Below are 72,089 nucleotides of genomic sequence, written 5' to 3'. Positions count from 1 at the left end.
ACTTCCAGGAGTGGAAAAAACACCTGGTGGCGCTCAACGATAACACGCTTTCCTCAATAAATCAATCGACTACGAGTTCATCATCGACAATGATCAACAACGAAGGTGATGATTCAAGTAGCACCGAGGAAATGGTGGGCGGAAATGGATCGAGTTCACAACTATCGGATACCAACGTCGTGTCAACCGCTGCAGGCTTCTCCGGCGGAATAGCAACTACTGCCAGTTATAATCCTGCCACAATGGGGACTTCTTTGAGCACGGTTTCATCAATGGGTGCAGCAATAACGACCGGGTTACAGACCACGTAGGTGAATACAACTACACGAATAACTAGTAATATAACAGTCATGTCCTCCGGAGTATCGAACCCTTATCCGTCACTAGGAGGTAATCAGATCACATCAACTGGTGTTCATATTTATTCGTCACTCCAGCCGAGCATTAATGGATACACGGGTAATTTTCCGTTCTTGTCTAATTTAATAGCGAATCCGACTACACGATCACCGATCATGAGTACCATACCGGCACCAACTTATAGTTCAACTCAAATGAAAGGAATACCGTTTACCGGGATGCTGAACATCAGCAACGCTTCCACATTCGGACCTGCTATCCCTGGACCAAGTGGACTTCAACAATTTTACGCCTCATTAGTGAACACTGCTGCAGTGCAACAACAAGTTTTTGGAAACTCACAATGTTTGTCTCCAGGCGTACGGAATGAGAGTGTAACCGCAGTAAATAGATTATCTTCAGGGGTAAATTTGGGAATACCTTCACAGTATGCTGTCAATCAACCTCCGCAGGACTGGACTCATCATTATAATTTAAATCACGGATCGATAATAAACCCTCCAATTACGACAAATTACAATCCTGGTCCTTTAAGATCCGAAAATTATCTCGCTGGAAACCAACAAAATTATCCTAATCTCACTCTGGAAGGCAGACAACCTTTAGCTCAAGGTTTTCAATCCGTTTACGGTCAGTCTAATCAACCTTGGAACAACTTTCACCCCCAAGCGGGACAACCACTCAATGGAACGGCACCGGTATATTGGAATGGTTTTCGGGATTTCCTGCAAACAATTCCTCGAACGCACCCCTGTCCAGAATTCTAGGGCAAGGATCACGAGAGTCCCACGGCCTTTTTGCGGAATATGAAACATTATTTCATCACAACGAGAATTCCAGATGCCCATCGAACTACTATAGCGGCAGGTGCCATGAAGGGAAACGCGTCAAGCTGGTTTCCCAGGACGATGAGTATAATCTGGTCATTGCTCTGTTGGAATTAATTCGTCCCACGATCAGACAGGCAATACGATCGTCTGCTCCTCGAACGTTCGACGAACTTTTATCTCGAGCCGTCGAAGTAGAGCATGATGAAAAGGATTTGAGAAAAGCAGCTCCAAAGAAAGAAGAGGTAAAGCCTACACTTAAGGCGGCAGCTGTCCCGAAAGGACCACGTTGTTGGTACTGACCAGCGTACCATTTGCATAAGGATTGTGACGTCTATAAAAAAATACTTGCTGAGAAAACCCATAAACCTGAAACAACACCGGAAAACTGGAGAAGGGCGGTGGTACCGACAACCACCGCCCCCACGACGCATTAAGAACTCAAGATACGTTCAAGGAATCACGTTCCGCCCGAGTTAGTGTCATCGTGGGGAAAACCGAACACCCACTCATGCCTCGGATGAGGTGTAAATTAAATGAGATTGCTATTTTTGGCCTAATTGATACCGCTGCCACAGCGAATTTTGTTCAAAAGTCAATTCTATCCGAAGATCAACAAAAATCCATTCGTCCTCACTCCATGGATGTGGAGTTGGCTGTCCCTGGTACTACTCTTAAGGTACAAGCAGAGATTGAGGTCCAAGTAACAATTGGTCAACGACTGATGGAATTGACTTGCTTAGTCAGCGAGGAGCTCAGAGAATCCCTAATTTTTGGACTCCCTTGGATCCATAAACAGAAAGTGGTGATGGATATACCAAACGGCATACTTTATGCCGGAATTAGGGAACGCTTTCCCTTATACAATGGACAGCAAAGAAAGACCAGCATTGTCATTTCCAAATGTTGTAGCCGACAACAATTTTTCAACTGAATATCAATATGAGTTCCAGAATCTAGTTTCCCGATTCCATGAAACTCTTGATTCTCACGGGAGATTGACTCAAACCCGATCGGCACAACACAAAATTAAAATTACAAGTACTAAACCTTTTCGATTGCAACCATATCCGTGTTCCGAGGATCGCAGACAATTTATTAGTGATCAGGTGCAAGAAATGCTCGCGGATAACGTTATTGAGCCCTGTAATTCGCAATATTGTTCTCCTATCGTTTTGGCGAAGAAAAAGGATGGAGAATATCGGTTTTGCATTGATTTCCGCCGATTAAATGCAATCACCGAGGATGCAACACATACTCTTCCGCGAATACAGGATTCTTTGAAAGAGCTCGGAAAGGCTAGCATTTTTTCTACGATAGACCTACGATTAAGTTACTGGCAAGTGCCGTTGCACCCTGACTCTAGAAAGTTGACCGCCTTCGCGGTACCTCACGGTGGTACTTATCAATTGAAAGTCATGCCATTCGGTCTGAAAAACGCATCTATCACTTTTCAATGCATGATGAGCCAAGTCGTTCTAAGAGGGTACATCAACAAGTTTTGTATCGTATATTTAGACGATATTATAATTTATTCGAAAACTTGGGAGGAGCACCTTTATCACCTAGCATTAATATTCGAGAGACTCCAATTACACGATCTGACTTGTTCCCTGAAAAAATGCGCTTTTGGCCAAAGGGAGCTACGTTATCTAGGTCATTCCGTTTCGAGCGATCATAATGAACCCCAAGAACAACATGTCGAGGCCATCACCCAAGCTGCTCCTCCACACGGAAAAAGGGACTTCAACAATTCCTTGATATCTGCAATTGGGTGCGAGAGTACGTTCCCGATTTCGCCGACCTGACATCACCGCTCACGGACCTTCTCAAGAAGAATCGAAAAAGGATTTGGGCTAAGGAGGCAAATTCAGCGTTCGAAAAAATCAAGGATCTTTTCAAAACCGATCTACGATTGGCTCGACCCGATCCTCAATTAAAGCTCCAACTTCAAACCAGCCTCAGTGAAAATGGGATGGGCGCATTGTTGTTTCAGACCTATCCTGATGGACAAAATCAGGTTATCAGTTACGCCAGTGTTAAGTTTCGTGATGTAGAGAAACGTTACCCGTTGATGGAGAAAGAAGGTTTGTGTTTAGTTTGGGCTATACGTCATTTCCGACCATTTTTAGAAGAGAGAGAATTTCTAGTGAAATCTCATCCGAACATAATGAAATGGCTCTCGAACACCAAGGAAACGAAAACTAAGTTCGGTAATTGGACTACTTTCCTAGAAAATTCCAATTTTAAGGTATTGCCTCGAGCTATTTGCGGCCATGAGTTTTCTCGTGCACTCGCTCACCATCCAGTTCATGATTTCAAATCTTGCCCGGAAGACGATGAAGAAGAAGTTTTTCCACTTGAAAGAAAGAAAGAAAATCCACCTAGGGTACATCAGCTTACGCAGTTGGGAAGCGACGGTTTCTACCTGGAGTTTTATCAATCTCAACAAGAGGATCCAGAAATCTGTAAATTAGTTTCCAGGTGGGTTTCTCTAACCAATAAAGAGAAGCTTACGGCTCAGGAAGAAAAATTCAGTCAAAATAACATGGTTACATCCCAAGGATTCCACAAACGATCCGGTGATCGTTGGTTGTTATGGGTTCCTGAAGAATCTCAGCAAAGAGTTTTGTTTGAGTTCCATGATGTTGGTCTGGCTGGTCATCCGGGAGTTGACGAAACTTCAAGGGGAATTCAAGAGCATAGGTGGGAATGCATTAACAAGTAAAAAATTACGTACGATCGTGTCGTATTTATAACGCCTGCAAACCATTTAGATCGGTTCAACCGATACCACAGCGCCCTCGTCAACCGAGAACACCATGGGATATGGTATCAGTTGATTTAATGGGGCCTTACCCTCGGTCCAGTAGAGGAAAGAAATTTTTGTTTGTCGTGACTGATCTCTGTTCAAGGTGGGTCGAAGCGTTTCCACTGGGAAACTCAGCAGCTTCGAAACTCGTTAAAGTTTTGGAAGCTGAGGTATTCCAACGATTTGGATATTCCGCGAGTGATCCTTAGCGATAACGGCCCCCAATTTATCAGCAAACAATGGCTCGATGCTTGTACAAAGTGGGGATGCGAAGCCTGGACAACTCCGATCTACCATCCCCAGTCGAATCCCACTGAGCGGCGCAATCAGTCGATAAAAGTCGGATTGAGAATGCAGTTGATCGATCACACCCATCGAGATTGGGATCTTAAACTCACCGAAATTCTCTTCAACTTAAGAACACGCCGAAATGCCGCCATTGGAAAAACCCCTAGTGAAGTCCTTTTCGGTACAACGATTCTTCGTCCAGGTCAGTGGGTGATCGCCACGAAGCCGGATCCAGAATCAGAAAGAGAGATTCGCTTACAAGAGGTCCGCGAACACCAGGCTCTCTATCTGAAAAATGCAACTACCTCTTCTACAGAGACGCCTCGTTTCAAGGAGGGAGAGTGGGTGAGAGTCAGAGCTCATCACCTTTCCAACAAGGAGAAATTTTTCAACGCTGGTTTGGCCGTAAAATGGGAAGGTCCTTTTCGAATTATTCAAGTCATGACCAATGCAGTCTATCTAGTGGCTTTGGGTGAAAGGAAAGCGAAGATTCACGCTAGAGATCTCCGTCCTGTTGAATTCGAAGAACACCCACTCAACTTACCAATCGAGGAAGAACCTGGAGGTGAATCCGATCCGGAAGAAATAAAACCCACAAAACGAAGAAGTCGCCCACCAAGGAAAGAAAAAGAAACTCTCGAACCCGAATCTATCGAAAAGGAAAAAATAGATATCGATCAAGGATCTATAACACAAGATAAATCTAGACTCCTTTACTATGAAGATAAATATCTGCAGGTATTCACCGACGGAGCGTGTTCCTTCAACGGCACAGAACGTGCCCAAGCCGGAGTAGAAGTTTATTTTAATGATCAACACCCATGTAATGTCTCATCACCCGTAAAAGGCAACCAGACGTGTAACGCAGCTGAACTACGATCCGCGTTGCTAGCTACTCAACAAGCTCTGAAGCTCGGAGCTACGAAACTCGCCATAAATACCGACTCTAAATTTTTAAAAACAGTTTCCAAAAATGGATACCCACTTGGATCGAGAGGGGCTGGGTCAATGTCCGTGAAAAACCGATAAAGAACAAAGAAGATTTGATCCGTTTACACGAACTTCTCGGGTGTTTTGAGTCGGTTAAGTGGAATTTTGTGCCTAGTCACGAAGGAATCCTCGGAAACGAAAGTGCGGATAAATTAGCAAAAGAAGGAATTCAACGAAATCCAGAGAAAAAGATTTCATTACCCGACAGCGAAGTTACTCAAGTTGACGCAGAGGTGAATACGAGGTTAAACACCCCCAGGAGATATAATTTTCGACCTCGAAAGAATTAAAACGAAGTTAACGTTACACTAACTCGAATGGTATATTTAGCAATAAATATTAGTAGATTTAGAAAGAGTCATCTCCATTTGATCAAATACCTCTTCTCATTTTCGTTCAAAAGAGAATTGGTGTAATTATTTTTCTTTACCTTTTTCTTTTCATTTATTTTTTTATTTATATAATTTTTTTTTCTTTATTATATTTATTTTCCTATCGATTATATTTTATTTTAGGCATTTTTTTTAAACACAAAAAAAAAAATAAAGAAAACATATATTTTTTCGTTAAATTGCTTTTTCAAAAGAAAAAAAAAGTATTATCCCTGTAAATAGTTAAAAACAAAAAAAATTTTATTTTTCTTCTTTTTCTCTTATTATTATTGTAAATAGTTATTCAGTTAAGACTGTTCCTTATTGTTTGTTAAGAAGAGAAAAGAATGTTTCGCGGCATACATTCGAAAAAGTTCCGAGTGAACTGAACGGCGCATGAGCAGGGAAATTACATATGGCGTCAAGTAAGGAAGCGAAGTCCCCTCCCTTTCGAACATCGTCCATCTCTCAACTGGCCGGAGTCAGTTTTTCGCGAACCGCGGCGGTAGCAACATCACTGACAGAATGGCGGAAATTATGGATTCGGAAGTATCATCTACCGTTAAGCCCCCAAAAGACCTTCTCAAAACAAAAGAAGGACCGAGCGACGTCGACAAGCCTGGGAGGAACAACTACGCAATCCCGACGTTTACATTCCTCTACCGGTAGGACGTCGTCGAAAGAAAAAGAAGAGCAAAAATATTGTAACCAACCCGTTCTTCAACTCATCTGCACCTAAGAAAGAAAAAGTCGCCAAAACGGTCATTGAATTTTCAGCGCCGCGAACGTTTTCTCCTGTAAAAGTGATAGGCCCCGTCGAGCACGCGACCCTGGAAATTGTTTCCATGACGCCTCCTTCTGTAGTGAAAAAAACTGTCGACACTGCTCAACCGGTGAGCCCACATTCACCAAATTCAGACAATTCTTGTAAATTGCCCTCGGTGAAAAATATCGCGATCACTCTTCCAATAACGCCAGAATCCCACAGTGTAGTTGTCTCTCTGACGCCGTCGCCCGTTCCTCTAGAACCATTAAAAGAAAATGTGCCTATTAAAATATGCCATACCGGATGAACTCGTATCTAATCATATTTACAAAGCGCAAGTGTCGATGGACGGTCCAAACCGCGAGGATTTTGCTATTGATATTGAGAAGGTGTTATTTTCAGTCGAAGAGGCCATTCGAATTTTATCTTCCCCCGATCCAGCACCGATGCCTAGGGTAGTTTCTACCGAAGAGGAGGACATGGACATTCTCGAATTACACACCTCTCCGGTCAAAATGTCTCCACCCCGTCTCGCTTTTTTTCGAGCAGGGGAACCGACTCACCCGCAAAAAAAATCTCCTCCCCACTTCCTCAACAACGCGATCTCATTGGAGAATTAAATCGGAGACTGGAAGCGACAATTTAAAAATGACTTTATCTCGGATCACTGCGGATAAAAAATTACTATCTGCTAAAGAAGAGGTTCAGCGAGAGTGGAAAAAATCTCAGGTGGTGGAACCGACCGTCGACCCTGAGAGTGTGAAACGTCCAAGGCCTCCACGAAAATGTTCTCCAGAAAAAGTTAAGAAACGTTCGAAGTCGAAAACTAAAAAAGAACGACGGTCACCAAAAACGAAGGAGACAAATCAAACTACCAAACGAAGGAAGAGGGAATCGAAGAAGTCATCCAAACATGAGAAAAAGTCGGTAAAAAAATTTTGGCCGAGTCCAACCAAACCGGGCGCGCGACCGAGTACGTATCGTACGCCAAAAAGATATGTGCCGTCGAAGCAGCAACCCATCGTTCCTACGGACAATGTACGCTGAGTTTTATTCGAGTGATGAATGTTAATCCTTTTCGTATCCTTTAAATTCTAATCCTTCATTATTAGTATTATTCTTTTTTTTTCTTTTTTATTTTTTACATTCTTTTTCTTTACGGCGAATGTGAGTGATAATTCCAAAAAAAATTTTATGTTTATGTTCAAGTAAAATGCACAATCATTGTGATTCGCCGTATCGTTCGAAATTTACGTCTTCTATCATTGTTTAAATATTACATTTTAATTATACTTTATTTTATTATTATTGTCGCCAAGGGTTTCGACCGCAAAGGACCCCCAGGAATTGTTGTCAAATTATAGGTTGTTTAATTTTTGCGTAGATTTTTATTGTGTGGGAAAGAATTGGCAAAAATAAACCGATCAATACTTTCCTTCGCTGATCGAATACCCTCGAGGTAGTATGTGTACGGGTGTGTGTGTACGCGAGCCGAGGAGGAAGCGTCGACCAACCAGAGCGCTCTACCCCCACTTGTATTATCCCCGCCCGACCGAGCGAGTGAGCTCGGGACCGCTGACTGTCGAGACTACTAACCGAGCTACCGACCAGAGCACACCTTGCTCAGCACCACACCACGACCCGAAAATTTTTCTGTGTTTAACGAGAATAAAAAGCTCAGAGTTTTATAAATTATAATTATTTTTTTTGTTGTTCGTGTTCCTTTAATTTAAATTCACTTTTAATTTTGTTTTTAGCTTTAATTTCATTTGGTTAAAAATACCGAGCAACATTTTATTTTGGGATTCGTCAAGATACCGCCACGGGTGTCTGACAAATCTTCGAGCTTCCGTCACTTTTTGTTTGCCTTAAAGAAATCGAAATTCGCCATAAGTTTTCTCAAGATACCTTTTTCGGGGATCTGAAGGAAACGAGCTTTCTTTTCCTCCCTAATTCCTCCCGATTTTATTTTATGATCGCTACACGGGATCAGGAGAAAATCGTTTAATTGGGATCTAAATTCCTTATAAGATTCCTTTTCAGGGATCTGGAAAATTCCTAATCTTTTTTTTTTTTTGACTTTCCTTATGATCCTTTTACAGGGTCAAGGAAATTTTTTTTTCGTTCCTAATTTTTGTTTTTTCAGGATTCCTTCTAGGGATTCGAGAATACGATACCTTCGTTCCATTTTTTATTGTCCCTTAATATTTTGCCCTTTTACCATTCTTTTTTTGTTATTGGGGATTTATCCTATTTTATCTCGTTTGTATTCGAGGTCATCGTTGTTCCCGTTTGGTCGAAGGTTCAAGAGGAGTTCAAGGATAAAGAAAATAATTTGGAAAAAATTAAATCCAAGTTTCTTTAACAAATTTGAAAAAAATTAAATCCAAATTTCTTTATCAAGTGGTTTTCTCATTTTTTCAGTCATTCAAAATTTAGTAACCAAATTCGATACTTTAGTTCACCATTTCCATAAAGAAAATGTGAATATATATTTACTTACGCAAATGGGAACGGCGAAAAAATGCTTCACTATTCGGTCTATAATGAAGCATTTTTTCGCTGTTCCTATTTGCGTAAATCAATATAAATTCACATTTTCTTTATGGAAATGGCGAACTAAAGTATCAAATTTGGTTACTACACCTTGCATAGCTGAAAAAAATGAGAAAACCACTGAGTATCATTTAAAACCAAAATTAAGAATGCATTGACAGCACAAAAATGCACATTTTGTTCTAGACTGAAACTTAGTTATTATCTCATTTTTTTCAGCTATGCAAGGTGTAGTAACCAAATTTGATACTTTAGTTCGCCATTTCCATAAAGAAAATGTGAATTTATATTGATTTACGCAAATAGGAACAGCGAAAAAATGCTTCATTATAGACCGAATAGTGAAGCATTTTTTCGCCGTTCCCATTTGCGTAAATAAATATAAATTCACATTTTCTTTATGGAAATGGTGAACTAAAGTATCGAATTTGGTTACTAAACTTTGAGTAACTGAAAAAATGAGAAAATCACTGAGTTTCAGTCAAAAACAAAATGTGCCTTTTTGCATGGTGATGTCATTGCGACCTTGGTACGGTCTGCGCACGCGCAGCGAGCAACAGAGTTCACGTCGCGAAAAATTAAACTGTTTGACTATATCAACCGCACGGACGATGAAGCAGTTTTTACCCTTTCTCTTGTAATTTCAAGGAGGAAAGGGAAAAATTTACCCTTCCACATGTTAAAGGTCCAATCGCTGACATGGAACTTCTTCATCATCCGTGCGGTTGATATACTCAAACAGTTTATTTTTTGCGACGCGTCAAAAATGCTGTTTCACAGGTCATTTTAATTAGTTATTTTACTAATTGCTTTTTATTGCTCATAGTCAAAAACAATTTTATTGGAAACTTTGATACTCTAATTTTCCATTTTCGTAAATAAAGTGTAAAAATGTTATTTTTGTGGGAGAATTGGCTGTCGCAAAATTGCAATTTTAGTGCTGGTTTAGTAACCTTTTGGTTTGTTTACATTTCACAACTTGGACATAGCCTTAAATAGAATTTCTTTTAAATAACACAGGCACCCAACAAAATAAAAATTCCGTGACCCAGAGGACAGACCTTCATATTCCTACGTTTTTGGTGTCTGAAAAAACTAATAAAAATAACAAAACTAATAACAAAATTGCAGTATAGAATAATAAGGAGCCTAAAAATTAGTATAACTTTGAGTAGTATATAGGATTTGATTGACATTTTACATAAATCTTTCGATAGGAATACATAATACTTTTTGAAGGATAGGATTTGATAGAATGTTAATAAAATCAACATGGAAGAACAGCATAAGAATTTTTAGTAAATATGTTTTGATCAATACTCTATATACAAATTTGTTGATAGGATTGTATAAGAATTTTTAAAAGATAGGATTTGATAGAATATTAATAAACTTAATATCATAGAAAAGTATAAGAATTTTGAGTGAATAGCATTTGATTGACATTTTTTACAAATTTTTTGATAGGAATGAATAGGAGTTTTTGATGGTTGAAATTTGATAGAAAATTAATAAAACCAATATCATAGAAAAGTATAAAAATTTCGAAAGGATAGGATTTGATTAACATTCTATACTAATCATCTGACAGGAATGTATAAAATTTTTTGAAGGATAAAATTAGATACCCTACTAAAATAATAATGACAAAACATCAGAAAAATAATCAGAATGTCTGGTGTTTTTGAGCAGCTTTTCTTACAATTGCAGCTCAAAAACATGAAAAAGACATAGAACCCTTCAAAATACTGCCAAGAATCATGAAAGCTTTTATGTCTGCCACCGAATTTTTTCATAGCATAGCAAAAAATCTTTTTTGGGGCTGAATTCTTGTTCCTTTATGTAAAGGGGTCGTCACGCCTTTTAAAACTTAGGTATACCATCGAGAAACCATTATACATTTTTTAATGTTTAAAATCATTTTTGTTTATTTCAAGATTATATTTTTTAATGTTTATAAACTCAGATTATTTTGAATACTGTTTTACGTATACCTTATACTCTCTTGGCTTAAAATTCAAAAATGATATCAGTTTTTACATATCAGTTATAGTTCACGAGATAGCTTATAATTTCTTCAAAATGAAGGTTTTAAGAATAAATTTTAGATATTTGGAAACATGAAATATCACAGATTCTAAATTTTTAAATTATAAACTTCCATTAGTTAAATTGAGCAAGTTTCAAGTAATAAAATTTTTGTTTAAACAATCATAAACCTTCAGAACAATGCCTTTTTTTGGCCACTCGACTCAACTCAGTCACAATGACCAATTCGCTACGCACCTTTCTTTAAGGGGCACACCTAGTGTGAGTGACTGAAAAAAACGGTGATTTTTAGGAATTTTTTTCAGGGAAATTATTGCTTCTAATTTTTTTAAAAGTTTTGTACATGTATATTTGTATAAATAGTGAACATTTTGTAGTTTTTTTAAAGAAAAATATTTTTTTTTAAAAGTTATTCGCTATCTCCTGAGTATCCGAAAAAAAAGTTCTCCCACTGCTGCAGTGATTGTGGCCTTCTCAGTGACCTAAATCAAAAAAACCAAAAAGATTATTAAACTAGATGATATTTGCCGTACAATGACCCTCGGATGTCAAAAAATATTGAATTGCAACAAAATGGCGGAGTTTTGAAAAAAGCTTTTAAATTTCGCCAAAAAAATCCGATGGTTTTTGGCATCCCAAAATTTTATTTTTCATCCAATCAAAAAACTGGAGCCTCATTGTACGGCAAATATCTTCTAGTTTAATAATCTTTTTGGTTTTTTTGATTTCAGTCACTCAGAAGACCGCAATAACTGCAGCAGTGGGAAAACTGTTTTTTTGGATATAGCGAATAACTCTTTAAAAAAAAGATATTTTTCTTTGAAAAAATTACAAAATGTTCACTATTTATACAAATATACATGTACAAAACTTTAAAAAAAATTAGATGCAATAATTTCCCTGAAAAAAATTCCTAAAAATCGATGTTTTTTTTCAATCACTCACACTAGGTGTGCCCCTTAACAATAGATTTCCGAGTCTTATGTGATGATTTTAAAACAAGAATTTTATAACTTAAAACTTTTGCATTTTAACTAATGCAACTTTGTAACATAAAAATTTAGAATCTATGGTATTTTACGATTCCAAATATCTAAAATTTATTTTAAAAATAATTTTTTTAATTATGACCCAAACCTTATAATTTATTTTAATAAATGTTTTTTAAAATAAATTTTAGATATTTGGAATCGTAAAATACCATACATTCTAAATTTTTATGTTACAAAGTCGAATTAGTTAAAATGCAGAATTTTTAAGTTATAAAATTCTTGTTTTTAAATCATCACAATAGATTCGGAAAATCTATTGTTAAAGAAAGGTGCGTATCAAATTGGTCATTGTGACTGAGTTGAGTCGAGTGCGCAAAAAAGGCATTGTTCTGAAGGTTTATGATTTTATAAACATAAATTTTATGACTTGAAAATTGTTTAATTTAAGTAAGTGGAGTTTATAATTAAAAAATTTAGAATCTGTGATATTTCATGATTCCAAATATCTATAATTTATTCTAATAAACTTCATTTTGAAGAAATTAAAAGATACGCTTCAAGTATGGTCAGCCTATGGTTTGTGAAAAGTGAAGTGAGAAGCTGATAGAGTTCTCACAAAACATCAAATCCATATACTAAAAACTCTGTCAGAAATAATCAGAGAAATGACAAATCATTAGAGTCAAGAAGAAGCATCAGAAAATCTGACGAATAATCAGAATTCTGATGTTTTGTCTTGATTCCTCATTATTTTTTTAGTAGGGTAGGATGATAATAAATTCAATACGAAAGAATAGTATAAGAATTTCGAGTGGATAGCATTTGATTAACATTCTATACTAATCTTCTGATAGGAATGTATAAAATTTTTTGAAGGATAAAATTGGATAGGATGATAATAAATTCAATACAAAAGAATAGTATAAGAATTTCGAGTGGATAGGATTTGATTGAACTTTAATCTATTTATTTCAATAAAATTTATTAGAATTCTAGTTTGATAGATTTTGATTGTATTTCAATCGGACGTTCTTGATAATAAAGTATTTAAATTTCATGTAGTATTGTATTTGGTTCTAATTTTATCCAAATGTTTGATTTAGTTTGATTAAAATTCGCACATAGTATTCAAAATGATTGGAATTTTTGTATTTGATTAATTTTGATTAATTTTGATTAAAATTTCAATTCCTGTCTTATAGAAATGTTATCAAATCCTATACATTTTAATAATTTTTTAAAGCAGGGATTCGACGTTCTTATCATTCTACGTTTTGAACACTCAACGTATTGACAATTCGATGTTTTGAGCATTCGACAAATTGATAATTTGACGTTTTCAACATTCGACGTGTTGACGATTCGATGTTTTTAACATACGACGAATAGAATTGATAATTCGACGCTTTGAACATTCGACGAATTGAGAATTCGATGTTTTTAGCATTCGATTAAATGAAGATTCGATGTTTTTAGCATTCGACTAAATGACGATTCGATGTTTTGGACTAGGTTATTGAACATATTTTCTGAAGGATAATGTTTTAAACAATATTTATTGCTTGAAAAGATATCTTTTAACATTAAAAAACATTCTATTTAGTAAAAACAATATTTTAATATTTATAAAGCTAAAAAATTGTCGAAAAAGTGTGAATTTTTTCGTTTTTCTGAAAATTACTCTTTTATAAGTCATTAAACACTACTATTAAATAAATATACTATTAAATATATTAAATATATATACTATTAAATTAAAAATCGTTAATGGAATTTCGTTGAATTTTCTAAAATAAATGAACATGATTTCTGTTAGTTCAATAAAAAGTTTATTTATTTAAAATTGTTTAAAATTAAACTTTTTTAAACATAATTATTATTATATGGTTTTCAAGTAAGGTCCAGAAAAAAAGATTTCACCAAAGAAACTGGACTTAATGACAAATTTCAATTACTTTTTCATTAAAAACGAACTTTAAATCATCATATTTCTGTAACGACAATAGATAGAATAGTTTTTCTTGTTTAGTTTTCCAGGAAATTATATGTACTTAATTTACATTTGCATAATAGTAGTGTTTAATGACTTATGAAAGAGTAATTTTCAGAAAAACGAAAAAATTCACACTTTTTCGACTTTTTCGACAATTTTTTAGCTTTATAAATATTAAAATATTGTTTTTACTAAATAGAATGTTTTTTAATGTTAAAAGATATCTTTTGAAGCAATAAATATTGTTTAAAACATTATCCTTCAGAAAATATGTACAATAACCTAGAAAAAAATTAAAAAAATCAATATACATAATTTGAGTTTCCCTCCAACGATTATTTTAATTTTTATCTTAAAATGATTATTAGACATCACTTAAATGGTATCAAAAATAAACCAGAAAGGGTCATGACTTTTGGGTTGAATTTCATCCAAGCTCACCGTGGACGGCTATGATTAAATTTCTAAATAAAAGAAATTAAATATGTAAAGATTTTAATTAATAAACATTTTATTTTACTATTAACAAAACGATAAAAATTTTGTTAATTTAAAAACTAAGAAATTTCAAAATACCACCTTTCAGTTACTGAGTTACGTCATCACATGTAATATACCACCCCTGTCCATCTTTCCCAGAAATTAGTCAGCTTAGTGGTTTGCACTTTAATGTGCAAAAAAGTTCCTCGAGATGGCGCAGTACTCACTACTCGTCAGCAATATTCGTTACCTCATTCATTATTGTATTTGTTGTGTTGAAATCGGTTAGAAATCTCAACTAAATTTTGTAAAAAAATGTGAAAGTAAAAAAAGTATTAACATTAAAAACTATTTTAATGTTGTAAAAAGAGCATATTGTTTAAAAAATGAAAATGTTTTTAATAAGTAGCCGGCAAAGCTTGCCTTAGTTTAAAAATTTTAAAAAAAGTTTAAAACTTTTAAATTTTTATTTAATATTATATTTTTTATTCATTGTATACGTTCATGTTTGTTTTTGTCTTGAGTAAAATTTTATCTCAAATAATAAATAAAAAAAATGGATTAAAGTTAACCCTCCGTCACACACCTAGGGAGGGATTCCCTCTACGGTTTCAGTATTTTTTAAATAACTTTTGTTTTCCTCATTGCAAAATAAAATCAGTTTCTATACCTTTCGACAATTTACTCCTCAACACATTTCTAAAAAAACATTTAGTTTAAACATAATTAATATTTAATTATGAAGCTTCAAAGCCAGAAAAAACTCGAAAAAGTGAGGTTATGTTAAATAAAAAAATCAAGTTTTAAAAACATTTTTTGTTCCACTGTTGGTTGATGACAAAATTATATTATAAATATAATTAAAATAAATTGTTTAATGATTTTTTTGCTTATTTGTTAATATTACATTATTTTTACATGTCGAGTGGAATTTCTTTGAAGATGTGCATTCGTGTAATTAATTTTTATTTTTGAGACCGAAAATTAATTTGATTAATTTTATAATTTAGAATAATTTACTACATATTTGTAAGTTTGTGTTAAAACTAAATTTTTGTTGATTCCTTTGTTTATGTTGTAATGTTGCTTATTTTACAATGTGGTGAACGATTCCCTCTGAACGTGTGTAAGGTCGGAGTATTTTCTCATGTGTGTGACGGAGGGTTAATGCTATTTATATTATCTAAATTTGTTTTCTTTATTTTAAATATACTTTTTTTCTATGACTTTCCTTTAACTTTTATTATAAATCAGTTTATCTGATAATTTAAACGATTTAAACGAAAGTCATCAGTTTATTGTACAACACATTTATGTATTTTCATACTAATTATTCAATTGTTCTATCATCTTTAATGAGTTAAAAATACAATATTATTTCTTATCGTGTATTTTTAACATCACTAACAACAAGATTTCATTAAAAAAACAAATAATTTATTCGTTTCTATGATATTTTTCTATTGCTTTAGTGAATTTTGAGCGAGTGTTGAGAACAGCGCCATCACGTGTTACTTTTTGGCACATGAAAACGCAAACCACTAAGCTGACATATTTTTCCTTCAAAATACATAGGAGTCGGACTGGGGTGAATATACATAATGTAGAAAACCTAGGACGTAATATACGTAGTATTATACATGTATAAAACCACGTATTATACATCATGTATTATACGCACCCATCCCTGCCATTCTACTACTTGATAATTCGAACAGATGGCGTTTCGACTACTTTACCATTCTACTACTTGGCAATTCGAACAGATGACGATTCGACGTTTTGAACATTCGACAACTTTACCATTCTACTACTTGATAATTCGAACAGATGGCGTTTCGACTATTTAAGCGTTCGACGAATGGACTATTCGATGGTTTAACCATTCGACTAAATGACGATTCGACTTTTTGAGCATTCGACGTTTTGAACATTCGACGTTTTTAGCATTCGACGTTTTAAACATTCGACGTTTTGAACATTCGACGAATTGAGAATTCGATGTTTTTAGCATTCGATTAACTGAAGATTCGATATTTTTAGCATTCGACTACATGACGATTCGATGTTTTTAGCATTCGACGTTTTTATCATTCGACGTTTTGAACATTCGACGTATTGACAATTCGATGTTTTTAGCATTCGACTAAATGCCGATTCGATGTTTTTAGCATTCGACGTTTTGTCCATTCGATTACTTGGCATTCGACTATTTGATCATTCGACGACTTGGCGATTAGGGGATATGCATGCGTCTCCAAAAACCTCTAGTGACGCGTCACTTTCCAACACTGGCTTTCGGTCGACGTACTCTGCTCACATGGGAACGCACCTTTACGGAAGCTTCTACGCGCCACCATGCGGCACTCACTCCTGTTGTGCGGCACATAGAGAGGAACCGGCCTGTTCGTAAGTTCCTTGATGCGTGCCACCCTACGTGCCTAGTAGCGTTCCTAGTTGTAGCAGAAGAGTTTTGAAAATATTTTGTTACTGAGTATTTTATTTATGAAATTGGAATAAATCTAATGAATTATGTTTTATTAATATTATTTCAAGTCTTTTATTTTGCATGTATTACATTGGTTTGCTAGAAAATTACAAAATTTCAATTTAATACCTTGAGATAAACATAACCGCAAAGTAAAAAGTGATTATTTTGAATAGCAAATAAAACTATATAATTTAAATTTATTTCAACAATATCAATTGCAATGTTTCTTGTAATTAAGATGTTTTGTTTGTATTTAAAGTCGATCTGTAATTATAATTAAGGAAATTTTAAGGTTTTGGTAATTTTCTATAAAAAATGAAAATTAGGTACAGTAGGTTTAAATTATGCCTTCTTAGTTTGAACGTGTTGCACTCATATGTTTCCATGGGAACATATGAGTGCGACACGTTTATACTAGGAAGGCATTTTTGAAACCTACTGTACAATTCATTTAGGTTATGGGCAGAATTGAACAGAATTGAAGCAAGCGAATGTATCAAAGATTATAAAAAATTGAATTGAATTTATAATTGAAGAACAATTTTTCAAAAGTCGATAAATCAATGTATTTTTAAAGAAAATTGAGATGAAAGCAGATTTAAAATATTAATGACCTTCTAAATCGATCTGTCACTGTTGAATTAAAAAAATATTTTGTTATCAAAGAATTTTTTATTTTAAATACCTCAATTGTATTTATTAAAATTAAAGGAAGAACACAGATAACTAATTTTTAATAACAATAATTTATTCTAAAAAATTGATATTGTTGAAATAAATTTAAATTATATACTTTTATTTGCTATTCAAAATAATCACTTTTTACTTTGCGGTTATGTTTATGTCAAGGTATTAAATTGAAATTTTGTAATTTTCAAGCAAACCAATGACAATATATGCAAAATAAAAGACTTGAAATAATATTAATAAAACATAATTCATTAGATTAATCCTATTAATCAAAATAATCACTTTTATTTACTTTGCGGTTATGTTTATGTCAAGGTATTGAATTGAAATTTTGTAATTTTCTAGCAAACCAATGTAATATATGCAAAATAAAAGACTTGAAATAATATTAATAAAACATAATTCATTAGATTTATTCCAATTTCATAAATAAAATACTCAGTAACAAAATATTTTTAAAACTCTTCTGCTACAACTAGGAACGCTACTAGGCCACTGATCTCTATATACCTCTGAATTGGAAATGCTGTGAGCAGAACTTTTACCACGGCGGCCATCTTTCATTGTAGTAAAAGTACAAAATTATGGCGCGAAAGCCTTGTTTCATATTACAAAGTAAATTTCTTTTTTATTGTAAGTAGATGTATGAATAAACAACTCATGTATAGAATATAAAATGTTAAAATTGATAATTATTATTATCATTATTATTATTATTACTTAAAATACAAGGCTTTCGCGACATAATTTTGTACTTTTACTACAATGAAAGATGGCCGCCGTGGTAAAAGTTCTGCTCATAGCATTTCTAATCCAGAGGTATAAAGAGATCAGTGTACTAGGCACGTAGGGAGGCACGCATCAGGCTGGAGTCCCATGGCAGCGTTTTGCGTTGCGTTTTGTAACTAGGCAATGAGTGCAAATAGAGCAAACCTATATCTGTATCTCTCTCACACTCATGGCCTAGTTGCAAAACGCAACGCAAAACGCTGTCATGGGACTCTAGCCTCAGGGTGAAGTCCCATGGCAGCGTTTTGCGTTGCGTTTTGTAACTAGGCCATGAGTGCAAATATAGCAAACATATCTCCATCTCTCTCACACTCATTGCCTAGTTACAAAACGCAACGCAAAACGCTGCCATGGGACTCCACCCTCAGGTCGCAGTCCCATGGCAGCGTTTTGCGTTGCGTTGTAATGAGAGAGAATGCAGCAAACGTATATTTGCGTCTTTTTCTCTCCCATTACGACGCAACGCAAAACGCTGTCATGGGACTTCACCCTCAAGGAACTTACGAACAGGCCGGTTCCTCTCTACGTGCCGCACAACACGAGTGAGTGCCGCATGGTGGCGCGTAGAAGCTTCCGTACATAATAGGTTCGCGAAAGTCGTTCGCGAACGAGACGCATGCGATAGACAAGGACACAAATATATCTCTGTGCTTTTCTAACTCATGCTTTGCGTTCGCGAACGCAATGCATGGGTTAGAAAAGGACAGAGATATATATTTATGTCCTTTTCTAACTCATGCTTTACATTCGCGAACGACGTTCGCGAAGCAGTTGTGCGTTTGCCTTTAATGCTGGTTCCACCTATACAAAACGCGCGCGTATCGCGTAGACGCGTAAAGGCCTTTCTCCAATAGGTTATCACAAGTGTGCGAATGACTGCGTTGCGTTGATTTTAGCATGTGTTGCTATGGCAACCGACGCAGACGCAGTCATTCGCACACTTTTTAAAACCTATTGGAGAAAGGCCTTAAAGGTGCTTCTATACCTCCGGTGGATTGGTCAAGCAATCGGCTCGATGAATTTTCACGGTCGGAAAATGTACTTTCATGGCGGGTATTTTTGAATAAGTAAATGTTGAAAAGGTTTTTACTTGAAAATTTATTTAAAAAAATGATTTTATCATAGAAATTTTTTTGAAATTTATGTTAAAAAACATGTTTTATTTTAAAAGTTATCAAATTTTAATTCAAAATGTTTTAATTTTCCAAAGAAGTGTAAAAAGCCTAATGTTTTTGAAATGCTAGTACAGACGGTACAGACTGTTTGTTATGAATGTACATAACCTAGCGTTGTGTTGTCTGTTCATTATTATTTAATATAATAATAATAAAATCATTAAATTTAGAATATAATATCACAAGCACGATAACACTACGCTAGGTTATGTACATTCATAACAAACAGTCTGTACCGTCTGTACTAGCATTTCAAAAACATTAGGCTTTTTACACTTCTTTGGAAAATTAAAACATTTTGAATTAAAATTTGATAACTTTTAAAATAAAACATGTTTTTTAACATAAATTTCAAAAGAATTTCTATGATAAAATCATTTTTTTAAATAAATTTTCAAGTAAAAACCTTTTCAACATTTACTTATTCAAAAATACCCGCCATGAAAGTACATTTTCCGACCGTGAAAATTCATCGAGCCGATTGCTTGACCAATCCACCGGAGGTATAGAAGCACCTTTAGGCTTGCGTATGCGTATAGTCTACTACTAAGGCCTTTCTCCAATAGGTTTTAAAAACTCTGCGTCTGCGTCGGTTGCTATAGCAACACATGCTAAAATCAACGCAACGTAGTCATTCGCAGACAAACGCAGAGTTTTTGGATCCTATTGGAGAAAGGCCTCTATACGCATACGCAAGCCTTACGCGTCTACGCGATACGCGCGCGTTTTGTATATGTGGAACCAGCGGAAGCGCCTACGTACGGAAGCGCCTACGCGCCACGAGGCAAAGAGAGGAAACCTGTTTCTGCTAATGTCGTTTTAGCTTGTGAAACATAGGAACACGTTCGATGGTTCGCTGGTTAGGTGGTTCGATGATGTGATTGTTGCTAAATAAAAAATTTAAAATAAATAAAAATGAACCAAATTAATTTAAATTGACAATTTTAATGTAATAAAATATTTTTTAGGTATTATTTATAACAGATATTAATTACGAGGTAAATTAGGTGCTTTAAAAAAAATTATATATTTTGAGGTTATAAAATGTGTTATGAAAAAGTAATGGAAAAAGGTCAACATTAGGCCTTAAATGTGATAACATTTTATAACCTCAAAATATATGATTTTTTTAAAGCACCTAATTTACCTCGTAATTAATATCTGTTATAAATAATACCTAAAAAATATTTTATTACATTAAAATTGTCAATTTAAATTAATTTGGTTCATTTTTATTTCTTATTTTAAATTTTTTATTTAGCAACAATCACATCATCGAACCACCGAACCAGCGAACCATCGAACGTGTTCCTATGTTTCACAAGCTAAAACGACATTAGCAGAAACAGGTTTCCTCTCTTTGCCTCGTGGCGCGTAGGCGCTTCCGTAATTATGCGTTGGACTTTAAGCGTAAAATTGTGGACTCAACCTTATTGACTAAACTTTTTCCGTTTCCCGTTTAGGGTACAGTCACACGATCTCATGCAAAAGGCCAACGCAGAATAGATCTGTAACCGGAACCGTAATCGTAAGCGTAACCGTAAGAATGAGTTAGAGAAGGATAGGTATATTGTTTATCCTTCTCTAACTCATTCTTACGCTTACGGTTACGATTGAGGTTCCGGTTACAGATCTATTCTGCGTTGGCCTAAAACTCATGCATGCAGGTTGCCATGGTAGCGTTTAAGAGTGAGAGAGATAGGAAATTATTCTATCTCTCTCACTTTTGAACGCTACTATGGCAACCTGCATGCATAAGTTTTTTGCATGAGAAGGTCTGAACGCTCCCTTAGGTTGCCATAGCAACCTACAATGGGCACGGATACTTTTGAAGACAGGCCTTTATGATGCGCTATTTTCTATTTTGGCTATTATGTAGTCAAGCCTGGTCCCTTTTGAGCAGAAAGCAGACGATGTATAAAGGCCTAAGCACAATAGATTCGCGAAAGTCGTTCGCGAACGCAAAGCATGAGTTAGAAAAGGACAAAGATATATTTGTGTCCTTGTCTATCGCATGCGTCTCGTTCGCGAACGACTTTCGCAAACCTATTGTGCGTTGGACTTAACGTGTTTTGTCTACCTGCTTTGTAAACAGCCATGTAACAAACTGAGGAAAATAATTAATAACTTTTGTTTCAAACTCATATAAATATGGTGTAATTTATAACAGTAAATATTTTGGGTAATTAAATTTATTTAAATTTAATTTAAATACTACCTAAATTTTTTGAAAACAATAAAACTAACCTTAAAATTTGTTATACAATTTATCATAAAACATTTTGAGAATGTTTTTGTTTGACATGTCAAATAATAGTATTACTGAACATATAGTATTTATTTTTTTCAATTAACAAGTTTATACATTAAGTACTGTTAAAAGTTTGAAAAGTGACCTTGTTATTTATTTATGTGCAATGGTAAATATATACAAAGACCGGTAACTGTGTATATGTCAAAAAGTGAAATTTTAATAAAAGAAATTCTAATTTTCTAAAAACCTTTATGTTAAATATTTCGAAAAAATTTATATAATTATTTCCTTTTAGTATATATTTTCAAATACAATACAAATCAAACTAATTATGCGGGTGATTCTCCATGAAGTGGTAACTTTTGACTACGATAACTTTCTATGAAAAAAATTCATTTTTTTTAAATTTCCTATGCAGATCTTTTTAATAAAGCTTGAAAATAATTATTTTGTTTATATTTGAGTTTATTTTTTTTAATCTTATATATAGACTGTTTTAACATTTTTTCTTTAGAGGTTAAATAAATTTTAAAAAGTCAAGTTTTGTACATTATTAATATAAACTAGCAAATGTACGCGCGTAAGTGCAAGAAATATGATATTAAATATGCAAATTACAAAATTTTTTATTTTGAAATTTTAATTTTTGATTAATTACCATGTTGAAGTCCACAACGTTGATCAACGAAAAAAATTTTAAACTTAGTAAATTAATTAAAAATGACGCTGCAATATTGTCACAAAAATATTTCGAAATAAAAGATTGATGTTTATATTTTGATAATAATTATTTTGCAATTAAATATTAAATTAAAAATAATACTTATTTAATAATGCATTAAATAAATTTATTTCGTTGACAACTTTAACTTCGTGATTAATTTCATAATCAGAATTTTAAAAATCACTTATTAAGTACATAATTAGTAATTATTGTTTATATTATCAAAAATTTGAATATAATTCTTGGCAAGAATTAAATTATTTTCATAAATAATTTTTTTTCTTCGGGAGAATTCAATTATTTTTATAAATATAGTTAAATTCTTTGTAAGAATTCAATTATTTTTATAAATATAGTTAAATTCTTTGTAAGAATTGAATTATTTTCAATACATTCGGAAAAATTGTTAACTAAACTTCTTCCACCTTTAATATTAATTACCAAATAATAATAATTTCATTTCCTTTAATTATTTTCAATACAGTTTTAATAAATCCATTGAAACAATTAAATTATTTTTTTAAATAGTAAAGTCTTTGCAAAAATGAAATTATTTTCAATTACTTTAATTTTTTCCTTCTCGTTTCCTTCTGATTATTAAATTTTTTTTCTGTAAAATTCCTTAAAAAGTTCATTAATTTTCAAAACGTTTAATAAATTTCTTGAAAAATATTCAAATATCTTATTTAAAACTTATGAAATTTTAATAATTCCAAAATTCAATTTTTTAAAAAATAATTTTGAAATTGAGTTAATCTCAAAAATTCAATTATTTCTAATAAATAAATTTTCTGTAAAATTTATTTTAAAAATTCAATTATTTTCAAAATCTTTAAGAAATTTCTTGTTAAATATTGAATTATTTTCTATAAAAATTAGAAAGTGACACAATTTGTTTAGAAACATTTAATTATGTTAATTTTTTAATAAAATTTTTGAAAATTAAATTACTTTTTATAGAATTTAAAAAGTAATTTTTCAGAATTTTAAATACAATTTAGATACAAAATTAAACTAAAACACCATGCCAGTTGTGTAGAGAAATATTTAATGTATTTACATGTTACGTTTTTAAAAATTAAATACTTAAACTTATATTCAAAAAAAATAAAAGTTTGTTCAGTAAAATTATCATTTTATTTTTGCAAAACAATTTTTTTGTTATATTTCTTAAAATATTTGATATTTTTAGGTTTTTCTTTTTTTAATCAATTGGTCTGATTGCACTGCAACTTAATTTTTAATACCAATTGGAATAGACAGAAAATAAAGGAGATATTTTAAAAAACGTCTTTGCCCCGCATAGCGCCTTTGCCCCACTCTCCCCTATATTAAAAAATTTTGATTAAATTCTTCTCAAAATTTCAATTATTTTCATAAATAATAAAATTCTTCTAAGGAATTCAATTATTTTGAATACAATTTTAATAAAATTTCTCAAAAGTATACAATTAAAAAAAAAAAATTTAAAAAAAAAAAAATTTTTTTTAATTAAAAATATTAAATAAAATTCAATTATTTTCAACAGTTTTGATAAAATTTTTAAGAAGAATTAATTATTTTTAAACGTTTTAATAAAAGTTTTCAATTGAATCAAAATATTTTCAAAATTTTTAATCAAATTCTTTCAAAACTTTCAATTATTTTCAAAAGTTATAATAAAATTCTTCAAGACAATTCAATTATTTTATAAATTGTAAAATTCTTCCCAATAATTCAATGATTTTCAAAAAAAAAATTTTAATATTGAAAATATTTTAAAAGAAAAATTATTTAAAAAGTTAGGAAACAAAAAAGCAAACATTAACTAACTGCATTCTATTTCAAACCGTTTCACCGACAAAAAATAATCGCAAAGAAAGGGATATTCTAATAAATTGAATTAATTAAAAATTTAATTATTTATAATATATTATATACTGATTCGAAAGAGAATTTAATGAAATTTCTATTTCTATTTTTTAAAATTTCTCTCAATTTCGTAGAGAAATTCCTGTTTGAACTGTTAAAGTCTTAATTCTCAAACCTCCCCCCCCTTCGTTTTTTATCAAAATTATGTGAAAATAAAGCTCAATTTTAAATTTGTGTTTTAGAAAAGGGACCACTTTGTCGGATGTCCGCTATTTTTTCATTGTTTCAAAATGGAGGGGGGGGGATTCAAAACCTATTATGTAATTTTTCATCTTAAAGGTGTACTAGACTTAAAACAATATTCTTATCTGAATAACTTCTTAGAAGAACCAAAAATATTTGCATTACAATCTTTCATTTCTATTTTCTCGAAATGAGGTTTTTGACATTCTAAACTTTAAAATTCTATAACTTAGCGATCTTTGTACCAAATTAGACTTAAGGCGGGATATCAAAGTAAAAGTAAAAAAATTGTTAAGTCGCTATTTTAAATGTCATATAGTAAATGCATCCTGAAATTCTAAATGCGTTTTTCTCAAAACTACAGAAACTACATTTTTCAAAACTGCGTACAGTGTAACTAGCTCAATTTTTGACGAATTCATTTGAAATTTTAACTGTAACTTCTCAGATAAATTATCTACGGAAGTACACACGCTTTTTAAGATTCATAAATAATTAAGATTGTTATTAACAATTTAAAGTCGATTTTTAGTTAAAAAATAAAAAAAAATGTTAAAACTGATGCCAATTTGCGAATTTTCCATAAAAATATATAATCGTGGGTACTTTCCTAGCAAAATTTATGTGGATTAACGAAAAATTTTGTTTTTTGCTCTTGGAGAATGTTATGTTGTACGCAGATTCGCTTTTTGAAAAAAACTTATTTTCTATATCTGATTAGTTAAGGCCTTATTTTGTATCAATAGTTTAATAATGTGTAAAATAAAGCTTCAAAAATTTATTTTGATTCATAGAATAGTTTCCAAGATAAAAATTCCCAAAAAATGTTCATTTTTCAGTGCGCCTGGGTAGTACAACCCCTAAACATCAGAACACAATATTAATGTAAATATAAAAAAATAGTTGGTTGATAAAACAAATGAATAGAAACGACGAATTTGAAATTCATACATACTCTTTGAAAATTTTAAAGCAAGAGAAGTTATTTTTATAGATTAAAAAAAATACTAAATATTTGTGAATGATTTTGGTCTAAAATTAAAGAGTACAATTTATAACTTAATGTTGTTAAACTGTCAAATTGCAAATGGAATTTTTTTCAATTGGTGTTCGCTTATACTCAAGATTTCGAAATCGCTATTCTCACAAAGAAATGTCTATCTTTAAAGAACTATATTTTTATATTTAGGTACATTATTAAATTGGTTATATCTTGGCCCATTTGACTCTAAATTTATTAGACTGCAAAATGATCTTAGTTTGATAGCTTTTACATTAATTTTTACAGAAATATTTGAATTTGAAGTGAAACGAGTTTTTTGAGCAATTCAACCCCTTAGAAAATAACAGGGGGTTGAAATGGGAAATCTCGGATTTTTGTTGTCTAATTTTTTATATGAAGAATCCAATAATTTTTGGTTTTTCAAAATCGTTTCAGCAAATTTCGTGAAAATTGTCTCTCCGTTTTCAAAAATGTGTTTTCGATAAAAACACGTTTAAAGTTTCGTACTGTAATGTGAGTTAAGATATAAAAATTGCTGTAATTTTTCTCTTTTGCTTATTTCTTTTAAAATTTCTTGGGATAGTAATTTTATGATACTATGTTTTACACCCTGTTAGATATTAATTTACTGTTAAACGTAACAATAACCACATTTTCATCACAAGAAAGCAGAAACAAATTTAGTAAAAAGTCGGAATTTCAACCCTTGCTGGACTCCCTGCATATTGTTTGCTCATTAGAAAATAATAACTTTGATTGTATAGAAAATCTCAAAAAAAAGTGTCATTTTTCCATGTAAAATGCATGGCCAATTTTAGAGCTCGGGCGGCTCCATTAAATATTAATTTGAAAATGAAAAAATAGAGTCCACTTTTTTTTCTATTTCCTACAGTTTTGGGGACAGCAGCATGGAAATTTTGTTTGGGCTACCCTTATATTTGTATTCAGTGGTTGTCCAGACAAATGCGAGACACTTGTAAACGCTAGAATAAGGCAATAAGACGAGTGTATAAATAAATATTTATATGAATAGTCATTATATAGTCATATTTTGATTACAGGACAAATAAGTATGTAACTGTTGCGAATTGGACCCTTCTTCGTCAACTTATCATTTTAATATTTGCTTGAATTATAAAGTATTTTACTTGAACCATGATAGCCATTGGATTTGAAGGTAGCGCTAATAAATTGGGAATAGGAATTATTCGCGATGATGAAATTCTTTCCAATGTAAGACATACTTATATCACACCGCCTGGTGAAGGTAAGTTTGTCTATTACTTATATTATATTTTTCGTATTTCGTGTATGTTAAGAAAATAAACGTACATGTAACTATTCTAGATAATTTTGGAATATAGAAAATTCCACCGATAAATTGAAAAGTCGTTTTTCTTTGTTCCCAAAATTAAGAAAGTGTAAACCTTTGTGGAAACTGAGTCGGATAGCACTGACGAAGTACCAAGTATAGCTTATTTTTGTTACCATTTGATATTTGAATTATTTTTGCTATATTTAAACTACTTTATTTATTCTCCTTTCAACTTAAAAAAATTAAATAAAATTTAAGTACAAAATATTTTTAAAAATACAAGAAAATGATAAATATTAGTTTGCTTAATAATTTTAATTCTGAATAACATTTATATATTATTTGAAACAAAAAGTATAAATATATAATTCAGACAATATGAACTACATTAATATTTATGATTTTTTGTATTTAAAAAAAAATTTGTACTTCAATTTCATAGAATTTCTTAAGTTAAGTAAAGAATAAACAAAGTATTTTAATTATAGAAAAAATAATTCAATTATCATATGGTAACATAAATAAGTGTAATGCTTGAAACGATTGAAAAAGATTTTATTATTTAAGCACTTTTATTTGTTTATAATACGCCTACAGAAATAGCAAATATATTTATTAACCTGAGCATTGAATTTGAATTCCAATTTATTGTAACATATTCCACATTTTTATAAACTGAATTTTTATGTTTTGCTTTTAACCCCTTGGCTGTCAACGTGATTTCCACTGTTTGGGCCAAAAGTGTGTTGAAAAAATTTTTAATGGATTTTTATGAAACTTGGTACCCTAAGGTTTCTGGGGTCGCTGATTACGAATCTGACATCAGTTTTTCGAAATTCAAAATGGCGGATCCAAGATGGCGGAATTTTTTCAAAATTCGTCGAATTTGCTTGAAACTTGTTACTCGGGGGTTTTAAGGGTCGCTGATTACGAATCTAACATTAGTTTTCCAAAATTCAAAATGGCGGATCCAATATGGCGGACAACGAAATAAAAAATTGATAAGATTGGCTTGAAACTGAATACTTGGTGATTTTGAGGGTCGCTGATTACGAATCTAAAATCAGTTTTTCAAAATTCAAAATATCTGGTTTAATATGGCGGAAAATTTTTTTAAATTTATTGAATTTGTTTGAAACTGATTAATCTGACATCAGTATGATAATTTTTGGTGAAATCAAATTTCGATAAATACCTTGAAAAAATAATTACAGATTCGTAAGCAGCGACCCTAAAAACCTACGAGTATTCAGTTTTAAGCCATTATAATTAATTTTTTATTTTGTCGTGCGCCATATTGGATTCGCCATTTTGAATTTTGGAAAACTAATGTTAGATTCGCAATCAGCGACCCTTAAAACCCCCGAGTAACAAGTTTCAAACAAATTCGACGAATTTTGAAAAATTTTCGCCATCTTGGATCCGCCATTTTGAATTTCGAAAAACTGATGTCAGATTCGTAATCAGCGACCCCGAAAATCCCCGAGTACTACGTTTCAAGTCAATCTGATCAATTTTTTATTTTGTTGTCCGCCATATTGGATCCGCCATTTTGAATTTTGGAAAACGAATGTCATATTCGTAATCAGCGACCTCGAAAACCCCCGAGTAACCGGTTTCAGGAACATTTAAGAAGTTTTTAATCACTTTTTTTAAGTTGCGCATATATGCGTCATGAACCACTTTTGGCCAGTTTAGTTTTGCGCATATATGCGTCAGCGACAGTCAACGGGTTAACAATGAATTGCAGCATGTATTTGTCAGTGGTATTGTCTACTTCTTGTACATTTACACTTACATTTAAATTTTTATTATACACAAAATACTTAAGAAACTGTTGCTTCAATAATAAACATACGCATTAAGAACTGTAGAAAGGTAGATCATGCATTTTGAGTCCCTCTAATTATGCGCTTAAATTGTGCACAATTATGCGGAATTATGCGCTTAAATTGTGTATAATTATGCGGAATCATGCGACTAAAAAGATGAATTCTGCGTTAAAATGAGCACGATTATGCAGAATTATGCAATTGAAAAGAATTCTGCTTCAATTATGCGCTAAAAATGTTCATTTTACAAAATTATGTTGCATTTAAAAAAAAATTTGATTTGAAACGGTTACTGGTTATTTTTTGAAACCAATTTCCCGAAACCGAATCAGGGACGTAACAAGGAACGAATAGGCCCCCCCCGCAACATTCCTCTTGAGGCCCTCTTAAGGCGACAAACATTTCAAATTTACAATTATTAATGAAAGAATGAAACGTAATTTTTGAAATATTTCTAATATTATTTAATTCAATGCACTAAAAATATAAAAGTAATTATATTTGAATATGCAAAAATTATTTTAACTTATGTAATTGAGAAAAGCATTCAAAAATTAAATATTTATACTCACATTTTTATGAAGAAATTTTCGTTGAATTGTTTCAACAATTTAAGAATTACATTTTAAAAATGAAGCTTAGACTTATTTATAATAAAATAAATAAAGCTATGTTTAATCAATAAAGTATTGAAAATATCAACCACTGTTGATTTTTCGTTGATTTCGTCATTTTTAAAAAATGCAATTGCATTAATGAGTTGAATTGGAAATTTTTTTGTTAAATCTGTAGAATATTGTGATTGTAATTTGTTTACCAAACTAAAGATTTGATCCTCGGTTAGTTTAAAAAAAATTTTTGGTTCGAGAATAGAAAATAGATTAGCAATTTCGTACATTCCTTTGAATCTGTTAATTAACTGTGCATTAATTATGTCTAAAATGCGATAAAACACGTTGATTTTAAAAGCTTCTTCACTGTCGTAAAGGCGGTGATCATCTGCTAATTCATCAAAAAATCTCTTGCGTTTAGGCCTTCTTTTTTCTTTGAAAATTGGTTCCATTCTCCATTTTTTAGAAATAAGCGTAGCTTCCTCTTTACATTGATTGTAGTCTTCTCTGTAAATTCAAAATTTTCCATATTTTTTTTAATTCTAGTAGCTTCTTGGCGTTCATCACTTTTGGAACCAGTTAACTGAATTTGTGTTAAAGCCTTTATTATATCCACGAATCTGAGTTTTACGGCCATTAAGGAAGATATTCTGCCAGACCATCTTGTAGGATTTAACTTTTTCAATGTAATCTATGATTCACCTGTGAATTGTGATAAAAGTTCCCACCTTTTTATACTAGCTCCAAAAAAGAGGTATATACTTTGTATAACCAAAAAAAAATTTTTAACTTCAACTCCATTGACAGCATAATTTATAATTAAATTGGTATTGTGACTGCAACAATGAACCAATGGAGCATTTGGTTCAATTGATTTTATTTTACTTTGAACTCTGTTGTAAACACTACTCATAACGCTTGCTCCATAATAACCTTGACCACGATATTTGTGTAGGTATATCAATCGAATTTTCCGAAAAAAGCTTTAGAACTTTATCAGTCATTCCTGTTGCAGTGTGATCTACTATCGCATAAAATCCAAGAAAAGTTTCCTTAATTTCGAAATTATTAGCTTCGCCGTTTTCATTTCGATCAATTTTAACATCTAAGTACTAAACTTAATTGATCTGTTTTAGTTATATCTTGAGTTGTGTCAAACATACATGAAAAAAATAAACTGTTTTTAATGTCAGAAATTAAGTTTTGGTGTAACTCTTGTCCTAAACATTCTATCATTTAATTTTGTATCAGTGGACTCAAGTATTTTGTTGAGCCTTTCGGCAAACTGACTACTTGTTTAAGTATATCATCATACTTAGCAAGAAAATGTACCATCATCAGGAAGTTTCCATTGAAATTGTCATTTAAATTCTCTTTGCCTCCACGAAAAGGTAAAGAATTAGTTGATAACGTCAAAGTTATATCAAACAAACGATTTAGCACCATTTTCCAAAAGTTTTCATCATGTTCAATTTGTTTCTCGCCTTCCTTATCAATAGTTTTTTTTGCTTCCATTGATTATATATGACACAAGCAGTAAAGTGCGCTTTACAAGTACTATGCTCTTTTATTTTCTTTAACAAGCCCTTCCAATTTCGAATTCCTGATCGCCACTTGTCTGATGATGTAGATAAAAGCCAACATGATTCGCAGTAGGTTGCATCTAGAATTGGCGAATAGCATAACCAAAATCTTTGAATTGTTTGGCCAGAATTGCTTGTAACTGCATAATACGTTTCAGAAAAATGTCTGTTTCCTTGAGTAGATCTTTCACAAATGGCCCTTGTGACCGACAAGGCCTATATGATAATATGAATTGTTTAACAGAATCTGTTAAATCCCTGTCTTTAAAATGACCTACGTCAGTTGGGAATTTTTTTTTAAACTTTCGAACATATATCAACAGTATTAAGTCATTCCGATCCTGATTTAATATTATTTAAATTGATTCCACTTTCTTCAGAAATTTTCGTCTCTTCTTCGAGAAATACAATTTCATCCTGCGTATTATATATAATAATTATAAATAATTTCAATTAGTAAAATCATTTCATTATTAGCTTCCAACGCTATTATTAACTTAAGTTATATTTACCTGGTACTCTAATATAATTCTTGAACAAGTAAAAAACTAAAATAAGAATTCTAAAATTTATGTAGATTTCTCATATTTTAGATTAAAATAGTTAATTAACTTAAACATTTTATGAAGTTTGCAATATATTTTTAAATTGAAAAAACAGATAAGCTTATAATACTAAACCTGTTTAACACTTTGTTTCTGATTATTACTAAATTTTAAGTGTTGTTTGGGAATTTGAATCTCAATTATATTTTTTCTACATTTTCACTAACATTTGAACTATTTTGGACTGGTGCCTCCGACGATTGAATTCTTATCGTAAAATTATCCAATTTTGGCAGTTTCTTTTTCTGGTCCTCTAATTCTCTGTTTTTTCGTTTGGCAGCTCCGCTTTCGAACCTTTTTTTTGGTTCAGACATCTTTAAATTTGTAGTAAAATCTTAAATCCTATACTTTAGAGAAATAAGTAAAAGAGCGTTCTACATTTTTTAGTAAAAAATTTTACAATGTTTTTCTATTATTGAAGCAATCGCTTTTATAAAAATCAGAACATTTGAGACAAGACAAATGCTTTCATGACGAAAAGCTAGACAGTTATTTTTTCTAGTTTTGAACAAGTATAATTTTATTTTAAGTAATTATATATAACAGAAAAATTCCAGAGATTTACACAGATTATACTATTTGTATGTCACTATGTTATTTTCAGCAACCCTGCCGGAAGAATGGACTGAAATTGTACTGGGGAATAAGTACTGAGAGCTCAGTGCAAAATTTATATATATATAATTATATATAATTATATATAATTTTATTATTCGGTCTAAAATTTAAAACAAGAATTGTTGCCGAGGCCCCCCTGTAACCAGAGGCCCCCCGCAATGCGGGGTTTTGCTGTGTGGTTGTTACGTCTGTAGTTATTTTAATTTAATTAAATTATATTTGTGAAGAAAGAATAATTTCTTTAAAATTTTTAAATTCTCGGGGTGGATTTTTTGAGATTAATTGGCAATAAATAAATTGTGTAACATTTATTATTTAGCATTCGTCACATTCATTACAAAAATCGATTATTTTGCACGCATTCGTTCATTGATTCATTCATTCATCGATTTTATAATTCAAAAAAAAATATAAACAGTGTAAAATTTCGATCTAGGGACACAGCTGTTTTTCTCCTTTTCTCTTTTTACAATATAACGAAAAAAAATAAAATTATTATGAAACATAAGATGAGAATCGCGGAACAATTGGAACTACTTAGCTGATTTCTTTGTCGGATTTTTCTGGAGTTGTCTCAGCGCACCGCTAGCGTGATTGAGGTTGTCGTCAAATTTTAGTCTTCAATCACCTCGTGATCGAGTTAATGTCTAACAATGAAATTAGTCAGCCTGATCACGCCACGCGTTGTCGATCCACTCGAACTTATGAATACACAAAGACGCCGCTCCAGAAGCCGATCCTATGAGATTGTTCACCAATCGTCACAAACGTGCTCGGCCAAAATCACACCTCTCCCACAAAGCAACGAGAAAGAAAAGAGGTTGCGATAGACTCGAATATGCCGCTGATAATTATTGTTTCCGTTCCCAAAAGAAAAACTATAACGAGACAAATCCCGAATTACAATTTACCTTTCTATACTTAATTCTATTTTTTCTTACTTACCCCGCTAACGGGTAAACCAAGCTCGTCGCAGCGCGACTTCCGCGATTCTGACGCGATACAGCGATTTTGGGCATAACTTGCCGTCGCCTCGTGACATTTCGGTTTTTCGTCGATTTTACGCGATTTACATCCAACGACGTGACAAGATTTCTTCGCCCCACACATGACAATTCGTTACATCTCATCCCCCTTTCAATATGGTAACACACGTAAACAAATTGAAACATAATTAGTCGACGAATTACACATTTCCTTTTCTATTCAATCTCAAACACACACCATCATATTCTGAATGCATTCCTTACAATTTAACATCATTTCTTTACAATAATAATCCCACATTTACACAACCACAATTCGTGAGTCAGAAGGCGAGAATATCTTTTTATTTAATTTCTTTAGTCTTCATCTTTATTTTCACGCGTCAGACTATCAGACATATTCCCCGAGTGCACAGCAGAATATTCAAAATATTTTCGAAGATTTGACCGATTATATGTACCTTTTACATTAAAAGAATCTGACTCATCCACCAACACGAAAGCATTATTTCCAATCTTTTCCTGCAACCGATATGGTCCTTCATATAACAGAAAAAACTTTGATATTTTCTTTTGCATCGCATCTGACAACCGTGGGACTCGAAGCAACACCAGATCTCCTACCTGCAACTCCACCTTACTACCCCCTTTCTGTTGCTTTACACGATTCTCAAAGGCTTTTCGCAAATTATCGTTTGCTATTTCTAATTGCAATTTTCGATCGACCGGACACGGTTTTAACAACGGAAATAACTCATATATTTTTTCGTGCACTGGCTTCCCATAATGAAGTTCATAGGGGATTTCTTTAGTCCCACTATGTGTCGTATAATTAAGACAATCCTGGACAAAAGGTACCCACTTAGCCCACGAGGTATGTTTACTAAAACAATATGATCGAAACATTCTACCAAGCTCTCGCATGGTCCTTTCTACAGGATTGGACTGCGGGTGCCGTATCGAAGAGAACAACACCTTCACTCCATTTGCCTCTAGCGTAGATCGCCACAAATGAGATGTGAACTGTGTTCCATTATCCGCGAGAATTCTTTTTGGCTTTCCTACATTCACAAAATAATCATTTTGCAATTTATCGAGACATACTTTAGTTACGGCGCGCTTGATTGGATATAATCTCACGATTTTTGAAAAAGTATCCTGCACCACAAAAATAAATTGTACACCCGCTATCGACATTGGAAGAGGACCAAAAAAATCAACGGTGACCAATTCATTCGGCGCACCGGCCGAAATGAAATTATATTCACCTTCCATACGATACGTCAAATATTTCGTCCTCTGACAAAGGTCGCAGCTACGATTAAAATTTTTTATATCCCTTCTCATATATCGCCAAAAGAAAAATCGAGCAAGATAACTTTGCATTTTGAAACCACCGGCATGTCCTAATTCTTCGTGAACATATAACAATAGGTCATCGACCAAAACGCGCGGAATCATCAACTTCCATTCTGAACGATCCTTTAATCGACAATACAGGATGTTAGATTCCCTACGAATTTCAATCCTAGATGGTAATTTTTCTCGTAAACATTGGATCATTTCATCGTTTTCTTGCATTCGAGGCAAGAGCTTTAAATCATCTAATAATTCCTGTCGAAACTTCAATCCTGCTATCAAATGACATCCCTGACGATTCTCGAACTCATTTTGTCTACTAATGTTTTCCGTTATAAGGACATCCTCCTTCTCAGAACAACATTGAATCAACTCGCGAACGAAATAATCATTTTCTCTAGCTTGTTCACACGCGTGATCTTTGAAATTTCTACTGAAAAAATCCGCCGTTACATTTTCCGAACCCTTACAGTGCTGAATATCATAATCGTACTCCTGCATAAATAATACCCAGCGCATGAGTCGCGCATTATGGTAAGGAGTCTTTAACAAAAAAATCAACGCCTTGTGGTCTGTGACGATTTCAAACTTTGTTCCCAATAAATACCGACGAAATTTGAGCAATGAATATACGATCGCTAACAACTCCTTCTCGGTGACCGTATATCTAACTTCACATTTGGTTAAAACACGACTAGTCATCGCGACAATTCGCAATTCCCCTTCCGAGTCACGCTGATATAGCACCCCACTTAACCCCAGATCACTTGCATCCGTCTGCAAACGAAACTTAGAATCCGGCAAGATATGGTGCAAGACCACAGTATTAAGAAAATTTCTTTTTATATTTTCAAACGCGATGTCGTGATCCTTAGTCCACCTCCAACGAATTTTCGGCGTCAATAAGTCACGGAAAGGTGCAATAAAATCAGCTTGACTACGCACAAATTTTCTAGAGAAACCACACACTCCTAAAAATCCCTGGAGTTGTTTTCGATCTCTCGGTGCTTGAAAATTTTGTATCGACTCAATTTTTTCGGGATCAACTCGAACTCCCTTCTGATCAATTATTACTCCTAGAAACTTTATCGACTCACAAAAAAATCGCGATTTTTTTTAAACTTAACGTAATGCCCAACTCTATCAACTTTTTGAACAAACAATCTAACAAATCGACGTGTTCCATAAAGGTTTTTGAGGTCATCAAAAAATCATCAACGTACGATTTCACACGTGAGCGCAATTCCGCGCCTAATCCGAGACTAACAGCTCTAATGAATCCAGCACCAGCAGTCTTTAATCCAAAAGGGACCCGTTTAAACTGGTAGCACTTGCCATTATACAAAAATGCTGTATACTTTCTCGAATCTTTAGCTAATGGAATTTGCCAGTAACCCTGCACAACATCAGTTGTAGACATAAATTTGATACCATCTACCTCTTGCAATAATTCGTCAATTTTTTCCGGCGATTCATTGTCTGACGCAATATTTTTATTTAAGAAACGTGCATCTAGACACACTCGAACCTTTCCATTTTTCTTCTGTACCAAACGCAACGGATTACATATTTCAGCTTCACAACGCTCAATAATCTCTAATCTTTCCATTTCGTCAATTTCAGCATCAGCCTCTTTACGCATTTTTAACGGAACCGGATATGACTTTTTCACGAAGATTTTATCATGAATCGGATAAATGTGATGTTCATAGATTGTTATACATCCCGGGTATTTAGAAAAGACCTTTTGATTATTAATCAAAAGCTCCCTTACTATCTCCTTTTGTTCTTCATTGAGAATTTGAATATCATCGACATATTTTTGAATTTCATCAGAAATATTCTCGATGTCATCTTCTAAATTCACAACTGAATGAACATCAGAAGTGTCGACTACACCCTCGTTATCATGACATACATCCCCCATTTCATGTTCCATCTCGTAAAAATCTTTATTTACGCATCCAATTCGGTTTCGACTTTCAATTATTTCGATATTATCTACATCCGATTTGCTATCCGTTATTTCGTAAGATTTATTTATATTCAAATGTTTTATATTTTCGATACTTTTATACCACATGTCGCGTTCCAACTTTATGAGTTTACACGTCCTGATAGAATTTGTTGTTTGTCTCGAATATAATGTGACACAAGTCTCAGGTAAATATTCTCCTTTAAATTTAATCACTCTACGTTCATAGTCAATTATCATTTTAAAATGTGACTGCCAATCTGCACCAGCGATCATCGGAGCAGATAGCCCTGGCAACACCAAGAATGGAAAAACGACCTCACTATTTTCTACTTTAATAGATAACTGAATCTGTCTACGAATAGTTGTTGGTTTACTACCAAGCGCACCATATACTGATACATTAGTCACAGGTAGTTCTACCAGTTTTAAACTTCCGCGCAATTCGTTATAAAATTTTTCTGCAATGCACGTGACATCACTACCTGAATCAATCAACATATTATATTTATTATCAGCAATACTAACTGTCATCTGAGGACTAACTATTCTAATATCTTCGCTATGATTTTCCTTATTATCGCCCGGTTGTATATCCCAACACAATGCTTCGATAAAATTTGTTTCTCGCTCTTTTTGTAAGCCACGTACATCGCGTCGAGTACTTTCAACATTTTCGCTAGTCCTATCCTGTTTCGGTCTTTGATTATTTGTTTCATTTCTATATCCATAACGTTCTCTCGAACCGTCATTTTCACGAATTCCCAGATTATTACCATTAAATCCACTACGTGTCGCGTTATATGCACCACGGTCACTTCTATCACGCCAATTTTCGGTTGTACGTTTTTCTTGATTACTATTCCGCGATAAATTTTCACGTTCGTCCTGTTTATCTCGATATACGCGACTATTTTGACCACTTTGCGAGTGATATCCGTGAGAACCACCAACTGCCCTATCTTGACCACCAGTTCCCGACAAATCCAATCGAGCCAACGCCTGAGCTATTTTCAAACTATCCCCATAATCAATTGTTGATAAAATATCCCGAACCCGTTGTGGTAATTGGTTTATTATTACAAAATTAACTTTGTGAGTTTCCATTTTTGGTACCGAGATTCTAGCCATTTTAATTTGCTCATTATAATAAGCTTGCAATGATTTGTCTTGTACGCGATACTTCTTATTCTCCCATTCCGTTTTCGCCTTCATACGTGCTTCGAGAGAAAAGAATTTTTCTAAAAATTTATTTTTAAAATCTCTAAAACTGTAAAATGGAACTGTCACCGTCTCAAACCATGTTCTCGATATACCCCTCAATGCATCTTCAATACTAATTATTTTTTGATTTTCTTCGATATTTTTACGTACACAATATTTTTCAAAATTTCTAATAAATTCTATCGGGTTTGTTCGATCGGGGTCAAAAACCGGTAATTCTACGTTAACTTGAAGAGCCTGAAATTGCCTCAAGATCCCACTTATCAATGCATTATTTAAATTTAAATTTTCATTATTTACTATAACCGGATTATCAATCACTCGAACTACGTTCTCTGTATTATTTACTTTATTATTATTTACCGAAATGCCTGCGTGTGAGTCACCACTCGTCGATTCTTTCTCATTTTGCATATCATCAATGATATTGCTTTGTATACTCACATCGCATTTTTCAACCTCTATTTTCCGTGCGTAAGTCTGCTGTGCTAATCGGTTGATGTCCTCTAATCTGCTTATTTCAGCTCGAAGTAATAGATTTTCCTGATTACTCGCCTTTCTTTCAATACGCATTCTTTCCATCTCGCCTTTTAACTCCTCGTACTGTTGTTGTATCATCTGACCTTGCTGGTCATCGTCACTGTTTTTCTTTCCAGACCTTGTCGACATTTTCAGTTGATTCGCTACAAAATACCAAATTAATTTTACTATAAAACTCAAAACAGGTTTTTATGCCTATATGTATATTTTTATTTTTTTTTTTTAAATTAAATATTGCCAATTAATGCCACTAGTTGGGTGCCAATTGTAGTTATTTTAATTTAATTAAATTATATTTGTGAAGAAAGAATAATTTCTTTAAAATTTTTAAATTCTCGGGGTGGATTTTTTGAGATTAATTGGCAATAAATAAATTGTGTAACATTTATTATTTAGCATTCGTCACATTCATTACAAAAATCGATTATTTTGCACGCATTCGTTCATTGATTCATTCATTCATCGATTTTATAATTAAAAAAAAATATAAACAGTGTAAAATTTCGATCTAGGGACACAGCTGTTTTTCTCCTTTTCTCTTTTTACAATATAACGAAAAAAAATAAAATTATTATGAAACATAAGATGAGAATCGCGGAACAATTGGAACTACTTAGCTGATTTCTTTGTCGGATTTTTCTGGAGTTGTCTCAGCGCACCGCTAGCGTGATTGAGGTTGTCGTCAAATTTTAGTCTTCAATCACCTCGTGATCGAGTTAATGTCTAACAATGAAATTAATTAGCCTGATCACGCCACGCGTTGTCGATCCACTCGAACTTATGAATACACAAAGACGCCGCTCCAGAAGCCGATCCTATGAGATTGTTCACCAATCGTCACAAACGTGCTCGGCCAAAATCACACCTCTCCCACAAAGCAACGAGAAAGAAAAGAGGTTGCGATAGACCCGAATATGCCGTTGATAATTATTGTTTCCGTTCCCAAAAGAAAAACTATAACGAGACAAATCCCGAATTACAATTTACCTTTCTATACTTAATTCTATTTTTTCTTACTTACCCCGCTAACGGGTAAACCAAGCTCGTCGCAGAGCGACTTCCGCGATTCTGACGCGATACAGCGATTTTGAGCATAACTTGCCGTCGCCTCGTGACATTTCGGTTTTTCGTCGATTTTACGCGATTTACATCCAACGACGTGACAAGATTTCTTCGCCCCACACATGACAATTCGTTACACGTCCCTACCCGAATGTCTAAAATCCCAAATACCTTTTTCCCGAATCTAATTTCCCGAAGATTTATGTACCCAAAAATTTTTTTGTTTTTTATTAAAAAATGGATATATGTGCGACTCCAAGTAAGAATTTAGTTTTTTCGGAGTAAGTGTTTGCAATAAAATTCAGAAATTTTAATCTACGCATAAAAAGAAATGTTTCCACCACACTTAATTCATCAAAAAACGAAAAAATTGTTTATATTATGTTTATACAAATTTTTATAAACAAAACAGGTATTAAATAATAATTAAATAACTTTTAAACGACCAAACGAAATTGAATGAGGCAAACACTAAACAAATCTTTGCTGTGGTTTCTTTAAAATTCCGAAAAAAATTTTAACAACGGAAACATCTTTATACAAAATTTTGTATAAATGTATTCGGGAAAATGACCGGAAACGATGTTACTCATCATATATAGCACTTACTGCTTTTTAAAATTTAAGATTTATTTAATTTTTCAATAACATTTAACAAGTTAGTTAACAGTTTAAAAACTTATTTATTATTTAATTTAAAAAAATATTTTAAAAATAAAGAAACTAAAAAAAATTTTTCATGGTTTTTAGTTTAAAAAAAACACTATTTTGAAAATTTTGATCCTATTATGCGATCATTATGCAAAAAGAGTACAATTATGCAGTAAGTAAAAAATTATGCAATATTATGCGCTCTAGAAACATGTTGTAGAAGGTTTAAAACATGAATTAACATAATATTATAATGTTTCTACTTGATTTTAAAAAATTATGCAATTATGCAATCGCATAATCTACCTTTCTCTATGTATCCGATATGGCTCAGGTTATGGTGTTTGCTGCAAATAGTCATCCCTCCTCGAATTTAATGTTAACTTTCTTACCCTTACTAGTCAATGGTACTCCTATTGAATATAAGGAGGGATTAAAGGATCTTGGTTTGACTTTGGACAGAATTTTATCTTGGAAGGATCATGTTTTCGGAATTACGCGAAAAATTTGTATAGTTTTACTACAATTAAACAAAAATAAAAATTCTCTTCCAACTCAGACTCGTATATTACAGATTACTAGTAAAATCTATTGTTCTTCTCATATATGACTACTGTTGTTCTGTTTATGATGACATTACTGATGAGTTGAACTATAAATTAGAAAGATCCCTGAATGAGTGTATTAGTTTTATTCATGATTTGCCAAAGTACGAGCATATTACTCAATATTAGTTAAATCTGGGTTGCTGAGTGTTGCAGCTAGAAGGCAGCTTTTTATGGGAAATATATTGCATTCTATTTTCAACATTCAGACTCCCAATTATTTATTTGAAAGATAAGAATTCGAGATAGGAAAATATATATTAAATATACCTAGGCATCGAACCTGTAAAATGCAAAGATCGTTTATAATTAGAGGTGCTAGATTATGGAACCAATTACCAGACATGATAAGAAATGCACCAAGTCAATTTATATTTAAAAATTTATATTTTGATTTTTTGTTTAAGAAAAGCAATAGAATTTGTGTTCATTAAATCTGTAAACATTTTGTCAGTTAAGACAATTGCTGCATTATATACGAATATTTTATTTTTATCATTGTTTGTAAATTAATGTTTATAAACATTTAATTGGTTTAAAATAAAATTAAATGACTTTAAATACGCCACAATTAAAATCATGAATTAATGTTCAACTTAATACACATACTCATTGTGCTGTACTGACTTATGTATTTTGTTCCTAGAAGGGCTTATTAGCCCTAGGAACTTATTTTTTCTTAAATAAATAAATAAATATATATGAACAATTCTACACTGTAAAACTGTTGTCAGATCTGTTCTCCCAATGCACGGAAGTACAGGGTTAAAAATAAATGTGCAATTTATTTTGCTTTTAGAAAAGCAACTCTACTTTTTTAATACAGCTGCGAGACTTTTTGAACTGCAGCAGAACAAAAAATGTGACAGCAGCTCCACTATAGTTTTGGTGCGCTGCTGACAAATTTTTGTCTTTTTCTTTTTGTTTAAATGACTTCTTGTAATAACAAAAAAGCCAATATCATTAATGTTATATAATAGTAATTTAGCGTATATCTCAAGTTTAATTCTTTTTTATTCTAAAGTGTTTGGAGTTGACAATTTTCACTGTTTAATAATGAGATGGTGACAGGGTTTCTACAGAACCTGGAAATCATGGAAATGGTATGTAATTTTTAAAAGGCTTCTGAAAATCATGGAAAAGGCCTGGAATTTTTAAAAGTTTCTAAATTTTTCCTGTTTTCCATTTTTTCTCTTCAATAATGTTATGTAAGTGTAACTTTTTATTTCAGTTTTTTGAATTCGCTAAATAAATAAAATAAATTAATTTATTTCTAAATTTTATTACACTTATATTAGAAATTTAAAGGTAATATATATTATGCGACGTGGAAATTAAATTTAAAATTCCACTGGAATTTCCTAATTTGACCTGGAAATCAAGGAAAAGGTATGGAATTTTAAATTCGGATTTCTGTAGGAACCCTGCCGGTGTTATGATGCATCTTATCGAAAGTTAGGTATCCGTTCATGTGTAGGCCTAAGCACAATTGTGTGCTGCGTGTATTTGATAAAGGATATTAATATTGAAAAAATTCCCTCGTGACACTATGGTTTGATGACTCTCGTTGTTGGCTTCCGTGTATTCACTATAATCGGTAATCCTCGACGATAGCGTATCTTGAGATACTTCTCTCCTCTCTCTAAATGGTCGGACAATTTCTTCCTGACCTGACGCTATATAATCTTCTCTTAAAAAAGAGAACATCAAATTGCCTATGATATTGTTTATGGATATCCATTCATCTCATTTGTTGGTGCCATTGAGTAGATTTTGCAGAGAGAAAGGGATTATTTTAATTTCCTTGCTTCCCAACTTTACACATGTTATGCAGGTGATGGATGTAGCAGTTTTCACACCCTTGCAAGCACTTTAAAAAAATTTTATGACTGGAAAATGGAGAATAACGGAAGTTACTTAAACGTGAGGATCTTGCTCCAATTTTCATAGAGTGCATTTCTCAATTGAAAGTTAAGATTATTTAAAATAATTTAGACCTACATGCTTCTGATTTATTGAATATGGAGAAAAATTCATCTATTCAATTTACAATACAAACTGATGGCAGCTTAATATGCTCGACGCCAAAGACACTACCAAGCTTAACAGTGGTGATAAAGGTGGTTACTGAACCAAAAACTGAAAGCGAGTCAGTTACTCTTAATTATGAGGAGTATCTTGCCGCTAAAATTCCAGTGGAAACAATGAGTACTCTCGAAAAAATTGCACAAGTTACGAAACAATCAGAATTTCCAATGCCTTTTAAAAATGCTCTATTCTGGACAGAGACACCAACATCTAGCAAAACTTAAAAAAATGTAAAAAGATTTAGACCCACTGTGGCGCTCGCAGATGAATTTATTGAACACCAGCGTAGAGTTGAAAAGGAGAAAAGGGCTAAAATGTAAAAAACATTACAAAGGAAGAGGAAAATACAATTAAATAAGCCAAATATTAATCTCACAAAAACGAAAGACTTTGAAGTTGGTGCTTACGTATTAATCGTCTATGATTAATACAAATCAAATCCACGACCTATAATCAAACCTACGCCTTCGACGCGAAAGACTTAACATGTAACGAACGAAGCTAACGTAAAAATTTGAACACGTGTGCATATAAAAAATTACTGAATGAATTATTGTTTTGAAAAATCATTATTTTTATCAGTCTTGTTTAAAAATTTGTAATAAAATCTTACCTTGACACTCAATGGTGCCTATGATTACTTATTTTTTGCCTTTTGTGAAAACTTTGTGTTTCTATAAACTTGGAATTCGTAATTCAAGTTTATGTATTCCATCAGTGATGGAACCACATCCATTGGTACCTACTTGAGGACCATAGCCAAGTCGTTGCTCGACAAAAGCAGTTTTGTATGGGTAACACTCCGTCAGAAAAAAAGCGATTTGCAAGTGGTCTTCCGATTTCTTCGAAACCTTGGGAAATAGAAGTCTTATATGAATTAAATTTAACCCTAAAAGGATTTTGAAAAATTTTCAAAATGGCGGCCGCTACGCCATATTGAAAATGAGTGTTGCGTTTTTTTCAAAAATTAATAACTCTGAAACTTTTTGATCGATTTTAATAAAATTTACAGGCGATATAGTCAAAAATACGTAGTTTAATTTGATATTATGAACAAAAAAAAATTTCCAAAATTTGTCAAAAAAAAAGTCAAAAAAATTTTTTGAATTAATTTTTAGTTCAGTTGGCCTAATTTTTGAATTTTCTAATAAGTAAATATCGATTTCTTGTAATTTCACCTTTCATTTCATAAAAAAAAATTTATGGAGACTCTAATAGTTCTCGAGATATTGCGACTTTAGTGGGAGCGCGTACCGCGGAATTGAACTCCGTAGCGAGGCGGAATATGAAGCGAGCGTACAAACGTGCACAATAGGGTGTCCGTAACAATGCGACTTTCGAATTTTGTTTACGCCACCCCCCAGTTTAGTTCCAATAAAATAAAAAAAAATTTCCCAAAATTTGAAGCCGATTGATTAATATTAACACGTGCCAGAGATCCATCGAAATTTCCCATTAAAAATACATAGGAAAAATGCACTTTTTAAAAAAAATTTATAACTTTTTTAATTTTCATGCAAAAAATTCTCCAGGTCACATTTGCCTTCATTTTTAGCTGCACTATAAGATAGCACTTGGCCAAAAATTTAATTTTGAAAAATTTTTAAAATGGCGGATGATTAAAGTGGGTCATAAAAATGCACCACAATATATCCAAGGTTTTAACACATAAGTGTTGTCAAAAATTCAAAAAAATTACTTATTTGGGGCTATTTTCGATCGTTCATCATGAATCTGATATCAGAAATTAATTTTTCCAAATTTTCGATCCAATATGGCGGGTTCAAAATTTTGATTTTCTACATTTTTAAAGTAAAAATTCTAAAACAACGTCAAGGGCGATTTTTGGAAGCGCTATTTACACTCAGAGAAAAAGTTTATTTCACTTAACCAAACTGTTTAATTAACCTATTTTATTTGTCACGATAAAACAATTTTGTTGATTTAAATAAAAATTTGGTTTATTTTAATAAATACGTAAAATTTGTTTGGTTATTGGAAAGAAATTTTTTATTTGAAGTTGTTTGTTTCATTTAACCAAATTTGTGTTTTGAATAGAGAATATTGTTTAGTTAAATACAGTTTGTTCGACACAACACACAAATTTGTTTGATTCAACCAAATCATTTTATTTGAGTCAAACAAACATATTTGCTTGTCTCAAAAAGTACATGTGTGAATTTAAAAATGGCGATCGGTAAATTTATAAAATTCGCTGAATAAAAACGCTGCAAGAGGCACTTATGTTGTAGAACACGAGAGGAATAGTGGAATGAATTACATAACAGTTATGGATTCCAAACAAGTATCCATACTGTCCACGATGTCTGGTGTTACACCAATAGGAAAAGTAAAACGCTATTCTGCAAATGAAAAAGAAAGAATTGGAATTGACTTCCCCATAAGCTTTTTTGTATTATAACAACTTTATGGGAGGAGTCGATTTACATGATGCATTTTGCAGTAAATTGTTGCCTCCTATAAAAGCAAAAAAATGGACATGGTCCATACTTATGCGAATTGTGCAATCATCACTGAGTAACGTGACTGTGCTTTGAAACCTCGCATCCTATGATAAAAAAGTAAGCACCAAACATGTTGCCTTATCCGTTTGTAATGCATATTTGAAAAAAAGAAAAAGAAAAGATTATTCATGACACACAGTGACGATAAAAAAATTAGAAAGGAATTGCGAAAATCAAAAGTGTGGTTCTCGAACACAAAAATCAGAAAAAATTTTTAAAAAATTAAAAAGACAAAAAAAATTTTTAAAAATGAAAAAGAAACAAAAATAAAAAAAAATAGTAAAAAAAATGATTCTCCAATACATAACAGTGGTTATGGTAATGTGGTAAAAAAAGATAAAAGAAAAAATTTGTTTCCTCTCTGAACTTCTTTTTTTATAAAAATTGTTTATAACATTGTAAAAAAATCTTAAACAATTACAGACAAAGATTTGTCTTCTAACTATCTATTCTAATGACAAACCAAGCAAATAGCGAGAAAAAATTTCTTTCCACTCTAAACTTCTTTTTCTATAAAAATTGTTTATAAAAATTGTTTATAAAATTTTTAAATCTTGTTAAATAATGTTAAATTGAAGTTTAAACCTTAAGCAACATTTTGATTACAAGAGAGCATAATATAATTAAAAAAAATTTTTTTTCCACCAATCTATTTCATGTTTTGCAAATTGTTTATAAAAATTGTTTATAACATTCTTAAACATTGCAAAATAATTTTGAATTCAGTTTTTTAGTTTCAGTATCCATTTTTACCGCAAAAAAATTAATAAAAATAAATTTTTTGCTTCCACTTTGGCCCAGTTTTCAAATTGTTTGTAATATTGTTAAATAACATCAAATAACAATATTTTTTGTTGAAGCAGCATTATTTTATTCAAATGAAGCATAAAAGTTAAAAAAATAGTGTTAAAATCTTGTTTAACTAATTTTCCAAATTTGAATATTTTGGCGGCCGTTTTTGAGGCGCCATTTTGATATTTGAAAAAATTTGTTTTCGGGAGCATGCCTATCTGATAGTCCCAACATTTTAAACGCGATATTTTGATGTTCCGGATTTTTTCCAAACCGATTTCGTTTAAATAATCTGATTTTAAAGAAAAGAACACTAAAAAAACGGCTTTTTTGTTTTAACAATTATAACTTTTTATTATTCAATCGAAATTGAAATTTTCTTCCAGATTCTGAAAGAGGACACTCAAATCCATAAGAAAACCATTGTCCCGATTTTTTTAAAATCAGAACTCGTAGGACGGAAAGCTCGAACTAGTACTAATTCTAAGAAATACGGACATTTGGAACTAAATACGTTAAAATAGAACGGGGTGAAGTAGCCACATTTTTACATTTTAATTTATAAAATCTGAATTTAAAATTTTTTTCTCAAATTTCCAATTGGCATTGAAAGCCACCTCTTGATTTTATCAATATATGTAATTAATTTTGGTATTTTTATAGTTTTCCTTTATTTACATGACAAATAATCTTATTTTCAAAATATTTTAATAAATTTTAAAGAGCTTTTATCAAGGAAAATTGAATATTATGTTAAGTTTACCTGTTTTCGATTTACACTGCCAAGTTTTTGTACCTTTTTTTAAAGTCTTCCTTAAATTTCACCACAGATGCCATATTTTGTTGCAACCGTTTTTTCGTTGTTTATTTTTAACGCACTTTATACTATTTTTTCGTCGTGTTTAAATAATTTTATTAAGTAAACACGCAAAAATTTTGTAAAATCAGAAGGTTAGTTTAAGTAGAAAACAAATAAATTTCACATAATATTCAATGGATTTTTGTCCCTGGCTTTTTCACCCTCAAGACCAGTTTTTCTAAAAGCTAAAATAAATTTTAAATTCAATTCAATTTCCAAAAATTAACATGGTATACGTTTTGAGTATAGTTTTCTCCTTATGTACAAACATTTACTTTTATTACCCGTTCACTTAAACAGGTTGTAATATGTTCGAGAAGTTCATCGAAATATTATACGCAGAGCAACTCAAAAATTAAAATTACAATAAAAATTATATTAATATAGGTACAACATCCAAACTAGTATCAAAAGTTGCGTATTAACTGATAATAAGTATTTATATTCTAAATAGCTGATAAATCAGTTTAATAGTTTTCAAATAAAAGTCAAATAGCTTTTTTGCACCATAACTATTTCACCCCGTTCTACTCTAATCTTCTTATAATGTAATCTAATTTATTTAAATCAGAAATGAGAGTATTTCGTTTTAAGCATTGTCCTACCACATGTTTAATTTCTTGTACTTACTATTTCATAAAATAAATAATTAATTTAACTGTCGATCTCCAAAAAATTAAATCATATATGATTTCGTCAGTTGAAAAGAAATTATCTTCCGAAAAATTTAGTTTTCATTTTCTTTTAGTTATTAAATTGATTAAATTCTTTTTAACAGGATTTATGCCACGTGAGACAGCAATTCACCACCGAAATCATGTTCTCAGTATTCTCAGCAAAGCACTCACTGATGCAAAATTAACATTAAACGAAATAGATGTCGTTTGTTATACAAAGGGACCTGGAATGGGCGCTCCTTTATCAGTTGTGGCATTAGTAGCTCGAACTGTAGCAGCCATGTATAAAAAACCTATTGTTGGAGTTAATCACTGCATCGGACATATTGAAATGGGTAGACTAATAACTAAAAGTAATAATCCTATTGTACTTTATGTGTCTGGTGGAAATACACAAGTCATAGCTTATTCTGAGGAACGATATTGTATTTTTGGCGAAACTGTTGATATAGCAATTGGCAATTGCTTGGACCGATTTGCTAGACTTTTAAAATTATCAAATGATCCAAGTCCCGGATACAACATAGAGCAACTTGCTAAGAAGTAAGTAAAGAAAATACAACTAATGCTCCATTATTTTCAAATACTGTTTTTAAACTTACACATTTTAGTTAAATTCGTTTTAAAAGTGTGCCCGGTAAGAAGGCTTGAATAAAAAGGTATTAAAAATTATTTCATCATCAATAAAAAGACGAAAATTTTAAATACTTCTGAATTCCTTTTTTGTCCGCTAAATTTAATATTTCTATTAAGTCAAATTCTACTATAAAATGAATCCTTTTCAATGCCCAAAGTTTACAATATTAGAATGAATACTTTTTAATCACTTAAAGTGGAATAAATTTGTGATCTATCTAATGCCTTTTAATTCCTTGTAAATCAAATGCTTGCTGGTGACAAAACAAAAATTGACCAATCAAAATCCAAGTTACTTGAGAAAGGAATGAAAAAAGAAAAGAAAATGGCTCTGTTCATTGACAGTTGTCATGTGCTTGACTTTGTAACTGGTGATAAATGGCGTCAACTGCGACTGTCACGTGCATATAATCGGGTGCAAATTACCAAAGTGCAAGTAAAATCCCACATAGCACCGAGAATTTCTCTAAACTAGACAGGATCTCGCCCAGTGAGGTTATAAATATTGCGTGGTAAAAGTCATGGAGAATGTGAGGTTATTTAAATGTCCGTATAATAAGGAAATATTGAATATCAAACTTGAGCAAAAATTTTACTGTGAATAATAACTTGACATGTTCAGGCAATATTGTATCAATGTTGCATTGATACAAATGCCAATTAATGCCCAATTATTAAAGTTTCAAGAAATTTTTGGTGCTGTGTGATTTTTATGTAAATCACGTATAATGTAAAACTTTTATTAAAACTTTATTTAATTTTAATTATTACTTTCCTTTATTTCACTTACTCATAAAAAATTGACTTCCTGAGCATCACATTTTCCATAAATACCTATATTTAAAATTGAATACCTTTCTACACCTAACCTAAAATTATGTGCTTTTTAATTCCTTTTTCATACCTTGGTCCCCTTGGTCAACGTTTATGTGACGATATTAAAGGGAATTAAAAATCTTTTATTTGTATACTTTTATTGGGAATTCGAAACTCAGGACAAAAAAGGAATTAAAAGGAATTCAATTTTTTCAATACACTGTAAAAAAATTTTCTGTACTTTTACCACTCTGAATGCAGTAAACAGATATTACCTACTATGAAAGTAGCGTTATTACGAAAAAGAACTGTAAAATTACAGGGATTTGTAGTTTTACTTATAGGTTATGTAGAATTCCCGCCAAATTTTGTAAAATTACAGAATTAAATTCTTCTGTAAATTTTGTAAACAAGAATATGCCACAAATGCTATATATTAAAGGTACTTGCACAGCTCTACTGACTGCAGGTTGTCATGGTAACACATAAGAGCAAGAGAGTCAGAAAATTCAAATTAAATGGTTTTTCTCTCTTACTCTCGCAGCAGAGCTGACAGAAAGCCTTTATTCACAAATAATTTCAAAATATTTATTTAAAAAATTTTTTAATTCATTGTATATAATGTTAAATATAATCCTTATTCTTTATTTATCTATATTCAAAAGTATCTAAACTTTTATTCGTATTAAGTTACGCATATTTTATAAACCTTATAAATGCAAATGACATTAAATTTATAACTTAAAAAATTTGTGGTTTTACTTTTTTTTATTTACATATATAACTTGAAGAATTTTTTTAGATAAAAGTAATCATCGCAATTGTGCTGAATTATATGTATTTATATTAATAAAAATAATAAATATACATTATTTAAATAAATAAACTTAAATTCTCAATATTCTCTTAAATTCTCTTATATTCTCTTTAAAAAATTAAATTACCGTAATTTCCTCAGGGAAATTACCCCAACTTAAATTCTCGAGAATTTAAGAACACTAGTAAACTTACATTTTTTTGTGATAAAGCAGAAAAGAAATTTAACTTGATGCATAGGAAATTGTACATTCACAAAAACTGTAATATTTCATTTTTTTCGGTTTTTTTAGTAATAATAAAATATTTTCTAAAAAAATGGAGATTTAAAAGATAAAATAAAATTTTTAATGCATACTTATGAGATGCAAATAAGTTTTATTATCAATAAAGCGTTGAGCGTTCGACCGATTTACAATAATACAATAATAATACACTAATACAATAATAAAAAGATAAATTACAAACTTTTTACGTATGACACGTACACTTAAGCACACAAAGTAATACTGTTTCAGGTCTTAAACAAATTTATAAAAAATAGGTATTTTGAATATTTTTTTAACCTATTAACATTATTTAAATATCCGTTTAACGTACTAAAGACGACGATTAACAATAATTATAATTATATTAAAAGAGACTTTTTTAATGAGAACTAGCTCAATTTTTAACATTAATTTTTCTTAAAAATTCTCAAATATTCTCATGAGAGAGAACTAACATTTTAATGTTCGTAATCTTGTATATTAATTTTTTTTAAATTGTTATATAAACTTATTGCTTTTGTTTTATACGTCTTGCTCTTTGAACGACATGTTCCAGTGGGTGATCTAATGTTAATAAAGTACATTTCCAAAAATATGAGTTTTGATCCGTGGCATGATGGATATGATTTATTGAAAGTATAGTAAACTGCAATAAGCAATTGGATTGCGCGAAGTAGTGAGTTGCACCTATATTTCACCTTTCCTTCAAACAGAATTAAATATTGATATATATAATTTAATTCGTCATTATCGTCCTCCGTTTCATTTTGATCTGGAACTGAAAAAGTAAATAATAAAATAATATTAATAATAATAATATAATAATAGGTAATATTTTTTTGTTTTTTTCATAAAACAATTGTCAATTCATTAGCAGAGTTGTTTCATAGTTTCAAATTCATTTTTCAATAATAATAATAATAATAAACATAATTTATAAAAGTTACCTCGCATTGCAATAAAAGCAAATTTTGTCTCAGATTGAAGTGTACTTTCATCTAGTCGGGCCTGAAAGGTATAGATAGTTTAATTATTTTTTTTATTTCACTTTATAAATAATATAAAATATTGGGATCAGTTAGAGTAGAATAGGATTGCCACAAGTCAGAAAAGTAGAGGATTTAGAAACAAGTCAGGGAAAATGAAATTGGTTCGAGAAATGTCAAGAATTGTTATAAAAAGTACTCTATAAATATCAAATTTCTAGAAACACTACAAAAACTCTACTTTTCATTTACTAGGTACATAATTAAATTTGTTTTCATTTATTAAATTTTATAATAATTTTGTTAGAGTTATTAATTTTAATTAACTTTAAAAATAATTTCAGTTAAATACAGTTGCAATTTCCAGAGATTATTTAAATTAGGGAGGTTTCAAACTGAAATTTCAAAGGCTGTGAGAAAAGTAATACTAATTAAATATTTATTTAAAAAAATTATTTGAGTTTTAAATAGTTGTATTTTAAATTCTGCTAAAATTTCAATTGAACTGTTTTTGAATTTTTTTATTGAGATTAGAGAAAAATCGTAATTTTGTCTAGAAGTCGGGGAAAAATAAAATTGTACTTTTTAGGCAACCCTGTAGGAGTACTTATAATGTCCCGGTATATGAATCTAAATTAATAAATTATTACTTACATCGCATTCACTAATTAGGCTCACTTCTTTCTCATTGAGAAGAATTTCTATACATTTGAAAGCTTCTGTTTGTCTCTGCTCAAAAGGCATATCTTTGATTGCAGGATCATACTGAATTTTTAACTTCCATTGGGCATAGTGAAGAATTTTTTTTTAATTTTCAATTCATATTTTTGTGACATTTGATCCAGAGAAATGCCTGTCAATTTTTCAAAATGCCAAAGCAGACAACTTTCATATAACAAAAATGACCAATTTGCCTCAATATCATTAATATTCGGTGGATTTTTAATATTATTTAAGAAAAGACGTTGTATTGCGAAAGTGGAATTCAATTTAGTTTCCAATTCAGTTTCAGGAATTATTTTTTGAATGTTTTCAAAATTGTAAGCGCATAAGAAAATTCTATTATTTTCAATACTTTCTTCCGTTTCACCTTCAGCGATTTGTGGCGGTTGCCAATTAATCGTGCCACTTTGAATAGCTTCTAAAGATCGTCGGTCTTTTAATTTAATATTCAATTGATCTGTTAGATTTGGACGACGATTTGGAGTTCTATTCAGATAGTTATTATGGTCTTCTAATTTTTTTAGAATTCCATTATAACCATTATCTAATGTTTCGCCATCTTCGTCCAAATCTTTAAACGCAATTGGAAACTTAATCATAAATTGCTTTGCTATCTTTTGAAGGTCTTGGCGACGAATAAGAACGTTGTAAAACCGCATGTCTGTAATTACTGATTGGACTACATTATGTTTATTTCTTTCCGTTGCAGTTCCATTATGACAAGCGAGAACATCTACTGCAGGTAAATTTGTCCATGGAACAACATACTCATCCCAGGATACAAAACTATCCCGTTTAGCTTTGAAATAGTTAACAATTTCATCCTGTTGTTGATCGTCATTATTGTTCTGCTGATTGACAGGATCGCTCCTATTTTCATCACGTTCTCGATTATTATCCACAGTTTCCATATCAGCGTTTTCAAGTTGAAGATTATTATTGTCATGTCCATGATTATTGTTGTCCTGTTCGGGTTCCTTGTCATCTGTGAGATCTCTGTGTTCCACATTATTCTGCTCAGGTTCTGTAGGATTCCCATTCTCTGCAATATCTTTCCCTTTCCCTATTGTCGGAAGGGGATGAGACCAAGTCTCATTTCTTTCAAGGAAAAGGATTGGTTTTTCGTGTTCGCAGTAGTATTGTAGGTCATCTGTATCTAAAACTGAAGTTCCGTCTTCTTCCGCAACAAGCATTATTCCTTTTATTCCTAATTTTTGAGAACCTTCCCTTATAATTATTTCCATTGATGTGTCGAAATCTTCGAAATTGACTGCAACCCTTTTCGAACGATTTGCAGTCCAAATTTTTATACGAGGCATCTGAAAAATAAAAAATAGACTTGTAATTTTATAAATTTATAATATTTAAAAAAGAAAGTAGATATGCAGAACATAATCTTTTGGAAGAGTTTATAAGTTATTGTTCAGTGTTTATTAAAATAAATTTTATTTCATATTCTTTCTAAAAGTTTGACAAAGAAAACTTAAAATTGATGTTTTATGCTACTTTACTTACACTATTTTTCATTGTCTGGATCAAGAGGTGAGTATTTTGGGACGTATACTGGTACATTTTTTATAAAAAATTCAGGAATCGGGTCAGGAGATAATAAGGAAGAATAAGGAAAAGCGCAAAGTGTTTCCTCAGAATCATTGTCTCCATTTTCATAAACCCCCACGTATTTATTATAAACGATTTCTTTTGGTGTACCCAGGAATGTTATATTTGAATATGTGGAATTGATTACTATGTAATTTATTTTACATACGACGAAATTTCCAAATTCATTTAAGCCGATACAAACTGACATATTTTGTCTGTAATCAATTCCACAAAATTCAACTTGGGACGTGACGTATGTTAGAGTGTCTGGATTCGGTTGTAAAACATAATTCGAAAAACTATTGAAATCAAATGCGGACACATTTTTCGCATCAACTAAATTTTTTCCAGTTGATGGATAAGCAGCTTGTTTTAATTGATGCTTTACGGCGAGAGTGTGTGTAACATTTTTAAAATTTCCTAAATGTCTGATAACAGTTTTATGCACACTATGCTGAGCCTCGCACCGTAGTGTCCATAAATGTTTTAAGGGACCAAGTTTTCTAATCCAAATAGGATAATGTTTTAAATACTCATGCTTCGGTATCAATTTTTCGAGCGGAAAACATTTCTTTCTGAGAGTGAAATATTTATTGATTTCAAGTTGCAATAATGCAATTTGCCTGTCTGACAAGGCTGGAGCGTATACATAGGAACAAATTAATCTTAAAGACAATAGCATTTCCCAAACATTTAACTCTACATCCTTGATTTTTTCTGACAATGCTACAGGAATTAGTAACAAAAGTCTCCTGATTTGACTGGCAGTACCTTCTAATTTCTTTTTTGATGAATTTAAATTTATATTGGGTACAAACACCGCATTTTCGGAAAGTAATTTGAGATCGTTAATTCGATAATTTAGAAGGCCCGCAGTAAACGATTCTTCTTTTTTTATTAGTTCCTCTAGTATTATAAATAAATCTCTTTTAATAAAACCCTCGTCAAAATCATGAGCTGCACAAGGAGCTAATCCAAAATTTGCCACATGATAAAAAGAAAGCTTATTTAAAGGAGAGTTCATTTTAATTCCCTTAACATTGTTTTTTTGACCTCGTGGTTCTTCTAAACAAGCTTTATAAGTCTCAACAGTTCTTAATGTTCGTTTGCAAAAGATATTATTTTGAAATTCTTCACGAGTTATTTCGCAAGTCCGACAGAAATAAATAGATTTGCTAAAATTTTCCACATAACACCCTATATTATGATTTCCTTTATTGTCTCCTAACATTGTAATTAATGTACCAAAAAAGGTTTTCTCTTCGCCTCCAACAGTTATTTTTATTCCCTCGGTTTCAAGAGTTTTTATTTCATTAATCGGTTTTTCTAAAATTTGGTCCCACTCAAATGTGTTAATGTTGGACTCAAAGCACATCATGACTAATTTAATATTTTCCGTTTTAGTTCTTAAATGAGGTGGTAAATTCGCCAAAAGCATATACATTCCTACAATTTTAAATTTTCCTTTAGAAGTTCCAAGAGGATTACAAACCTCGAATGCGTCTTGGAAGAGAATTATATTTGCATAATTTTTGTGTTTTTTAACTATTTAATTATTTTTCATAATTTCACCATCTTTAATATCAAATTTTAAATTGGAATCTTTTAACGGAGGAACATTTTCGCAATAACTACGAATGTCATCGTCGAGAAGTAATTGCTTAAGGGTATCTAATATTGAAACATAACTGAATCGTTTGTTCGTTATCTCCTCGTCGTTATTAAATAAAAAAATCTCCTCTGGCAAAATTAAATTTAATTTATTTTCATAAAATTTTTTTCTCTGTAAGTGTTTCTTAGACATCCTACATTTGAATCAAAACATTCAATCAAATCATTAAAACTTTTGTTAAAACTGTCAATAATTAGATTTTTTTGCTCTTTATTTAAGATATCATCTAAAGATTTTATAAAATTATGTTTACACATATTAATATTTTGATTAGACCGATTAACAACTTCCTGTACAATAGACTCTGTTGCATTATGCTTGGTACTCAATGTTAAACACAAATCTACAGCATTTTTCTTTACTTCAGAAAAATGTTTCTTTTCTGTAACTACAGGAAAATTATCTTCGAGATTAATATTCTCTTCGGAAAAGCTAAACTTGTCAACATTGTCAGAAAAAGAAGGTGCTATCATATAAGGAAGCTGAAAATTGTTATAGATTTCTTCATTTTCATTAAAAGAATTATCTTCGTCGAGTATTTGAACATTATCGTCAGTTGAATGTTGTCTAAAGACATGAACAGTGTAGGCATTTGCGTTTTTATACAAAACTTTACTTTGAGAGCAATCAGAAAAAGGACAAGGTACACCAGTATTAGACTTTTTAATGTGTTCTTTGATATGTATATCTATAAATTTTCTATTTGCAGACAAAAAATTGCAATTTTCTACTTTGCAGGAATGATGAATGTTTCCCCTTGTTTTATTATAATGGCAAAGAATATGTTCACTAAATAATTTGTATGAAGTAAATTTTGCGTTATAATTTGTGTGTAAACAAAGTATTTCAATTCCCTTTAAATTAGAATGCGAATTTTGATGACTATTATATTTGCGAATTGTCGAAAATATTGCTTTGCATATATTGCAGACAAACATTTTTAATTGTAGGAGATTCTATAAGGAATATTTTTGCAGAGTGAAAAAAATGTTTAGTTGGGAAGGTGGTTTTAAAAAGGAAATAAATTTTCCATTATCTGAAATCAGATAAATATAATTAGTTATATTTATCTACATGTGTAATAATGTAAAAGAAATAGTCGGCATTTCCAATTTCCTCATGTGTGCCATGAGTGATATAATAATTTCAACAAGTGACTTTTTTGATTAAAACTGACTATTAATGGAAAAACTTCTTTTTGTATTTAAGGCAATATTATAAAATTAATATTTATTTTCAAAATAATAACTATTCATTCAGAATAATATTAAAAAAGCAATACAAATTTACCTTTTATGCAAGTTTCTAAACTTTCGTTGAGAACCGTGATCGCTTCCGGCACGCGTCTTCCAAATAAATATACCTCAAATTCCTAAATGACAAAAGTACGTTTTCACAAATAAATAATCAAACATAATAAAACTCAAACAAACAAATGTAAAACTTTACTTACCTTTTAAAACAATTGTATAAATCACAATACAGAAGACAGAAACCACAGACACGTTTTTCAGACGCGCATATAGAATTTAAGAATGTCGTCTGCTATTCACATTACCTATATATCCTCCTTCCGTTTTATCCTATTATACTAATAAAAAAACTTTTACCACCTACAACTATAATATATATTTTTATACATTTCAATTTTTAATTTACATTTATTCAATTCACGTTTAATTTAATTACTTTCATTTTATTTTTTAACATATATATTATATCTTAAAATAAAAATCTTACTATAAATACTAGTAATTTTGAAAATAAAATGTGTAATAATGCATCATACTGAAAATTTACAATCACGAAATTAAAAATTGCAGTATATAAAAAGAACTATTGCTTATTTCTGTATTTTTACAAATTTTAGTGAAATCACTACATTAAATACAGTACTAAAATATTACCTACTATAAATGCAGTGATTTCTCACATTTGAAATGTGCGATTACAGCGCCTCGTACTAATACCATACTGAAAATTGTAACAGATTTCGATAGCATTTCCACATTAACATAACCACAACTTCGCACTATCGCAACCATTAAAGTAGTAAAAGTACAGACAATTTTTACACTTACTGCAAATAAAGTCTGTTAAAGTATTTTCGTTTTTTACAGTGTACTTTTTAATGCAAGCCTTTTTACCGGGTGCAAATTTCTTAAAAAATAATGCTCTATTCTATTATTGTTTAAGTCACACTTTTTTACACTGAGAATTTGATATGAAATATAAACATACTTTATTTTCCAATATGATTTTTATGGAAAGTTACATTTTCTGCAGGATCATATACTTGCTGAAACATATGACTTTATTAATTTTATTTATTTAAGTACAAATAGTATTATTTGAAGTAACAGAAAAATAACTATGAAACCAATCTACTTACAGTAAAAGGAAAAAGAAGAGTTTTTTCTTTTTTGAAATTTTTTATTTATAAAATAAATAAAACTTTTTCTGTTTCGTTCAGTAAATAAGGCTCAGGTATAAATTTCTTAAAAAATTCATGTCAGGGTCCTTTTCTGCTTTTCAAAAATCTCTTGTGAAATGTTTCTTCATTTATTCAGGAAAATTCTTTTCTCTTTTTAGCTATTTGCATTTTCATTTAAAGGTAATGATTCTGGTTGTCATTCTGAAATTCCTGTAGTAACAGCTTCCATTAATTTCCGACTTTTAGCCTTACCTTTTTTTCAATGCTTCTGAATCCATTTCCCACACGGAGAAAAATAGAAAATTAATGATAATTAAACTTATTATGAGGAATGTAAATTTAAAACTCCTCAGGTTAAGATCTAAACAGAAGAGTGTCAACTTTTTCAAGTTTGACACTCCTCATAGTAAATTTGATCATTCTTTTTTCTTATTGCAACATATCTTTCCTACATCATCTATGTTCGTACATGTTTTAGGAAATTGATCTTTAAAATATAAACGATTAAAGAAATTAAAAAAAAAAATTTTAATTCGTAAAATTATATTCTAGGGGAGGGTGGTCCCATACCGGCGACCCCTCGTACCATACCGACCCCCTTATGTTTCTTGAAGATGGTACCACTAAAAAATTCGCCAGTACCATTAGTCGAACACTTTCACAACACCAACAACTGGGCCACAGGTTTTATCAATACGTTTGATTTCATTTTTAAGATTCAAGCAATATTAGATTTTAGCATTGTTTAAATTAATTTTTGACCTATACGGAATTCGAGCTAACAGTGTTTTTTGAATATAGGAAAATTTTTACGAAATTAATTTTGATTGTGTATGACCTTAACTTCAACCTACAACATTCAAATTAAATTGATTCCATTGATATAAGTGATTGGCAAAACATTTTGTGAAAATAGTGGGGGTGGTCCGAAACCGACCCCCATATTTTTGCATTGTAATTGTTTATTCTCTTCTTCCTTGTTGTTCACATGAAGTGAGGATAGGTTTTACATATTTACTTTTATTTTTTAGGAATTTATAAAATATTTTACTAGCAATCACAGCACTTATTTCTTAACTTTAATTCTCTTTTGGTTAAATATTTTATTCATTATCAGTTGTAAAATGTTCTTGACAAGGCGATATGAATTAAGAAAAGGTGTACTTTTCGACATCTTTGGAAGCAGTTAAGTACGAAAACGAAAAAAATTAATAACAAAATTCGTATATATTTTACTAGAAATAGGGCGAAAATTAAAATAGGCAAAACCATTGCTGCTATTATGTTGGAAATTTAGACACTGTTTAACAATTTATATTTATTATCATTTTAAAAAAGGCCTTAAAATTTATTTAAATAATGTAATAATATTAATTCAAGTTTAACTATGTCAACATAACTTAAAGACATAAATAATCTCAGAGTAAAGTTACTTAATGATTCATTTATTTACCTTTTTGTTCAGAAAAAGGTCCAAAAATGTATTTAAATGAAGTCAAAATAATTTAACAGTTCATTACAGACTGTTGAATTTTATTTTAATTACTATCAGAATTTGATATCTTGATTATTCTTGAGATTTTCCTAAAAAAAATGGGGGGTCGGTTTCGGACCACCCATTTTGAGAAAGTTAAAAACGTAAATTTTCGCTTTTTCTTTAGATCTTTTATTAATGACAATCAGAAACTTCGGCAACCGTCAGAAAACATTGAAAAATAGTTCCTTTACTCAAAAAAATTTTGACGAAGACAAAGAAACACATTTTTGGCACATTTTTAGCCTTTGCACTTTAGGGGGTCGGTATGGGACCACCCTCCCCTACTTAACATTTTATTAATAAAAATTATAAACAAAATAAATTTTATACATTTTTCAATCGAAAAATAAAAAATATATTGCATGTATGTACTTAAAAATGATATGAAAAATGGATAATTTGAAATTTTGGCAATATATTGTATAATAATTTGGATGAAACATGTTACAGTAGTATATTAAAAAAAACTTATCAAAAAAAAAAAATTCAAAATATTTCTAAAGATTATAGTAACACGTCTTATAATGAAAGCTATTTGCAAATTGACAGCCATTTGCAATTTTCTCTTAAAGCACCTTGCTAATGCCCATAAGGTAGTTCAGGTTGGGTGGGGGAAGTCCAATATGGATTTTTAAAATTCCTCAGACTCTCTTTTTTACTAAAATTCTTTTTTTTAATTCTGGATTACTTTATAATAAAATCTCATTTTTTGTAATTAGACAAAATAGACAGTAAAATATAGTAATAATCCCCCATCTTGTTTAGTGTGTTTTATTTTTTTCTAAAACCATTAATGTCTAAAGCTTAACACCAATAGATGTTTAAACTTGTTCAATTCTACTTTAAATAGCTGCATTTTTACGATTTTACAGGGGTAAAAAGTTTTTAAAATTGCCCTATGTGGTAAAAGGAATGGATGTCTCTTTTTCTGGCATTTTAACGTTTGTTCAAGAACGTTTAAAGAAATGGATGAAATCTGAAGAATACACAATAGAAGATTTATGCTTCTCTTTTCAAGAAACATTATTTTCTATGCTTATAGAAATTACAGGTGATAATTCTAATATTTAACTTTGACACTATACAGTCAGCCCTCATAATTGCAAAATCATTTTAGCACCACGGGTCACAGTGAGGAAGGTGTTCATTTTTGATTAATCGTTGAAATTTTACCATTATTTAAATAATTAAGCCTACAAGAAAACAAACTCTTTTTATTGAATATTTTGCCCATTGTAATCACTTAAATATATTGAAAAGTCATCATTCTATCTTAGTTTTACTTTAAAGTTTAAATCTATCAAATAATGCTAAGGTACCTTATAGGTCATAAATGTAAAGAAACCCTTTAAGAATTTTTTTATCTGCAAAATAATTGTTTAAAGTAAAAATGTTATTTTCGAATAATTATTTTTCTTGTCTTACTAACGCAAAGATATTAAATTTCGTATTCTAATTAATAATACTTCATACAAAATGTTCAATTATGATATGTGTTACAGTTTAATTTAGAAAAAGACTCACTTTACATTTATTTCATTTCTGCGAGTGACAATTTATTTTCGAAAAGTAATAATAGACTTCAATGCACGAATAGGACTGAATTGCTAAAACACTTTGCTAAAACACTTAACCATAATACATGTAAATTTTAAATTGACATATAATTTTTACAATAATATCAACATCTTTCGGATATACACTACCGTCCCACAGTGGTCCAGAGACAAGAAAAAATGGCAAAAATTCGAAAATTGAACATATCGTTCTGAAAACACTTTTTATGGGGTTTTAGGGATTGCTGATTACGAATATGAAGTCAGATTTTAAAAATTCAAAATGGCGGATCCAATATGTCGGATAAAAATATTAAAAATCATTCGGATTTACCTGAAACTTCTTACTCGGTGGTTTTTGGGGTTGCTGATTACGAATTTGGAGTCAAATTTGAAAAATTCAATATGGTGGATCCAATATGGCGGTTGAACATATTAAAAACCAATAGGATTTACATGAAACTTGTTACTCGGCGTTTTTTGGAGTTATTGATTTTGAATTTTAAGTCAAATTCGAAAAATTAAATATGGTGTATCCAATATTCTGGATGAAATGTATTAAAAATCAATCTGGTTAAATTAAAACTCCCTACTCAAGAGTTTTTGGGGTCGCTGATTACGAATCATCTGATGACAGATTCTACTGAAATTTGATTCTGAATTGTTTTTAGAGTCGTTAATTAAGAATATAATGTTCAAATTCAAAAACAGATAATAACATTTTTTATATTGCCGATTTTTTATGTATAATTTATTTCATGTAGAGCTCTCAATAATTTTTTAAAATTACTTATCTCTTGCTGATCTTCAAAATCAAATTGTAAATTCAATTATTGTAAAATATATTGAATAACTTCATCAATATTATTGACATCCCAGGTAGAAATTTGTCAAGTATTACTTGTTTTCTTCCAGCAGCTGTAGAGTCGAGAGCGAGTTTTACTTGCCAAGACAATCTGGCCAGTCCTGAATAAGTGACTGGTCAGTTTCACTGGATAAAAACAATTCCCCTTTGTGAACAGTACTTTTGTCAAGTCACTGACCAGAAAATCTTATCAAAATCGTGACAAGAATTTCTTTTTAGACACTGGCCAGTCACTGATTTAAAGAATTATTTAAGATTCCACCTAGAAAAACTATTCCACCACTGATCAGAAAAACTTGCCGAATTAGATATTAAAAATAATTTTTATGTTCCATACAGTCAAAAACAGAAAAGTCTAAAGTAACTTTATAAAAAAGTTATGATCGTTTCACTGTCACATTACCAAAGTTTACATTTTTCTAAATTTTGACAAGATAAGCCGTCAAATCTCTGACAAGTGACTAAACAGTTTATCTGGTCATGATTTCTGATCATTACTTCTGACAAGTTACTGGCCAGAAATTCTGGTCACAATCGGAATAGAACTTCAGTTCTTAAACTTGTAGTTATGATAAGTTACTATCTAGTCACCGTGGCTGCATGGTAACGCACATGCGTTGTGTCTCCAGGGTCTATGGTTCGATCCCCCATGCGTGAGAATTTTTCATTCTTAGATTTAAGTGTTATTGGTAGAGTCTTAAATATTTAAATAATCACAAAAAGTTACTTGCCAGTCACTGGCCAGATAATCTAACCAGTGACTGCTCAAGTAGCGCGTTACATTTCCAATCAATCACTTGCCAGATTTTCTGGTCAATTACTGCCCAGAATCTAGAAAAACTTCCCAGTGACTGGTCATTATAGAGTTGAAATTTCTACCTGGGATTCTTAAGTTGATTCAAAAATTCTCTTTTAGTAAACTCAGTCATCTTGATGAGAAATGAAAAATGAACAAAAGCAAAGCAAAAAACGAAAGAAAATCTTATATTAATATGTAATATAAAAAATTACATTAATTCTAACAAACAACAATTTTTGTTGTTTAATTTTACAACGCAGCTGCTTAAAACACAAAGCTGAAGAGAAATACTAAAAATAATAACACAAAAATTATAGTAAAAAACAACACGTTTTAAAACAGAATTGTAAAAAATAACGAAATATGTAACTATTAACCCTAGAAGGAGTAACTGGGGTGTCTGGACACCCCAAGCAAAATTCAAAGTATTCCCATGGCTTAACCAATAATTTTTTTACGCTCAAAACCCGTTGATAATTTAGTTTAAACCTCTATCTTTTGACACCTGTATGTGCCGCTAAAAGTTTTGCTCTAGGAAGAGCTCTATCTCCTGCTAAAATACGTCTGGGGTGTCTGGACACCCCAGTTACTCCCAAACGTTAGAAAAATTGTCAAGATAAGTAAATTCAAATTTTTTTAAAAAATCGTTTTTAATCAGTTAAAATCATCTAATAAAGTATAAATTGATAGGTTATGCATGAAAAAGTTGTATTTTATAAAAAAGAAACATTTTTATACAAAAATTCTATTTTTATGAAAAATAGACATTCTGTATTTGTAACAACTTATGAAATTTGAGTTAAGATTTATTAAAAATTTCTGTGTTCTCTCTACAGTCAGAAATTAAATTCTAATACAGAAAAATGTAGTATATGACAGTCAAATTTAAATTATAAATTCTATATTGTTAATAATATTTTAACATATATTAGAGGTATTAAGAATTGATAATTAAAACTTTGATTAAATATTAATTTACAGAATCATTTCATAAGTTATTAATTTTAATGTTAATGTATTCAGATATATTAAGTTTGTAAAATTTTAAATTTATAACACCATTTTTAGTAAATATTAATTGTTTAAGTCCATTTTATAGTTCATTTTTATGATTTTCACTATTCGTCAATTGTCTTTAATTTCTTTCACTTCAGATGTTCAAATAATTATGTTTTTTGGAACTAATACAAAAACTAATTTTTTCCCCTAAAAGTGTATCTATTTAACTTTAAAAACCTAAAATAGTTTTTAAATTAGTCAAATTTTTAAGAAACTACAACGTTTTTTGTGAAAAAAGTCAATTTTTCAATTTTTTGGTGTTTTTTCGGGTTTTTACGGTTTCTTTTCAAAAATTTTTTAATTTATCAAAACATGAATAATATTATTGTATTCCTTACTAAAAAACCAATCAATTCATTATAATGAATTTTTTTTACGTCAAATAGAAACCTTATAAAACAAGTTTAAAGCGTGGGGTGTCGAGACACCTCAGTTACTCCTTAGAGGGTGAGTAAATTAACGTACTCCTTCTAGGGTTAATTATGCTCATATATTTCAAAATACAAGATGCACCGTAAAAATAGGATTAAAAAAGTTCAAAAAATTATCATGAATATTAAAGTGTCGAAAATGTCAATGTAAAATATGTTCATTTAATAGATATACTAGAAATCAAAAAAGCTTTTTAATTACTTAATTATTTAATTTAAAAAAATTTTTTTTCTTCATACCTCGGTCGAAAGTACGTATTTTCTGCTTCGATTTCGCAGCAGAAAGTCGAAGATTTGTGCATTGGTCGATGCACAAGCTCGCCCTCTGATACAGCGGGAGCAAAAGCTGTTAGCTGTTCTGCATTACCGGCAGAGAATTTAAAGCGCGAGTGATCCAGACGTATAGGGATTGACAGTTAACCTAAAAGCTTATTGTTTTTTTTCTGGTGCTTTACTTTAAGAAAAAATGAATCAAAATGTAAAACTTTAGAATCTTTGAATATCGTAGAGAACATTCAATATGATCTCAATTTTGATGTAAACAACAATTTATGTATCAAATACATAAATTGTATATTTCATAAAATAATTATAAATAATTTTTGTACTCTATCAGATTTGAAAAATAGTTAATACAATTAATAAATAAAAAAACTTAATTACATTTGTTATTTATAGTATAAGAAATAAAAAAAAGGTTTTAAAAATTGACTATTTCTTTAAAAAAAAATTTTAGCTATTTATTTGTCTATTCACATGGTTTTTCGATACCTGCTCCCGACATTTATTAATTTTGATGAATTAATTATTTTTTTTTAGTTGTGACAAAAACTGATATTTTATATTAGAAGGTTGTTTTTTATTACTTTCATTTATTCCTTTGGTCATTTATTGCAATTAATTATTTATTTAGTTGTCAAAATTGTAGTTATATTTGGATTTTGCTTGTCTTTTCGATGCCGGCCTCCCCCCGACCAGCAGCACTCGCTTCGCTCGTGCAGCAAATGTCGGGGCCGGCATCGAAAGTCAATAACGGCGTCTTTCTTTTAGAGAGAGATAGAGAAAAAGCCAGAGCTTGAAGAAGAGTCCAGAATATAGTCGAAGTCGGTATGAACGCGCTGATACAACGCGCTCGTCCTATGTATTCCATATGGACGAGCGCGTTAATATCAGCGCGTTCATACCGACTTCGACTCTATTCTGGACTCTCCTTCAGGAGTTGCCGATGGCGGCGCTGAAGCGGGGAGCAAAAGTAAAAGATGGCCGGCTGTCAAATCGAACGCGATTGCAAGATTTGTAATTAATAAATTATTAAGCGTACTTTCGGCCGGATATAAAGAAAAATAGTATACATTACACGGGCAAAAAGTTCGAAATTCCTGCATCGCGATGATGCCCTCGGCTTCGCCTCGGGCATCATTTCACGCGATGCAGGAATGTCGAACTTTCTGCCCTTATAATGTAATATACTATTTTTGTTGAAAAAGTCAATCTGTTTTTCAAAATTTTTTTATCTGACTTTCAGTTTCAAATTTTTTTGGAAAAATTTATATCACAATACCATTAATTAATTTAGATTCTACATTGAATAGAGATTGAAACAATACGAAGAACGCAAAAAAAAGTTAATTAGTTTTCGAGAAATTAAAAAATTACAAAAAGCATGCAAAATCCAGTATTTTTTCTGTATCTGACAGAATAGTCAACAAAAATTCTTCGATCAGGTGTCAGTCTTTTCATAATTTCATTAGCTTTCAGGAAAAAATACGAAAAATTTTTGTCATTCTCCACGGTGAGCTTGGATGAAATTCAACCCAAAAGTCATGACCCTTTCTGGTTTATTTTTGATATCATTTAAGTGATGTCTAATAATCATTTTAAGATAAAAATTAAATTAATCGTTGGAGGGAAACTCAAATTATATTGATTTTTTAATTTTTTTCTAGGTTATTGTACATATTTTCTAAAGGATAATGTTTTAAACAATATTTATTGCTTCAAAAGATATCTTTTAACATTAAAAAACATTCTATTTAGTAAAAACAATATTTTAATATATAAAGCTAAAAAATTGTCGAAAAAGTGTGAATTTTTTCGTTTTTCTGAAAATTACTCTTTTATAAGTCATTAAACACTAATATTATGCAAATGTAAATTAAAGTACACAAAATTTCCTGAAAAACTAAACAAGAAAAACTATTCTATCTATTAAGAGTAGAGATGATTCTATCACTCAGTCGTATTTTCACTATTTATTATTCTATCCACTGTTGTTACTGAAATATGATGATTTAAAGTTCGTTTTTAATGAAAAAGTAATTGAAATTTGTCATTAAGTCCAGTTTCTTTGGTGAAATCTTTTTTTCTGGACCTTACTTGAAAACCATATAATAATATGTTTAAAAAAGTTAATTTTAAACATATTATTATATGGTTTTCAAGTAAGGTCCAGAAAAAAAGATTTCACCAAAGAAACTGGACTGAATGACAAATTTCAATTACTTTTTCATTAAAAACGAACTTTAAATCATCATATTTCAGTAACAACAGTGGATAGAATAATAAATAGTGAAAATACGACTGAGTGATAGAATCATCTCTACTCTTAATAGATAGAATAGTTTTTCTTGTTTAGTTTTTCAGGAAATTTTGTGTACTTTAATTTACATTTGCATAATATTAGTGTTTAATGACTTATAAAAGAGTAATTTTCAGAAAAACGAAAAAATTCACACTTTTTCGACAATTTTTTAGCTTTATATATTAAAATATTGTTTTTACTAAAAACAATGTTTTTTAATGTTAAAAGATATCTTTTGAAGCAATAAATATTGTTTAAAACATTATCCTTCAGAAAATATGTACAGTAACCTAGAAAAAAATTAAAAAATCAATATAATTTGAGTTTCCCTCCAACAACGATTAATTTAATTTTTATCTTAAAATGATTATTAGACATCACTTAAATGATATCAAAAATAAACCAGAAAGGGTCATGACTTTTGGGTTGAATTTCATCCAAGCTCACCGTGTCTCATTTTCTACATTTTAAGCATTTTTCCACTCATGAAAAAACGGGCGTCCTGATACTCACGAACGGTAGTGTAAACGAAACTTTTGTTTTATGTGTTTTCGGAATCGCGGATGATTTTTTTCTTTGAATATTTTTTTTGTCATTTCAAAAACCACTCTGTATTTTTTCTCATAACCTGATAATATTTTGTTTTATTCATTTTTTATTTAAAGCTTATCATTTGCAAGAAAATCTAAACACAATTTATAATCACTCACAATTGATAAAGTATAAATGTTTAATAAATTTCATAGTAAATATTTTATAGTTTAAATGAAAAATGCATGACAGAAAATTTGGTGAGATTACGAAAAAAATGCAGTTCGGTTACTTAGAAGAAAAACAGAAAGAATTTAGACGACCAATATGAGAGAGCAAAAATTATTTAATTAATAAATCCGTGGTGTTTTACATTCAAAAAGATCAATTTTCGAAGAATGGTTAGACGTTTTCGATTTATAAGCAATAGTGTTGTAATAAAATTTTATTTTATATAAATACCAAAAGATAAATTTAAAAATTTAATGTAATGACAATTTATATCTCTTCGAAAATTAATTAAATCAACTAAAAATATGAAATTAATAAAAACAAAAATAGGTAAAATATTAAGACACAATATAAAGATCCAAATCAATTAATCAATAATATATTTTAATTTATAATGCAATATTGTTTGGTTGCAAAATATCAATACAATTGTCCAATTACAATAAAAATGAATATATAAACGAAAATTTATACCGATCGGCATTCACATCACATCCATTCAGAACAATAATTGGAAAATTAATACATATATATAACAAATCAATAATATTTAATAATTAACGCAAATATAATTAGAAAGAGATATGCATATGAAATAAATTTTGTAAGTTTCTTAAATTCTTAGATAAGATAACTCATAATTTAGAGAAAGTCAAAATTTAATAATTTATCTAAAATAAAACAATAAAAAAAAAGACGAAACAAAGACAATAAAATTTAAAATGAGGCTTAGCCGTTGGTGTCCTTAAATAGAGAGAGAACGGTGCGTGGAGGGCAGATCTGGCGCGAATTGTAGAGAGTGCTGAGGCTGGATCGTCCCAGGATAATTGTAGTCCTCAAATCCTATTTATTTTCGCCCACATTGAATATTATTTTATAAAGCATTTCCCTTTCGTCAATGGCCAAGATCCGGGAATTAGCGATACTTTTAAATCTTAGTTTTCCTCTCTGCAGTTTTTTTCCCTTCGCATTCCTTTCTCACTCCGTAGCCTCACTTAAATCGCCACTCTATTTCATTTTTAAAGAATGATAATACTTTAGATGATATATAAAAAATCAAAAAAAAAAATAAGAACATTTTAACAAACTAATTTAAATCTTTTGAAACTAAAATTTTCTACCTCTGGGCTGTCGGCAACACACAGAGAAGCGGCTAAGGTTTTCGACACCACAACGGTAAGTGAGAAAAACTGTGCAAGGAACCAGACACGCTTTCCCGCTAATAAACCCCCTATACCAAATTATAAAGCCCCACTGCCCAGCACTCTCTTCTTCCCGCAAGATCCCCGCGCCCTCTTAGACCATTAATAAAATCGAATTTAAGGCTACGAAAATTTCTGACTGTCTTGTCATCATAAGTTATCTATGCTCCTTTCAGTGTTCATGGTAATGTTTAAACAAGTGATATATAACATGTTATATTTTTAATTTATTTAAATTTATTATAAAATCAAAATATTTTTTTTAAATAATAAAATATGTTATGGTTATACATTTAAATAAATTCAAAATAATTTTTAATTTTTAATAAAAAATTCTATAGTTCTCAATATAAATAAATTCAAATCATCACTCGTTATGTGTAGGTTTGGTGTTATGGGTATAGATATAAGTACAAAATTCTGTCATTAATTAATTAAAAAAATTTTATTTTGTAGCTATCAAAAAGTGTTTTACTTTTATTAATAAAAAATAATTACAATTTTTAAGTTTTGATTTTACTAATGTCAAAAACGTTAATTAGAAGTGTCTCATTTCAATTGTATTCCGTTTTCACAGTTGTGTTTTCTCTTTTGTACTCTTACTTTTAATATAAACATTATTCGATGATTCTCTAAAAGATAAAGAAGAATTTCAAAAAATCTTGCAATTTAGAGGGATGACTGTACATTATTTTGTCACTAATATTTTAAAATGTAATATATTCTTTTATAATTTTAGAAAGAGCAATGGCGTATCTTGGATCCAAAGACGTTTTGATTGTTGGAGGTGTTGGATGTAATGAAAGATTACAAGATATGATGCGTATAATGTGTGAAGAAAGAGGTGCGATTTTGTATGCTACAGATGAACGATTTTGTATTGACAATGGTGTTATGATTGCAGTAGCAGGATTATTAGAGTATAAATCCTCTGGTGCTACCCTCTTGAAAGACACTATATGTGAACAAAGATTTCGCACAGATGATGTTTTAGTTACTTGGAGAAAATGATAATAAAAAAATCTAAATTATAATTGATTAAAGTATTGACGCCAAGATTTTAAAATTGCCTTAAGAAGAGGTTCCCATTGCGGAGGCCAAAATCAATACAAACTTTGAAAATTTTTTGCGAGGAATGGTTTTGACTTAGCGATGTAGTTTTTTTTTGTAAATGAAGATACTTCCTTGAACTTTTAAAACATATATTTCATTTTCAAAAAATTTCAAAATGGCGGCCATTATGGCGCACCTAGTAAACAATGTTTTTTTAAAGAGGAAAAACGGTGGGCAGTCTACACTGCGCAATTTTGAGTCTAAAACAAAAACTCAAAAATTTTTATAAAGAGGACATCCTAAAGAATAGGTTATATCTATCAAATAGTTAAAAAGTTAAATAAATGTCAAAATGGCGGACACTTTTTTAAAAAAACTGCGTTTTTGCACTATTTTTTCATGTTTGACCTCTTGTAAAAAATCTTTATTGTTAACAATTGTAGCATATTATAGGTATAACCCCAGCAGAATTTAGTTACCTTTAATTACCCGAAAACCCGAAGTTGATTGGTTGATTCGTTTAGACGCTACATTGCCCACCAGTTTGAAAAATCTTGTTTTGAGAAAAACGCGTTTAAAGTTTTGTAAACATTTTTTTAGGTAATATTTTTAAAAATTGATTCAATTTGACTGAAATTCGTTACTCGGGGGTTTTTGGGGTCGCTGATTACGAATCTGGTATTAGTTTTCCAAAATTCAAAATAGCGGATCCAATATGGCGGTTGACTTTTTTAAAAATTGATTCAATTTGACTGAAATTCGTTACTCGGGGGTTTTTGGGGTCGCTGATTACGAATATGATATCAGATTTGCAAAATTCAAAATGGCGGATCCAATATGGCGGTTGACTTTTTTAAAAATTGATTCAATTTGACTGAAATTCGTTACTCGGGGGTTTTTGGGGTCGCTGATTACGAATCTGGTATTAGTTTTCCAAAATTCAAAATGGCGGATCCAATATGGCGGTTGACTTTTTTAAAAATTGATTCAATTTGACTGAAATTCGTTACTCGGGTGTTTCTGGGGTAGCTGATTACGAATATGATATAAGATTTGCAAAATTCAAAATGGCGGATCCAATATGGCGGTTGACTTTTTTAAAATTTGATTCAATTTGACTGAAATTCGTTACTTGGGGGTTTTTGGGGTCGCTGATTACGAATATGATATCAGATTTGCAAAATTCAAAATAGCGAATCCAATATAGTAGAAGAAAAAATAATTTTTTGAACGATTTTTACCAACTTTGAGATATAAGGGTTTTCAAGGTTGCTGATAACGATTCTGTGTTCGGATTTACATAATTTAGACTGGCAGATCCAATATGACTAGTAAAAAAGTTATTTATTAAACGATTTTAATTAAATGTTACAAATAAGGTTGTTCGCCGACGCTGAACATGAATCTAAGGTAAAATTGAATTTAAATATTACAAGCGGAAAATTGTTTATTCATCATTTATTCATACCCCACTTTAGTCGGCTATGCCAGCACCGTATAAAACCCCTTCTTCTTCCTCGAACTGTTCATTTTGCGCAATCCGCTGTTGCTGTTTAGCAATAAGAGCTGCTCTCGCACTGCTGCTCAAACTGTTCTCCGCTTTGCTAATTCGAGTAGCATCTGTACTTTGGGCATGATTATTGGCTTCCAAACCTACAGCAATACCCAAAACATTCATTGTTTTTAGTATCGAAGACCATCCTTCATTAAATATATTTGCGGCCATGTAAGTTGCAATAGTCACAGTTTGACTGCTGCAGTGTAAATGTTTTGGAGCCATTTTCCATACAGTTGAGTTGAACGATTCGTTAGAATTTTGGGTATTTCCACCGACGCATCGTTCCAACAAATCATCTTCTGTAAGAGCTGTATATACTGGTTTGATGGCTTTTTGCACTTTTTCCTAAGAGTGAACCATATATATGAAATATTTACCATTGTAATAAATAAAAACAATTTTCATTGTACCTGAAGTTAAGGTTCGTGTTTGAAGTTCTTGAGCGTACCCTCAGCCTCAGCCACTCGCCATTTGCACCAACTCGTAACTCCTTTGGGACAAAATTGATGTTGCGGGTTTAAATCTGTGGAGCTTTTGTGATAGTATGTAGCCCAGATAGCTTCCTTCATTTTTGCTGCTGAATCGGAGTTTCTTCTGATCGCAAGTCCGTAGTATAACGTCAAATCCTTTATTACTTTATCCGTCAATTTTCCTGTTCCTTTACCACCAAGTCCTTTTACATTAGTCTTTACATTACGCATCCGAGTACCCAATCTTTTTTCCACATGTCCCACACATTCCTTCTTTTGTACTTTCAGGTCGTCGTACGGATCCATATCGAGAAGAGCTTTGAAAGTTTTTGTGTCTCCATCTCCAATATAAATCGCATACTTTACACCCAATAATTCATCTGATCGTCCGAACATCTCTTTCATTGCGTCTACCTCCATTTTACCAGCGCTACCTTCGTGATTTGCTGTGCAATTTTCTTCATGTGTTAATTTCCATGTAGTATATTCTACAGTTCCCTGTTTCGATTTCCAATTGGCACAAGCTTGGCAAAAGGAAGATTTTACAACAAGATCAATGATTTTTTTTTAAAATTTACCGATCAATGTTGCCATACCAAACAACGACGAAAATCCACGTTTCTTCCACGACCCATCACCAGAAACACTTAG

General features: G+C 31.1%; 2 protein-coding genes across 5 annotated transcripts; one reads left to right on the top strand and one right to left on the bottom strand.

Annotated features, from left to right (window-relative positions):
* Nucleotides 1-21,656: 21,656 nt before the first annotated feature.
* On the top strand, nucleotides 21,657-69,556 carry LOC122503082 (probable tRNA N6-adenosine threonylcarbamoyltransferase). 3 transcript variants are annotated; one of them, XM_043613505.1, is made up of 5 exons: nucleotides 21,657-21,811; nucleotides 26,766-26,971; nucleotides 47,713-48,154; nucleotides 59,975-60,153; nucleotides 69,097-69,556. In XM_043613505.1, the coding sequence occupies exons 2-5, from the start codon at nucleotides 26,860-26,862 to the stop codon at nucleotides 69,366-69,368; spliced, it is 1,005 nt and encodes a 334-aa protein (XP_043469440.1). In that variant the 5' UTR covers nucleotides 21,657-21,811; nucleotides 26,766-26,859; the 3' UTR covers nucleotides 69,369-69,556. The 3 variants fall into 3 exon arrangements, with proteins under 3 accessions (XP_043469440.1, XP_043469441.1, XP_043469442.1); XM_043613506.1 differs by lacking the exon at nucleotides 21,657-21,811 and adding an exon at nucleotides 21,916-22,049; XM_043613507.1 differs by lacking the exon at nucleotides 21,657-21,811 and adding an exon at nucleotides 22,090-22,238.
* On the bottom strand, nucleotides 50,674-56,689 carry LOC122503081 (putative histone-lysine N-methyltransferase 1). Of its 2 annotated transcripts, XM_043613503.1 has the most exons (5): nucleotides 56,422-56,689; nucleotides 53,373-56,167; nucleotides 51,789-53,176; nucleotides 51,096-51,156; nucleotides 50,674-50,926 (listed from the first exon to the last, which is right to left on the bottom strand). In XM_043613503.1, exons 2-3 carry the CDS (start codon nucleotides 53,427-53,429, stop codon nucleotides 51,908-51,910), a joined length of 1,326 nt encoding a protein of 441 aa, XP_043469438.1. In that variant the 5' UTR covers nucleotides 53,430-56,167; nucleotides 56,422-56,689; the 3' UTR covers nucleotides 50,674-50,926; nucleotides 51,096-51,156; nucleotides 51,789-51,907. The 2 variants fall into 2 exon arrangements, with proteins under 2 accessions (XP_043469438.1, XP_043469439.1); XM_043613504.1 differs by lacking the exon at nucleotides 53,373-56,167.
* Nucleotides 69,557-72,089: the final 2,533 nt, after the last annotated feature.

This window comes from Leptopilina heterotoma, unplaced genomic scaffold, assembly GCF_015476425.1.
Source record: "Leptopilina heterotoma isolate Lh14 unplaced genomic scaffold, ASM1547642v1 Lhet_243, whole genome shotgun sequence".
Taxonomy (NCBI): Eukaryota; Metazoa; Arthropoda; class Insecta; order Hymenoptera; family Figitidae; genus Leptopilina; species Leptopilina heterotoma.
This window is presented reverse-complemented; position numbering and strand designations above follow the sequence as displayed.

Excerpts from the sequence above, each read along its gene's own strand:
- LOC122503082 (XM_043613505.1), top strand. The coding sequence starts at position 26,860 with ATGATAGCCATTGGATTTGAAGGTAGCGCTAATAAATTGGGAATAGGA. Across the intron at positions 26,972-47,712 it reads TATCACACCGCCTGGTGAAG|GATTTATGCCACGTGAGACA; the intron begins GTAAGTTTGTCT and ends TCTTTTTAACAG. Across the intron at positions 60,154-69,096 it reads TATGCTTATAGAAATTACAG|AAAGAGCAATGGCGTATCTT; the intron begins GTGATAATTCTA and ends TTATAATTTTAG.
- LOC122503081 (XM_043613503.1), bottom strand. The coding sequence starts at position 53,429 with ATGTACCAGTATACGTCCCAAAATACTCACCTCTTGATCCAGACAATG. Across the intron at positions 53,177-53,372 it reads TCCAGACAATGAAAAATAGT|ATGCCTCGTATAAAAATTTG; the intron begins GTAAGTAAAGTA and ends TTTATTTTTCAG.